Source organism: Emys orbicularis, chromosome 24, assembly GCF_028017835.1.
Source record: "Emys orbicularis isolate rEmyOrb1 chromosome 24, rEmyOrb1.hap1, whole genome shotgun sequence".
Classification (NCBI taxonomy): Eukaryota; Metazoa; Chordata; order Testudines; family Emydidae; genus Emys; species Emys orbicularis.
The window spans coordinates 8035589-8106669 of NC_088706.1; the positions used below are offsets into that span (position 1 = coordinate 8035589).

At 49.3% G+C, this 71081-nt stretch overlaps 2 protein-coding genes across 2 annotated transcripts; both read left to right on the plus strand.

Annotated features, from left to right (window-relative positions):
- Positions 1-17513: 17513 nt before the first annotated feature.
- Positions 17514-41491, plus strand: ATCAY (ATCAY kinesin light chain interacting caytaxin). Its single transcript, XM_065422188.1, has 13 exons — positions 17514-17590; positions 24515-24576; positions 26406-26627; positions 27585-27770; positions 28786-28888; positions 29593-29724; positions 31315-31401; positions 32255-32353; positions 32711-32746; positions 36710-36745; positions 37492-37567; positions 38845-38877; positions 41462-41491. The coding sequence occupies exons 1-13, from the start codon at positions 17514-17516 to the stop codon at positions 41489-41491; spliced, it is 1179 nt and encodes a 392-aa protein (XP_065278260.1).
- A 12521-nt stretch (positions 41492-54012) lies between these two features.
- NMRK2 (nicotinamide riboside kinase 2) lies at positions 54013-62555 on the plus strand. The gene is made up of 7 exons (XM_065422198.1): positions 54013-54038; positions 55680-55770; positions 57720-57768; positions 57953-58124; positions 60788-60859; positions 61925-62031; positions 62470-62555. Exons 1-7 carry the CDS (start codon positions 54013-54015, stop codon positions 62553-62555), a joined length of 603 nt encoding a protein of 200 aa, XP_065278270.1.
- The last annotated feature ends 8526 nt before the right edge of the window (positions 62556-71081 follow it).

Consider the following 71081-nt stretch of genomic DNA (forward strand, 5'->3'; position numbering starts at 1 on the left):
ACAGAATGGTCAGGGAGGATCTCACAGAAAGTCTACAGTGGAGCATCGAACTGAACCGAGGTCTCCTCACTCTGAAGCTAACGCCCTAACCATGGGATCCTCTTTTCCCCTCAGATCACTCCTCTTCCCTCTTTTCCTCCCCCAGGGCTACGCCTGCTACATGCACAGTAATACCTGGGCCAGGGACTGGAGACCAAGGCAGGAGAACGGGTAGAAGGCAGCATATGGAGAAAGGAAGGGAAGAGAGTAGAGGAAGTGGAAAGGGATGGAGAACTGGAAGGGGCCTAGGTGAAGGGCCGGGGTGACATGCGCTGTTTGGGGTCTGATCTCCTGTACCTCTTTGTTGTTACTGCCCGTCCCGGAGGTGGTGGCAGGCTGCTATGGAGACCTCTGCTCTCTGTCACCTTTCTCCCAGGGTCCGGCATGGTCACACCTACCTTCCCCCTCAGCTAGGGAGACCTGCCAGGGGCTGTCCTGCTAACTAAACCTCTGGGTCTCTCCCTCCAGCTCCACTCCTCAGCCGGATGCAGGGAGACTAAGCCAAAGGCAAAGACAGAGGAAACCCCACTAGATCTGGGGAGGGTAAAATCCTAGGAATCTTCCATTACTGCAACAAGAACCAGTGGCCAGCCAGCCGGGTACAGACCAGGCCAGATCCCATGATGCTTTGCAGCACTCGGCCACTTCTGCCCAAAACCTACGATCCCCACTCAGCCAAGGCCAGGGGAGAAATCCACAACGTCTGTGCTTTGGAAAGAAATGGCCAATGCAGCCCCATCCCTCTTGCTGCATATTTTCTTACTCAGGGAAAAACAAACAGGCAGCAATCAGGGGATGGACAGGGGCTGCTGCTAATCACCCGACCGGAGGGAGCGGCTGGGGCTAGCCCGGTTGTTTATGAGAAATAACCAGCCATGTGACACAGGTTGGGCCATGCAGGGTCATGAGCGATTTAGCTTGGTATAAACAACAGAGCCCAGGCCAGGGCTGTAATCTCTCCCAGATGCCTTTGCTCCTTTGCCATGTGCCGATCGGGAGGATCCGAAGCTTATCAGGGGAAAATCCGTCTCCGCCCAACCTCCTCCCCTGGAATTTCTAAACCCACCAGGGCTTACTCACATAACGGCTCAGATGGGGAGGGACACAGCGCCCCTTGGACGGGGGCACCTGGCTCCCTAGTGCCCTGTGTCATCATTTATACCAGTGCCCAGAAAGTGAAAAACAGGCATAAATCATGGCCATTGGGCTCTGGTTCCACTTTAACACCTGTTTGCACTGGTGCAATTGACAACACAAAGTGCAGGGCAACAGGGAACTGGGACTCAGAGGGCAGGACAGTGGGTAAGTAGAGGACCGTAGGTAAGTAGGGCCCGGGGGTTTCATCCTGTTGCCTGTTTACCCCACCCTGTCAGGCAGGTTCCTCCCCCCAGCTCTGGGCATTCTAGACTGACACACTCTGGTCTGTGGAAGGCAGATGCTGCGCGGGGAGTGTTTACACTGGATTCATCAGCATCTCGGTCCTGGAGACGGGGGGGCTCCCTCAGGATGCTGCGTATGAGTCAGAGCAGGGAGCGGGATTAGATCTAAAGCCGGACACAGCCTCCTGGATTCTGCTGAGCTAGTCTTGGCATAGCCTGATCCTGCACGCGGTGTGGGAGCTATGCCATGGGCATCCGTGGGGGCAGGATTGGGCCACGAACCACTTGGAACCAGTTTCCTTTAGCGATCAACCCAGCCTGGCCCACCCGCTGCATGCAGAGCTCCAGCTTCCCTGCTTTTTCCGGTCTAAATGGTTTCCCTGGGCCAGACCCTCCCCCCCAGATGCACTCACCCAGCTCCAGTAGGTTGGGGGGGTCTCTCACTGAGATTTCGCCACCTGCAGCGATTGTTAAGACAAAACTCTTGGCCCATCACCTGGGCATCAAATTGGAGCGATGCCTCCATCAAAAATCCTCAGCCTCCTGCTTTAAAATGGTCCATGTGGCAACAGACACAGATACAGTGCAAGGTCTTCGGGGAATTGTTTGGGTGGCCCAGCTGCACCCCGGCACCAGGAGGAATTCAGGATCAGCACATTTTGGGTGCATCTACACTAGAGATTCACCTCAGGTGCCAAGGCCCGAAGGGACCTAGTGGGACCTGCTGCATAGCACAGGGCAAAGAACTGCTCCACAATAATTCTCTCTCGCCTCAGCCTAGGACAAGACTGCCATTGCGTGCCATGGACTGCCTTCCTCCAGCACACACACACACACCCCATGGGGAAGCCCATTCAAATCCCCCTGGGGAGGCGCATGACTGAGATCCCTTGGGATGGTCCCTGCACATCAATCCCCCAGGGCTGTCTCGAGTCAGAGCATTGAGCAAGCTGTGGGATTCGTTTCCAGTTTGAACCTCAATTTTACAATGGAAGGGAGCCCCCGCACTGGGCAAAGGCCCCGTTTGCTAGGTTTGTCGGCCTTTAAAAGAATCATCAGGATTTCAGGAGAAAAACACCGGCTTCTCCCTCGGGCCTCTGTTTACGCTACAGTATAAATATCTCGTGCGACTGTCTCCAACTTTCCACTTCTCGGCCTTCCCAAGAAGCTGTTGAGTGGGAGGCTTCTGAGAATGGCCTGGGATCACGAGGGCCGTGTTGTGGGGGGGCACACTGCGGGTGTTGAGCAATCATCCGCTTTTTATGACACACACACACACACACACACACACGGCTGTGGTGTCCCCTGGCCTCACAGCTCACTTCCTCATCCCACACGCATTTCGCGTGGTTCCGCTGCATTTATCTCCCTAAGCCTCTGTGGAGAGGTTTTTAATATCCATGAGAGGTGAGGGGGCCCATCAGAAAGCTACTGGGTCTAGGCCACGCATTCCTCCGAAGAAGCTCCTGCCTACCCGACAACTCCCTCCAGCTCTTTCCCTACAGTGTGCCATTGATTAGACTCGGAGCTGCTTCGGCCCAGCCGGATTGCTTGTTGTTTCTAATCAGGGAACCTGAGGCTACAGGAAATGCTCTGGAAAGAGTCCCTCACACATGCACACAACACCCCTTCTTTGTTCTCAGCTCCCCACCCAGCTGGCTGATGTGGGTATTGGTGTAACCGAGGCGTTGCAGCTCCCGCTCTGTGCCGATGCACGGAGGGGAAGATTTGTACAGTCCCCAGCCAGGGAGCCTTTGCTCATTTGCGCATGTATTTAGCACTGGAGTTCCCCAGCTCAGTCCCTGGGAGGGCGGCCGTCCCGGGGGGGTGTAAGGAGGATAGGGGTGAAGGGGAAACGGCAGAGATAGGGAGGGGAAGAAAGAGGATGGGGCTCACAGACGCCTACTCCTGGGCCGGCTGAGGGTGAGTGGAAGGATGTCTAGTGGAACCAGTGCTACAGAACAAAGGATCAGAGTATAAAGACAGTGACTGGCTCCATTCCCACACCCACAGCCCGCACCCAGCCCATGCTGACTTGGGTGCCTTTGGAGAGCCCAGGCTCTATTACCAAACAATCACCCCTGTGCCATGGCAACTGTGAGAGCCCGAGGCTCCCAGAAATAGGGAACCAGGCCACTTTCTAGGATAAAGACCCCCGAGACCCCACCACCGCCTTTCACACCGGTGCCCAAGCAGGCTGCAGCTGGTAACGGCTTTCAGTTCCCACCCTCCCCGGGCTGGAAACAGCAGCGCTATCCACTTAAAAACCTCACCCAACCCCTCAGGAAAGAAACCTCCCAAGATGAAGGGGAAAAGGCTGCCTCGAGAAGGGTACAGGGCTTCCCACATGTTTATTCTGTGGTTTCAAGGGCAAACGGGGAGGTGTGGAGGGAGGCATATGTTAATTACACGCCCAGCAGCACCACCCCTGTTTGTTTATTGGCATCTATCATCATAACACATCCCAGACGTTATTTTGCCAGCATCGATCTCCTACCAGCCCCTTATTAGTCAGCGCCAACAACTGTTTGTGTCTAGGTACATTGCGTTACTAACACTGAGCCACACTGTTTGTCCCTCTCGAGTTTGTCTGGCCATGGCTGCACATTGCTGGGGATCTGTGAACAAACTCACATTCCCCAGCCACGCACGCTCTTGGGTAAAACATGCTCCACTCGCTCTTTTACTAGGGTATTTCACCCTGCTCCTTATTATCATAGAATCATAGACAATTAGGGTTGGAAGAGACCTCAGGAGGTCATCTAGTCCAATCCCCTGCTCAAAGCAGGACCAATCCCAACTAAATCATCCCAGCCAGGGCTTTGTCAAGCCTGACCTTAAAAACCTCCAAGGATGGAGATTCCACCACCTCCCTAGGGAACCCATTCCAGTGCTTCACCCCCCTCCTAGGGAAATAGTGTTTCCGAATATCCAACCTAAACCTCCCCCACTGCAACTTGAGACCATTGCTCTTTGTTCTGTCATCTGCATCATACGCAATCTCGGTACGGAAAACAATATCCCCAAGCCAGCTTCCTAAACAAGGGTGTGTTGGAAGAGGAGGGGGAGGGAAATAAAAAAAATTGCTAAACATGGGCCAAATCTTCCCAGATTCAACACCACACAACAGTCACAATTTACATACAAGTAGCTTCATGACGGGAATTCAGAGCCACGACAAATCCATCTTCTACCAGCAGCATTCGGTTTGGGCCCGTCCCTTCCGAAAAGGCTGCTGGGTTCGAGAGCTCCGCTCCAGCCCCTGGTGTGAGAACAAGGAGGGAAGTGGTTTTCCCAGCCCACGAAAATTTGAGATCGAGATTTGTCTTCGTCCAAAAATCAAGCCCCAAAAATGAAATCTTGAAAATGTTCATGAAGGGGGACGGGGGTGGGGCAGGGGAAATCGAGAAGAGAGATTTCAGTTGAGGTCAATTGAAACATTTCGTTTGGATAATTCCGAAGTGTTTCATTTTGATCTTGATCTTTTTTTAAAAAACTCTCCATTGCTTTTTATGCCCTTTTTTTTATTTTAAACTATAATTATCTTCAAAAAGAACAGGAGTACTTGTGGCACCTTAGAGACTAACAAATTTATTAGAGCATAAGCTTTCGTGGGCTACAACCCACTTCGTTCTTTTTGCGGATACAGACTAACACGGCTGCTACTCTGAAACCTATAATTATCTTAAATTACAAGGCAAAAAAAAAAAAAAAAAAAAAGCCATTGCAAACCAGAAAACTGGAATTTTGTGTTTTAAAAATGTCAAAAGATGGGCTATTTCGAACATTTGTTTTCATATCAAATAACTTGTCAAAACCAGCTCTCCTCCTCCAGCCCCCACGCAGTTTTGGTTTCAATACGTCTGCAGTTTCCGACAAAGAAAAAAAAAAAAAAAAAAACTCGTATTGAAAAGTTCCCAGCTTGTTCTACTCAGGGTAATTCTCCCATCTCCCCTTTTCTAGCAGCTGCCACACTCAGTGCAGCAATGCAGGGACAGACATCGGGGGAGCGGTTTCTTCTGCAGCCGTTTTCATCAAGCCATCCGTCAGATGACAGGGGGTAATTGCAGGGTTGCTAACTCATAAGACTTGTGATAATATCCCAAGGGGGCAGGGGGATCTATTAGGTTCCTGTTATGTTTTTTGCCTACCAGGTTAAAAACATAACATCTCCTATTTTGGAATGCATGGAGCCGGTAGAGTTCGCAGTGTTGCCAATCGCTGTGATGTTTACCACAAGTCTCATGATAGCTGGTGTTTTTAACGCCCCAGCTCCTGGAGTCACATGAATATGCAAGAATCTCAGCTTGCATTTTGAAAGAAGTTTCTATCCCTCGTCGTCACAGAGAAGGGCTTGAAAACATGACCAGAGTGCACCTTCCAGGCTCAGACACCAGAATCGAGCCTGGCTCGTGATTTTTTGGCACGCTTGTCTTCCTCTCCTCGTTGCTTACTCTGGGCTAATCAGACCAAAGGCCCCTGTTGAGCTGGTTGAAAAAAAATGCCCTTTTTTTGGGGGGGGGGGGGGGGAGGGAATTTTGAAAAATGTTTGAGGCTTTTTGGGGAGGGTGAGAGGGAGGTTCCCCAAATTTTCCTGTGAACATTTGATTTGGAGGATGTCCAGTTGTTGGGCCACCTTCCCCACAAAGGCCACTAAGAAGAGGAGCTGCTTGGGCACGGAGGATAGACATGCACCCCTTACATTCAGAACTAACCCCCTCCTCAAACTTCAGGATGCTGTTCCAAGCCCCATTTGTTTGGGCCCCCCCAGTTGTTAGAAGAGCCATTTAAAATAACCTGAAAATCACCAGGACTCACCACCCAATGGGCCAGGCCATAAAGGGTATGTCTACACTACAGCCAAACACCTGCGGCTGGCCCATGTCAGCTGAATGAGGTTCATGTGTAGAACCTCATTCAGGCTGGAGCCCAGGCTCTGGGATCCTCCCCCATTGCCGGGACTCAGAGCCTAGGCTCCAGACATCTACACTGCAATAGTATAGCCCTGCAACTCAAGCCTGAATCAGCTGACGGGTGTTTTATTGCAGTGTAGACATATCCCTCAGCTGATTCTCTAAGGGTGAGTCAGATTAATAGATTCTAGGACTGCAAGGGACCTCGTGAGGTCATTGAGTCCAGTCCCCTGCCCTCATGGCAGGACCAAATACTATCTAGACCATCCTGGATAGACATTTATCTAACCTACTCTTAAATATTTCCAGAGATGGAGATTCCACAACCTCCCTAGGCAGTTTATTCCAGTGTTTAACCACCCTGACAGTTAGGAACTTTTTCTAATGATGTTTGCAACGTTGGCAGCTGTGATCTCCTGGTGCAGAGTGACCCCTTCAGGCAGATTCACGGATAAGCAATTTTGGCAGAGAGGAGATTTAAAAATAAAAAAAAAAATAAAAAGGGTCCTTTTCCAAAATGGTTTTGAATTAGGGCACACTGACCTCTGTTGGCTCAGTGCAAAACCTTGCGAGACTCTGTGGATTCGTCAGCATTTCAGAATCATATTGTGAGTCCGCCACTGACAAATGGAATTGCTTTAGAACATGCAAAAATTCAATAAAAGCTATGAGTTATATCTCCACCATAAGGACTAAATGTGGCATCTCTGTCCAGGACAGAACAGAGGCAACATCTCTAAAAGAGTCATTGAGAATACTGAGTATTCAATATTGCTCCTCTGAATATCCAACCGCTCATACAGAACAGAAATTCTGACCTCTCTCAAAAGCAATTGAAGGAGACTAAATAAACTAGCCCTTAATCGGACATGGAGAGAACTCGTTAGAGAGATCAGTTTTAGTTGTCTGTGGCCAAAAAAAAAAAAAAAAAAAAAAAAAAATCTATATACTCCATTACCAGCGTATCTGAGCACCTCACAATCTTTAAGGCCCTTACCTTCACAAACTCTGTGAGATGGGCAGTGCCACAGAGGGGAAACTGAGGCACGGAGACTAGGGACCAGATTTAAAAAAAAAAAAAAAAAAAAAGGTTTTGCTTCTTCCAGTAACAAGTCCAATGCAGAGGTTGCTGGTCACCATCTTCCACGGCCATGACAGAGTAGTAAAACTTCCATGCTCCTTTAGAGACCAGTCCATCTGACCATATTTCCGATATAACTGGCTCTCTCTCTTCCTCTGCCTGCTTCACCTGCGATCTTGCCTGATAATAGGAGCACTGGGAGTTGCTCTGCGATCAGTGAGCTGTGTGTCCCCAGAAAGATGCTATTTAGGCTCCTAAATAATAATAATTCCTATAAGTAGTGTTATCCTATATAGTGTTTTTTACCAGCATTTTGCAACATGCTCCACAACATCCCTTGGAAGTAGGGAAGCACTTGGAAGCTCCATTTTACTAAGGCACAAGTAGGCTAAGTGACTTGCCCAGGATCATACAGGAAGTGTGTGGCAGAGCAGGGGATGGTACCTAGCGAATGGTCTTCCAAGTCCCAGACTAGCACCTGAACCAGGCTTTTTGCTTGGTGACCAAAATGGGGTGTGCGCAGAGCTCTGAAATGCAGGATTTCCTCTCTCTGTGTGTGTGTGTTTTGTGGGAAATTTTGCTCTTTCAAAGTTTCCTGCAAAGCGGAAAATCCCCCCCAAAATTTGCTTCAGAACCGGCGATGTGTCCAAAACAAGCAAGGCTGAGTGTTCTGCCGGCTCTGTTCAAGATCTTCATCAACGACTTAGATATTGGCATAGAAAGTACGCTTATTAAGTTTGCGGATACCACCAAACTGGGAGGGATTGCAACTGCTTTGGAGGATAGGGTCATAATTCAAAATGATCTGGACAAATTGGAGAAATGGTCTGAGGTAAACAGGATGAAGTTTAACAAAGACAAATGCAAAGTGCTCCACTTAGGAAGGAACAATCAGTTTCACACATACAGAATGGGAAGAGACTGTCTAGGAAGGAGTACGGCAGAAAGGGATCTAGGGGTTATAGTGGACCACAAGCTAAATATGAGTCAACAGTGTGATGCTGTTGCAAAAAAAGCAAACATGATTCTGAGATGCATTAACAGGTGTGTTGTGAGCAAGACACAAGAAGTCATTCTTCTGCTCTACTCTGCGCTGGTTAGGCCTCAACTGGAGTATTGTGTCCAGTTCTGGGCACCGCATTTCAAGAAAGATGTGGAGAAATTGAAGAGGGTCCAGAGAAGAGCAACAAGAATGATTAAAGGTCTTGAGAACATGACCTATGAAGGAAGGCTGAAAGAATTGGGTTTGTTTAGTTTGGAAAAGAGAAGACTGAGAGGGGACATGATAGCAGTTTTCAGGTATCTAAAAGGGTGTCATAAGGAGGAGGGAGAAAACTTGTTCACCTTAGCCTCCAAGGAGAGAACAAGAAGCAATGGGCTTAAACTGCAGCAAGGGAGGTCTAGGTTGGACATTAGGAAAAAGTTCCTAACTGTCAGGGTGGTTAAACACTGGAATAAATTGCCTAGGGAGGTTGTGGAATCTCCATCTCTGGAGATATTTAAGAATAGGTTAGATAAATGTCTATCCGGGATGGTCTAGACAGTATTTGGTCCTGCCATGAGGGCAGGGGACTGGACTCGATGACCTCTCGAGGTCCCTTCCAGTCCTAGAATCTATGAATGGCGGGGGGCTTGGAAGCCAGGAAAGCACCACTTTGAGCCAGCATTCAAGGCTTCGAGGCTCCCTTCTGCAGGGCCAGGAGTGGAGCCCCAGTTAATAGCCAGCACCACCAGGTTTTTCAGGCTCAGTGCCGGGGAGCCTGGAAGCCCTGGCATAACTGTGAGACCTTGGGCACGTCATGTAGGCCTGTCTACACACAAGAGTTATACTGCTTTAACTCTACTAGTACAGCTAAAGCAGTACAATCCTCCAGTCTGGACACCGTTATACTGGTATAAAAGTGCTTATGCCGTTGTGAACTGGCGGATTCTCACCAGCCCCAGGGAGTTCGGCAGATGATCGCTAATTAGGTATCTTGGCCCTGTGGCTAAGCCCTAGATCCCACCACAGCGAGTGCCACCACGCTGAGCTGACCACCTCAGAAGAAATACGGAAGCCGGTGAGAATGTGGGAGCACTTACAAAAGGGACGTATCAGTGTCACAGGGTGAGACTGGCCCTTTTAAAGGGGCGAGGGCAGAGTGCCTGGGACTCACAGCTGGGCTTAAAAGCGGGCACCTGGGCTGTAGAGGGGAGACAGTCCTAGAGAGGGAGAATTCAGATGGGGAGACAGTTCAGAGTCCCAAGAGCAGAGAGCGCTCAGAAGAGCTGGGCTGAGAGCGTCAGGGAGGGGACGCCCTCAGAGGAGGACGCGGTCAGAGTAGTGGAGCCACATCAGGCTGGTGAAAGCAGCAGGCAGTCGGGGACAGGGTCACCTACAGACTGCCCCAGGCCAGAGAGGGCTGAAGGCTGGCAGCTGCCTGCTTGCTCTCTGGGCCAGATAGCTGATGCCAGAGAGGGCTGAAGTCTGGGGAATGATGGAGGGGTGAGTGCTAGAGCCACACCTGGGAAGGAAAGAGGGTAGAGAAGTACCCCAGCTGGAAGAGCAGGAGGAAGGCACCAGAGCCATACGTGAGAGCCAGAGGCGTAGGGAGAGATGCTGGAGCCTTCCTTGGGGTTAGGCCTTGAAAGAGTGACTGTACTGGTTGGACTGCGCTGGGGAAAGCTGGACTACAGTTGGGGGGGATTTATATGATAATCCCACAAAGAGCTAGTTATGCTTGGAAACTTGCTGGAGGTACTGGGGACTCCAGAACAAGAGGGGAAACTGAGGTAGGCACATGGTAGAGAAGGCATGCAGGTGATCAGCCCTGGCAAGTGAGGCCCGAAATTGGACCAGCTAGTAAGCTTAGGGAGGACTAATGACCCACCAGAGTTTGGCAGAAAGCAGCACATTTACTATACTGAGAGCTAAGCTCAAAAGAAGTGGGGAGGGGAGTGTCACACTCACATTCGCATACTCACACTCCCAGGACAGGCACAGCACTGGAGATGTCAGGATCATTCAAGGTAAGTGTCCCACAGCACAGCGATGGACGGTGTGATGAAGGTATGTCTTCCCAAGGCATGATGGAATGCAACGCAGTGAACCACTGGCCAGGCGGTCCAGGCGAAGGGCCTTCACCGGAGGTACAAGGTTGTGAGTGCACGCCTGAGCACATGGCCCCTTCCCCTTTTAAAGACCTGCTCCTCATGGCCTGCGACTAGCGATGACTTGGCTGCGTCTGGTTGGTCACACTCCACCTCAGCCAGTGTCCATGCAGTGGGTGTGTGAGTGCTGCCTAATTAGTGTCCCAGACATCTTGTCTACCTGGGAGCTCTTCTGATCTTCCAGCTGTTCAACCAGCCCATTCATCCCACAAGCATTCCAGGAGGGACGGGGAGGGGGAAAGCCACTTCACAGGTATTCAAAGAGGGAGAGGAGACAAAGGGGGGAGGGGAGTATAACAGACCTTTTGAGCATACAGGTTATACATAGCATAGTTATACAGAGCATACAGATCACTGCTGCTCCTACAACAGCAAGTGCCCCGGAGAGGGAAATCAAAGCAGGAGGCCATTTGCAGGGCCACAATCAATCAGCATCTACACCCAAAGCCTTTAGTCCAGGGGTAGGCAACCTATGGCACACGTGCCGAAGGCAGCACACGAGCTGATTTTCAGTGGCACTCACACTTCCCGGGTCCTGGCCACCGGTCCGGGGGGTTCTGCATTTTAATTTAATTTTAAATGAAGCTTCTTAAACATTTTAAAAACCTTATTTACTTTACATACAACAATAGTTTAGTTATATATTATAGACTTATAGAAAGAGACCTTCTAAAAATGTTAAAATGTATGACTGGCACGCAAAACCTTACATTAGAGTGAATAAATGAAGACTCGGCACACCACTTCTGAAAGGTTGCAGACCCCTGCTTTAGTCCCATTTCCACATAAGTTTTCTTACTTCTCAGGCAAGTCCAAAACTTCCCGGAGAGCCTGTGCCCAACTTTTCCCAGGCCCAGTACCTTTCCCCCTGGGTGATCACCTGGCCTCCTGCCCCTCTCTGGAGCGGTTGTCCTCCAGCCTTCTTGGTTATTAATATCACTATCTCCTCCCTAGCTGGAATGATCAGGGTCTGGCTTATATAGACCCCAGACTCCTCCCACTCCCAGCAGCCTCTGAGAAGATTGGTTAATGGGAGTCAGCTGCTTGGGGTGTTTTTTTTTCTCTCCCATGTGACAGTTCACGTTGTCATACCAGTATAACTTATTCTTCTAAAGAAAGCGGAACAAGCTATACCTGTATAAGGCACTTTTATACCAGTATAACTGCATCCACATTAGTGGTTGTAGTGGTATATCAGGAAAAAAATCACAGCCTTAATCGACATAATTGGATCACTATAAAATCAGTGCTTCTGTACAATGAGAAGAACAGCGCTGCCCTACCTCCTGGGGTGTTGTGAGACTAAAGATTGTGAGATGCTCGGGTACTATGGTGATGGAGGCCAGATAAGTACCTGAGACAGAGAGACAAAAATTAACAAAACCTGGGTCACCAATTTTCAGCTACACTAAAGCCCTGATCCTGCAAACACAGGTGCATGTATGGAACATTACTCACAGGAGTATCTCATCAAGGTCAATGGGGCTAGTCATGTGAGTAAAAGTAAACACTTGCATAAGTATTTGCAGAATCAGGGCCTGAAATAACGACCAGGTGAAATGAAAATGCTTAAAAGAAAATTGCTCAATTTTTTTTCCACACACAACAACATGAAAAGAGAATGAATCCATCGTCTCACCAAAGAAGGGATTTAAAATATTTTGGCACAGCAAACAAGGTGGGAGTGATTAAATCCAGGATCACATATATTCAGGGAGGAGGGATAGCTCTGTGGTTTGAGCATTGGCCTGTTAAACTCAGGGTTGTGAGTTCAATCCTTGATGGGGCCACTTAGGGATCTGGGGCAAAAATCAGTATTTGGTCCTGCTAGTGAAGGCAGGGGGCTGGACTCAGTGACCTTTTCCTTCCAGCTCTATGAGATAGGTATATCTCCATATATATTATTTTTAGCAAATGACCGGACTGATAAGAAGCCTGAGCAAGAAGCACACGGAGACAATAGTTAAAGGAGCAAGAGCCAGTAGGTGGCATTCATAAGCTTTGCATGAGGCTTCGATTGCCACAAAACTGCAAAAGAGGGAAATGTTTCTTGTGCAAAAACAAAACAGAAGAAACCACCAAAATGTTCCTCTCCGCTGGATATTCCCACACCCACTTTGATCCGCAATATCTGAGCTGTCACGTTCTAAAGTGACCCTTCGCTCATTGTCCCAGTTTAGTCTTGGGAAAGTGTAGTGCCTAGGAACTGGGTAGGATGCCTTTAAATAGTGTGTGAGCTTCCTTGTCTTCTCCTGCAGAAGCCACCAAAACCTAACAGGGCAAGGGCGCGTAGGTGTAACTGGGGCTTGTATGTTTGTATATACTGCAGTTAGTGTTTGTAGTTGGAACCCAGCTCGGCCGTAGTTAAGGTTTATGCTTAATGTTCTGTAAAGAGCATCAGATGGACTCCTGCTTCTCAAATGACCAACCACTCCCTCCTGCTCCTCCCTCACTTCGCTCTTCAAGACCCGCTCCTCCTGCAAAGCCTTTCAATCGTGATCGCTGGCAAGATTCCTGCCCCAAAGCCTCCGACTCATCCTGGCAACTCTCCATCAGCAGAAGGGCAGCTGGAAGCCCTCAATTCAGCAGAACCAACGTGGATTCCGGGGCTGTGCATGATGGGATTGGCACCAAACCAGTGCAAAGAAAAGGAGGGGAATGGGTGTGGCTAAAAAATGGGGAGCCCTGCCCAACCCGTCTTTGGCATGTCACCCCAACAACCCCTCCTAATGTGCAAGGAGGGGGCTGGGGAACCGGATTTGCTTAGTTGTTCCATCAGAGTATTATATCATCTAGCTAGAGCAGAGGTGGGCCCGCAGGCCACATCCGGCCTGCAGGACCATCCTGCCCAGCCCTTGAGCTCCTGGCCAGGGAGGCTAGCCCCCAGCCCCTCCCCCGCTGTCCCCCTGTCCCCCTCCTCCCCCCGCAGCCACGCCGCTGCGCGGGCAGCGCTCTGGGCGGCGGGGTTGCGTGCTCCTGCCGAGCAGAGCAGCAGCGTGTCTGGCTCCGGTCTGGCGGCGCGGCTGCCGGACATGCTGTTCTGAGCGGCATGGTAAAGGGGCCGGGGCTGGAGGGGTGGATAAGGGGCAGGGGGGTCCTGGGGGGCAGTCAGGAGACAGGGAGCAGAGGCGGTTGGATGAGGCGGAGGTTCTGGGCGATGGTCAGGGGACGCTGGGCGGGGTGTTGGATAAGTGTGGGAGTCCTGTGGGGCCTGTCAGGGGGCAGGGGTGTGGATAGGGGGCAGGGGATGGGGAACGGGGGGGTTGGATAGGCATGGGGTCCCGGGGAGCCTGTCAAGGGGCAGGAGTGTGGATAGGGGTCGGGGCAGTCAGGGGACAGGGAGCAGGGGGGTTGGATAGGGGGTGGGATCCCAGGGGCAGTTAGGGGCAGGGGTTCCAGGAGGGGCGGTTAGGGGACAAGGGGCGGGGGGGTTGGATGGGTCAGGGGTTCTGAGAGGGGCAGTCAGGAGGCGGGAAGTGGGAGGGGGCGGATAGGGGGCAGGGGCCAGGCTGTTTGGGGAGGCACAGCCTTCCTTACCCGGCCCTCCATACAGTTTTGCAACCCCAATGTGGCCCTCGGGCCAAAAAGTTTGCCCAGCCCTGAGCTACACAACATTAAGCATTTCAGTAAGGAAAGAGGGGCAGAATGGATGATCTCAAAGACTATAAAGCTTTACTTGATGCGCTGGATGCCAGTAGCTGGGAGCCAGTCCGTTAGCTGTGGGGCAGGGACCATCTTCTTGTCCTGTGCCTTTGCAGCCCCTCGCGCAAGGGGCCCTGGTCCGTGACCGGGGCTCCTAGGCCCTCCAGTGATACAAATCATCAATAATAATAATAATTCATCAGCGGACGCCTGCATCTCAGCAGTAACACCTGGCATTCAAAACAGCATTTTCCTGGAAGCCCGAGGAAAGTTTCCAAAAACCTGGCTGAAACAGAAGCAGGGATTTTCATAGGTGCCTAAGGGAATCGGGCACCTGCTTCCCATTGACAGTGGGGTTTGGACACCCTAGATCCACCCCTTTGTAAACTCCCCCCCAGCCTAAATCTTTAGCTGGTGCCATTTCCACTTGCCATCTGCTCTGGGCTGCATCTGCACAGACCTGCCTTCCATCCTCTCCCTTCCGCAGAGCCGATTCTTTTCAGCTCCCCCCAAACCCTCTGGGGGGCTGCACTTCCCCAGTGGCCCTCCTAGCCACCCCCACTCCAGCTCCCAGCAGCAGGGAGAGCCCCTCTGTTCCAGGTGCAGAGAGATGCTGGGGGGGAAGAGGGACTGGAGACAGAGAACCTGCCTTGGACCACTCCGCCTTTGCCTTTCCTTAGCCAATGATGCTCTATATTAAACAGCTCTTCCCCCGCCCCTCTCTTCCTGGGCCGGATCCTGCCAGGGGCTGAGGATGCTCAAGATGCCAAGGGAGAGGCTGTGGAGACATTTGCTCTCCCCTATCCAATCAGAGGCGACGCGGCACTGAAAAGGGGGTGCTTTATGCTGCTAGCTCTCCACCCACCCACACCCCTCCCTCCCTTCGTTCCCCGCACACAAAAGCACTGCAATTAGCAGTCTTAAGGGAGCTGGGGCTTAGCCAGCTGTGAGCTGCAAATAATCAAATACCTCTGAGGCAGAGCAAGCAGCGGTGGGCCCAGCCCGTGTTAAGAGAATACAAATAACTGCCATCCATTTCCAAAGCAAAAGGCCAGCTCCTGCACTGAAGGCCAGCACTGATGCAGCTCCTTGTTCCGCACCCTGGCCCAGCGGTATTTTTGTTCCAATCCTGGACGTCCTAAGGAGCCCCCTGCTACAGAAGGAGGAATGCCCAGCTGGAATACAGGAGAGAGCTTCTTTGTTCCTCAGTAGCAAGAAGAGACCCTCAGAGGGTAAGTACAAGAGGCCGTCCGTGCTTCCGTTCTGCTGGGGAAAGGGTTGATGATGGAGACACTGGGTCCGGCTCTTGGGGTGTTTTTTCCTCCGTCGTGCTTTGAAGGGATTGTGGAAGGGGGATTAGAGCTCTCGGATCTGCATCGGCACTGGGGCATGGCTGGTTCCTACATGCTAGGAAATCATCCCTCAGCACCAATACGCTCCTTTCCCGGGCAGCGCAGCCGGCAATGCACCAGGATAAAGACAAATATGTAATGCAGGAAGCGCCGCACAGACAGAGGGAGGGTGGGGAGAACGCAGTAACCCTTCGCCACACAGCTCTCTGCCAGCCTCCTCCGGGGCTGGCTCCTACCTCTGAGAATGTCCACAGTAAATCCGAACACCGGATTTCCTTGGTGATCCATAGAGTTTTACCACCTTAAAGCAGCATGCAGACAGAACTGCGTCTCCTGCTTATCCATCATCATGGAGGCCCTCTTTAGAAAGGGCCTCAGAACCGCATTGGCTCTCACAAACAGCATCGAGTGGGCCGGAGGAGCAACATTGGCTTTAGTGGCTTGACGCTGATGTAACTGAGACTGGGATCTGGCCCGTTGTATTAAGAATATGTTACTATTTGGCCGACCCCTAAATACACAGACAGCTCACGCACATTGGATTCAGCCTGAACATTCATGTGCCTTTCATGCTGGCCGCGCTTATGTGCAGGTGTGTCATGTCGGTTATTCAGCTCTGACAGTGGGCCTGATCCTGCTCCCTTTAAATTCAGCTGCTATTGAGATCAATGGGAAGGGAATCCGGTCAACAGAGGAGTATATGGGGCCTTGCTAAAGGATCTGACAACATGCAGTCCTGATCCTGAATCCTTGCACGCTCTAAATTCCTACTGACTTCATTTCGAGCTTTAGGTGTGCAAGGAATATAGGGGCAGGCCCTAGATATGATGAGCATGATTCTCCTTGACCGGCAGCGTAAAGAGGTCACAAAGCGAGAGTCAGCTACAGTCACAGTCACTCTGAGACACCTTAGCACTGCCAGAGGCTGGAATGTAAATGAGAACTAGGCCCTGTTGGTCCTGATTCTGCCTTCCCTTGCACTAGCGTGGATCAGGAGTGACTGCCCTGACGTGAATGGAGTTACGTCAGTATAAACCACATGGAAGCGGGCGCAGAGCCAAGGCCCATACGCAGACATGTCCCTATATGGTTTGACATATGTTTTTATAAAAATGGGACCCCGGACAAGTGATGAATGTCACAAGGCTAACACGTGTATCTCCTGAGTGAAGGAGAGCCAGTGCCTTCCTCACAGAAGGCCTTCCTCATAGACCCCTCTCTTCCTCTCTCAGTGCGGGGGGGCTTAGCAATACAGCACATCGCCCCGAAATTTCTCTGTGCGACAGACGAGATTCACATCCACAGGAGACAGCAAAATAGAAACAGGTGTCAGTGCCACAGAACCTGAAAGTGATCTTGTATTGTTATCCTTGAAACCTGTATTGAATTTCCATTGGCGAGCGTGTTGGTTAACGTTAATATTAGTCGTACGGCAGAATAAAATCCGAAAGGTGAGCCTGCGCTCCACAGAACGGAGCGTGCTGGGTCCCTGCGGATCACTGCGATGGTTCTGCTCAGAACTAGCCTCTCAAAGGGTGAGCGATAAGCCGTTTGCTGCGGTCGCATTTTAGACAGAGCCTGTGTTGCAGGACCAGCTGACTTGTTTTTATCCAGGGGGGTTGATAGCCCCAAACCACCACGCCACGGAGCTCAGTGGCTCATGCTGTTATAAAGCCACTGTGGTTTATGTAGAAAGTCTAGAGAGTCACGTCAGATCTGAAGACTCCCCCCACCCCTGACCCACATCTGGAGCTAAATTTTCCAAATGGCTTCTGATGTTGGAACAGGCCAGAATCAAAAATCCCACGCTCCTGAGTTTCCAGGGGGCTGCAGATCCCGAAGGCTGTACCTTTCCGTTCAGCATTCAGCTTGTTGCCCATGCCGCTGTGTCTCCTGTTCCAGACCGAGCCCCTCGGCAGGTGAAACCCAGTGCGGCCGGAATCTCCCCCCGAGCGCGATGGGCACCACCGAAGCCACGCTGCGGATGGAGAATGTGGAGGTGAAGGAGGAGTGGCAAGACGAGGACTTCCCCAGGTCTGTTCTGGTAACGCTGCAGCTAAAGGCCAGGGGAAATGGTACTAGAGAGCAATAGGACACCTGGGTCTGACAAGCAGGTGCTCAGGCAAGCGGTCACTGAGAGCAGGGAATTTGCAAGGATGGCTCACAGCCCTTTTTTAAATGTTTGCGTGGCAATAATCTTGCATCACACTCACACCTCCTTGGGCACTCAGGTACCAGGGTGAGGGGCCTGGTGGTCAGGTGATAGTTAGCAAACTGGACATGCCTCCTTCTCTCATCTAAGATGCAGGGAGTAGCAATTCTGCAAGTACTTACTCAAGCGAGCAGCCCCGGTGAGGCGATTGAAGTCAATGGGACTACTTGGGTGAATAACTGCTACACGACGCCCATTCTGAGTTGCAGAATCAGGTCCTGACTGCTCCCCCACCGGGCTGTCAGCCAGCCATGTAGAGAAAGACGGAGTTGCACCCGCTCGCACCCGATCTGAATTTTTGCCCCTAGCACAGAACCCATCTCTCCCAGCTCCAGTCTTCAGCCTGTCCCCAGCACCTGGCTACACCCATGCGTATCCCTCGGGACACAGCGTGCAGCTGGCACCTATGAATGGGGTGGAGCGGTGCTGCCTGAATGCTGTGAGGACGCCTTCCAAGTAGCGATCCTCTCTTCCCAGCTGCAGCGGAATTGCTACCGCCGGGGCTACAGCCACCCTGTGTTCATAGGACAGTGGGCCCGCTGTGTAATTCGGCCTGTTAAGTGCGGTACCCTGGCAAGGCCAACCACTGTAGTCAGAGGTCTCCTGTTCGCCTTGTTGTTGGATGATTCGCTTGGCTCTGTTCATGCAAGTCCCAGCTGCAGGGCTCATCCAAGCACCTCTGTCTGCAGCCCACGGTACCCCGCTCGGTTTTGTTCACTCGGCGGCCTCCCCACGCACAAGAATGAGACTCAGCCAGGCTTTTGTGTTGCTAGAAGATGGGAACAGCCCTTGCTTATTTCAGGGAGGGACAGGGGCCCCAAAATGGCAAAGAGCTCATGAGAAAGCAAGCCAGCCCTGAGCCGGAGATCTGCCGCAAGACTGGACAGCAGTCGCGACTCTCCCAAACGTTCTTGTTATTTCTATGACAGAAGCATCTAGAGGAACTAGGATCCCAACTGAGCTCAGACACCCCCCCCATTGTGCTTGGTGCTGTACAAACACAGTGGCCAACAGGCCCACGTCTCCTGAGTCCCGGTCCAGTGCACTAGCCACTAGGTCACACTGCTATGTCTATGCAGGAGCCGCAAAGCCCCATTTTCTTCAGTTGCAGCAAATTCGCGATCTTATCATAATAACGTAGCACTTCTCGTGGGTTTCCCCCTCGATCTCAAGGAGGGTCGATAACCTTTATTCCCATTTTGCAGACTAGGACACAGAAGCACAAAGAGCTGAGGTGACGTACCCAAGGCCACGCAGCAAATCAGTGGCGGCATTGTGAACCTAGCCCAGGTGTCTTGAATACCAGGCCCCCTGGCCTAGCCGCTAGACCACACTCCCGCCTACTGCATAGGGATTAAACAGGGAAAGAGGTTAACCTTTAATGTAAATAAAACCTAACCAAGCCTGTCACATGACACATGAGCCCCTGCAGAATTTAGCTGGCGTTGGAGAATTTATTTAAAGGTATTTTCACACTCAAATCACAAAGACTGTCCCTTCCGGCTTGCCTTTGAGCCCGTATCTCTCGGCTGGATGATGTGCTGAGCAACTGTATTTGCTTAGCTGCCATCAGCCCCTCTGGCTCCGAAGATGCAGGCTGCCCCTACAAAGATCCCCGCTGGGTGACCTGGCAAAGGGCAGAATGTGAACGTTCCCCATAGCCAGCCGGTTCTTGGGGTGAATTTCCTGTTCCCTGGTAGCAAAGGGGTGTCACCCAGGCTGAGAATGAGCTAAGTGGCACCAGCAAGAAGAGACTCCTCCCCCTCTTCCCTAGAGCTCCCTGGAGGTTTAATCTCCTGGCTCCAGTATGTCTCAGCTGTTTGTGTGACTCCGGTCCTGCAGTGATGCTGTAGCGATGCGAGAGGGTGGATGCAGGAGCATGCTCACTGGGTTTCTAGCATCCATCTAATCACAGCAGAGGCGCAGGCTGTTCGCCGCCTGAGAGCAGGTGCCTTATAGGGTGAAACTGGCCATCAGATGATCAGTACGGAGCAAAATGGTGGCCCATGACCCTTAGAAAAGCTGCTTTGTTCAGGAAACTCTGGAAAAGGGAAAGATTCTTAAGCTAGCTGTGTGGGAAGGAAAAGCCAAGGGCAGACTTATCCTAGGAAGTGGGAGACAGCAGTCTAAGCGTCCTTTGGAAAGGTAAGGAAGACCCCGTCCCTCTGACTTTTAGACGGATTCTATTGCTAAATGAAAAGGATCTGAAATCCCGCGTCAGCGTCATAAACCCCCGAGCCGCACGGCAGCGAGTATTTTGTTACACCCAAGCCAGATGGCTTGTTTTTTTGACAGTGCATCACCCGACTGTGTCAGGCATCAGAGGGTCAGACCACAGTCACAGAACCAACCAGGGAAAGAGAGACAGACAGTGTGTGTGTGTGTGAGACAGACAGACAGACAGTGTGTGTGTGTGTGTGTGTGTGTGTGTGTGTGTGTGTGTGTGTGAGACAGACAGTGTGTGTGTGTGTGTGTGTGTGTGTCCATCCACGCACATGTCTGTGTGTGTCCGTCCGTACGGTGGATCTTTTGCACTGATCTAGGAATATTCTTATTTCTTACCGGTTTAGGGTACTGCTGTCTGCCGGGCACTGGGCTGGATCTTAGAGGCAGGGCCAATGTGCCTTTAATCAGAACTCTTGCACTCATTAATATACAACAACCTGGCTCCAAGGGGATCATCCCTTCAGCTGAATAGTTATACAGTTTAATTTGATGGTTGTGGCGACGGGTCAGTGCAAAGGGCAGTCTCTCTAGCTTTGTAGGGCATGTGAAGTCTATCCCCTTTGCTTGAATGTACCAGGTAAAACAAGCACGGGGTTGCTCTGAGACTGGCCTGTTCTGTGGGGCTCCGTCCCTGAACTCGCAAATCTTCACACCGCAGCCCCTAGCAAGCCCTGGATAGTGGAACGCAAGTTCTAGTTCGGGCTATTAGGCACCAGGAACGCAGCCTGGCGTTTTGCACAGCGTGCGGAACGTCAGTATAACATACCTCATTCACGCGCCGACGAGAGCCTACGTAGCTCAGCTGGGCAGACTACAAGTGGACTTGGCGAGACGTGTTGCTTAACATATGCAAAGTGTGGGCCCGATTCTGATCTCATTGACACCCGGGTAGATCCACGGGCTTCCTTGAAACGACGCAGGACTTGCACCCGTGTGACTGAGTGCAGAATCTGGCCCTGGCCCTTGCATCTGAAAGCAAAGCTTTCTGTTACATTGGCGTGGCTGAACCTCCTGCTAGCAACGACCATCCTGCAGAAAAGGGAGGTTTACGGCCTGGCCGAAAGTCGGAAGCTGCCTCTGGAGCTGTGACCCAGGGCTGCAGTATTGCTCAGTGAGTGAGCGCCCTGGCCTTTTGCTCCCCGAGACATGGCTGGAAATTCTTGTGTAGGGAAATGATACAGTGTGCCTGGGTCCTGGTTGTGTGTATTACAAAACCACGGCAGCTTTTTTTGTGGGGAATCGTCAGTTTCTGCACAAGGGAGGGCCAGGATAGAAATGGGAAAGGCTTGAGCCAGAGCCTAGCATGGAGGTACCGAGTTCTCCTGAGTTTTAAGGCCACGGACTCCCTTTGCCCCAATCACCTCACCTCTTGGCATCGGTTTCCCCACCCATATAAAAGCCACAATAATACTGGAAGGGTTCGTTAGTTAATATCTGCAAGGTGCCTTGACAAGGGCGGCGGGTAGAATAGGCCAGGGGAGGCTGTGCCCCCCCTGGTGCTGCCACCAGACCCCCGGTTGTGGGGTTTTGGGGAGAAGTTTTTGATTTATTATGCCCCAGGCAGGTTCCAGGGCGGCTGAGGAGGTGATATGTGCTATTCAGCTTCCTGGGTTCCTCAGTAATCTCTCTGGATTGTGTAGCAAATCCCGCCTCCTCAGCTGCCCCGGAACCTGCCTGGGGCCTAGCCAAAGCTTCTTCCAGACCCTTTTCCCCGGGCGGCTTGGGGTCTGGGGAGGGGCGACACGGCGCGGCTGCAGCTGGCCCAGGATTCTTCTGGGCAGGTGGGGTGGGGCTCAGGGCTCCTGCAGCCGAGAGGTTGGAACTCAGGGCTCCTCCGGGCATGGGGGGCGTACGGGGCATGGGGCTCTGGCTGTGGGGGGGGGCAGGCAGAAGGGGCGGAGCCAGGGCTAGCCTCCCCGAAGGTGGCTCCACCCACCACCCATGTGCCTTGAAGAGAACGAGTAAAAGGCAGTCGCTGGGGTATGTTACAGATTAGGGCTGGAGTGCAGCTCGCAGAGTTGTGGGTAGAAAAATTGCAAAGTGCTGCCTATGCCACGGGCCAAATTTCCCCCCCACCTTCCTTGGGCAGAAGTATGAAGTCAGGCCCCAGCTAACCAGCCCAGGGTGGGTGCTGACGTGCCCAGAGTCTGTTCACTTTACCCTCCAAGGCTCCCTTCTCGGCAGGACACAGGAAGGTTGTGGGCTCCTCCAGGGAAGGCCAGGGTGGGTGAATGCAGCAGCCAAATCCACCTGCTCTGAGCGGCGAGTGCAGCCCGTCGAGTGGCTGAGCTCCAAGGCTTCTGCGTGGCGTTGTCTTTAGTCGGTTTCCCCTTCCGTCTGTCAAGGGACCCACACAAGGCCGTGCTGTCTGGGCTGCAGACACAGCCGGGGAAGGGTTAAATCCAAACCAGAATCTTGAAATGAAAACCCAGGAGAACGTTTCAATGCACATTGCAATGCGTAAAACTTGACAACAGCCCGGCTGCTGCTGTGCTAAGACCACAACCTATCACGCTGGTCTCACTGTTTCCTTGTGCTTCTCCACTGGACTGTCTCCATCTGCTGTGTCTTGTCTTATACTTCGATTGGAAACTCCTTGGGGCATGGAACATCTTTTTGTTCTGTGTTTGCCGAGCACAATGGGGCCCTGGCCCATGACTGGGTCTCCTGTGTGAATACTTTATTATTATTATTCGATTCAGGGAGGAGCCTCATCTTGGTGGGCAAGGAAACAAGGGTGTAAGGCACCTTGCCATAGTGAGAATGGCTAAACAATACCTCCCTACCAGAATCCACCAAGCAGGGGAGTGAACAGGTTGTCCAGGTTCAGCAGCTCTGCTAGACTCACCTGTCCATCAACATCCCATCTTTAAGGTTGGCAAAGGGGAGCTTTAGGCGGAGGGTTAACACAGCAGCCATCAAATAGGTCAGAGTCTCCTTCTGCAGAAGCTAAGCGTTCCTCAGACCTTAGTTCCTGAAGGTGCCTCCTCCATTAATAGATGTGACACGGACGGACACTGGAGATGATGGATGAGGGTTTCCTACTAGGTATGTTCCTCGTGTGCATCTCAGGGTTAATTCACACACTGCTGGGGACAGTAATTTAGTAGCTGAAACATCAAACTTCAAAGGTTTTTTTTCTCCTGCTGCTGATAGCTCATCTCAATTGATTGGCCTCTTACAGTTGGTATGGGTACTTCCACCTTTTCATGTTCTCTGTATGTATAAATATCTTCTGTCTGTGTGTTCCATTCTATGCATCCGAAGAAGTGAGCTGTAGCCCACGAAAGCTTATGCTGAAATAAATTTGTTAGTCTCTAAGGTGCCACAAGTCCTCCTGTTCTTTTTGCGGATACAGACTAACACGGCTGCTACTCTGAAACTTGGAATCTATAGATTCCCTAGTGCCACAAACTCAAATCCCTGTAGGTTTGACACAAGCCTCCATCCTTCACAGGACACGAACGTGGATTTCATGCAGTTTAATAAGGGAGAGTGAAGACATCTTTTGGCACTTTTTGGGGTAAAAGAGAGTTTGCTCTGTTGCCCTTGGCTAAAATGTCCACTCTCCTTGCTGAGTGGCGGCAGTGTGTCTGGCTGCTGCCTCGCACCCCAGAAGTGGCTGCATTTCAGTGGGGATGTGATGCGTGTGTGTGAGTGTGTAAGTATGTGTGTTCATATAGATAGTTCCACCTTGGGATGCAAAATGCTATAAAAATAAATGGCAGTTGATTAGGTTGTGCCCAGTCTATTCCAGATGGGATGGACCCAACTCAACTATTGCGTCTGGTTGAAATGCTCTCCAGTGCATCAACAATGCTATCGATCTCTCACTCCATTGTGGGTGGCACCGTCTGCCCATGCGTATAAGGTCAGGGATGCAAAGCCAACTGATCAGTAGCTTTCTAGCTCAGTATCAAGTATTAGCTTCTAAAGCTCCTCATACTCCGAGCTGAAGGCCTCTTCTGACCCTACACCCCTGCCCAGCAGTTAGAGTTGGCCAAGGTAGATCTATTGTCCTCCATCCCTAGATTCACATTGAACCAGTCTCGGACTAGGTCTATCTCAATCCAGAGCTCTTCGCATTGAGAGACTCTCTTCCCTGGGGTTCTTCACTGCCTACTTATTCTGGATACATGGCAGATCCTATCTTCTTTGGCTGGTCTCTTCTTGTCCATTTTGTGGCTCGCTCCAGAGCTTTTTGCACCTCTGACCCGTTTTCCCCTCTACTCCTTTGCATCCATTGGGCATTGATCTCTTTTGCTAGGGAGTTGGGTGGGAGGAGGCATTGACTTGAGGATAACTGGTCCTGTCCTATTTGGTATTAGGGTGGGGGACTTCTTCCTGATGGATTTTTAAATGATGTTGTACCTTGAATTTGATAAATACGATGGGCCTAATATACTTAAAGATAGTCGTGATGAAGCCCAGGGAGCTGGGATGAACGGACTTTAATAGTGGCGTCTCCTGCTAATGGTGCTCTCTTTGCCTCCTGGACCTCTGCTCTTGGTGGTTTACAGACCCCTCCCAGAAGAGACGGGAATGGACTCCCTGGGCAGCCCCGCAGATGAGAACACATCCTGTAAGTATCAGCCTTGCCTCATTGGGCTTTGACAAGGGTATTTGGCTGAGCCCAGTGGGCAGCAGGCCGTGGTTAGAGAAGAGAGAGAACAAATTCCCGGCAAAAAATCTTGCCTGGGGGACAAAACCAAGAACCATTTGAGTGTGTTGCAGAGTCACAAGGGGGGGAAACAGGCATTTTCACAGTGCTGAGCACTCCCATGGACTCCTATTGGAATTGTGCGGGGTTCAGCCCCTCCAAATTATGTCCCATCCCTCTCAGCTTCCTCGAGTGGGATGCCCCATGGCCTCCATCCAGCGGGCACCTGCAGCCTCAGTGAGTTGCTGCAAAGCAGCCGGAAGAGTTTGAAAAGCCAGATGCTCATTGAGAAGCTGAGCAATTACCGCTGTAATTCACTTGGCTCAGACCAGAGTTCAGCCCGGAACGCTCATTGCAATTATTTAATCGAGCTTTGCCGTGCGCCTGGACTCCGGCAGAACAGAGCAGATACAACGGCTCCGCACGCTGCACGAACGGAGCCAGAATATTATTTAGCCCTTGTTTATTAGGGAGAGAATAAGAACCCTAAGGATCAATCATTATTAATAGCTTAGTGGTTTAGCATTGGCCTGCTAAACCTAGGGTTATGAGTTCAATCCTTGAGGGGGCCATTTAGGGATCTAGGGCAAAAATCTGTCTGGGGATTGGTCCTGCTTTAAGCAGCAGGTTGGACTAGATGACCTCCTGAGGTCCCTCCCAACCCTGATTTCTGTGATTCTATCTATTCTTTGCATTGCTGTGGCAGTTAGGAGCGCCAGGACTGGGTGCTATACATTGTGCTAGGCGCTGCACAAACACGGCACAAAAAGATGGTTGCATTAGTGGCCCCAACCATCTTTGTTCCCTCGCTTCATTTTATCTGGTTAGTTTATCCTTTAAGGAAAAGTTTTTCTGTTCACCCCCATGCTTTGAGCTCTGCAGCGTTCGTTGAGGTTGGCTATTGAGAGTAGACTTCCCCTAAGATAAGAGCGTGTTTAGCATCATAGACAGGACTTGAGAGAACAAGTGACTGGGCTAAGGCCCTACCTGGAAGTCAGTGGCAGAGCCAGAATGAGCACTCAGGAATTTCTTCCTCACAGCCATATATTTAATTCACTGTCCCATGCTGCCTCCTCCGTGATGTCAGCAAACCACCATCACCAATCAGTCATAGCAAGGGTTCCAGAGACCAAACAATTATCAGGCTATTAACTAGGCTCAAATACGGGTGCTAGCATCATTGGGCCCCAAATTGGTCTATTCTTATGGTTATTTATATTTTAAACGAGTTTTCAGCCACAGTTTCCTGCTTGGTATAGGTAGGGCCTCTGTGCCTCGGTTTCCCCATCTGTAAAATGGCATTAATGATTCTGACCTGTCCCGTGGGGGCTCGTGAAGATCAATTAGTTAGCACTATGTTAATGCTAAGTGTTATTAACTGAACAGAGACTCTGGACCCAGAGAAAGTTCAGTCTCAGTAACCTGCCCAGCTCGGCGAGGAATGACTTTGTGAGCACTTCAAAAGTAGGGCTGTATTTTGTAGTGTGCCGGGACCTCATTAGAACAGAGAGCTGTGAGTCAGGACAGCTGCCTTCTACTCCTGACTCTTGCCACTGACTCACTCTCTTGGCTTGGACACGTGCTTAACATTTCTGTGCCTCAGTTTAACCCCCCTTTAAAATGGGGATAAAATGACTCACTGCACAGGCGTGTAAGGCTGCTGCGCAGATGCAAGGATCTGGCAAAGCAAAGTCTTGCTGCAAGGTGGATGATCAGGACAAGCTGACGCTTACTTTCCTCTTTCCTTGCAGCTCCCCCTAACACTTTGAACTTTAACGGGGCTCATCGGAAGCGCAAGACGCTCATAGCCCCTGAAATCAACATTTCCCTGGACCAAAGTGAGGGTTCCATCCTGTCCGATGACTTCCTGGACACGCCCGACGACCTGGACATCAACGTGGATGACATCGAAACCCCGGATGAGACGGACTCCCTGGAGTTCCTGGGCAATGGGAATGAACTGGAATGGGAAGGTAAAAGGCCAACGTGGGGTGGATTTCGCTAGGACTTGGGGCTTGTCTTGGATTAACTTCAACCCTCTTTCTTTTGTCTCTGCTGTTCTCCAGCTGAGACCAGGGCCGATGAGGGTGGGGGGAAGCCGGTACAAATTACCGGGGCCCGGCTTCCCCCCCGTCTCGTCGGCCCTGTTCAGCCGGTCCGCCCTTGCTGGGGGGCCCGAAAAAATTCCGGAAGGGGGCCCGGCTTGCCCGGCTTCCCCGGCTTCCCCCCCCCCCCCCCCACCGTCTCGTCGGCCCTGTTTAGCCTGTCCACCCTTGCTGGGGGGCCCGAAAAAAATTTTCACCGGGGCCCGAACCCGCTCTCGGTGGCCCTGGCTGTGACATGTAGCTCCATTGTATACCGTTTGCCCTCAGTACATTCAGGGCTGACGGTTTGGCACCGCCTCAGCTGTAGTCAATTGTCAGCGCTCTGGTGAAGTCAATGGAGCTACCAGGATGTTAAATTTAATTACATCATCGTCGCTATTACTGAGCGGTTCAGCTATGGTCACCTCTTGGAGCAAATCCTGTGCATCACTTAGGACTAAAGCAAGAATTGCCTCTCCCGTTGTGGGTTCCAGGCTTAGCTGCTTCAGTTGGCCGTCATTAATGGTGTCTAGAAATTTTTATCTCTGCATCCCATCCTGAGGTGACAGGCTCTCCGTTTGTGGTTGTCACAGTCTCTCATTGTCCTGCAGGACTCCAGCTTGTATTCTTAATGCATGCATTCTGAATCTGGATGTCGTCTGAACTGTCTGAACTGTGTTGCTATGGGGAGGGGGGGATTTTTCACACCCGGAGAGACATAGCTATGCCGATGTAAGTTTTCAGTGTAGACCAGCCCTTCGTTACAGCGCTGCCTAGATAAGCACCTTAGACCTCTGTCCAGTCTCCAGGAGAAGCTCACCAGCGTTTTCACTTTCCCTCTTCCAGATGATACACCTGTGGCCACAGCCAAGAACATGCCCGGGAACAGCGCAGACCTCTTTGGGGATGGGGTGGTGGAAGACGGCAGCGCTACCAATGGGAGACTGTGGAGGACGGTTATCATTGGGGAGCAGGAACACCGCATTGATCTGCAGATGATCAAACCCTACATGAAAGTGGTGACACATGGAGGTGAGGTTTAGGAAGACCATGGTGCCTCAGAAATGCACTGGCCTGTTGGCCTTTCTTATAAAATGTTGCTTCTTGGGATGGTAGGGCTGGAAGAGATGTAGCAACTGCATGGGCGGTGGGTGAACCACAGGCTCAGGGAGGCTAGCTCCGGCCTGCCCCTTGTGGCCGAGGCCCCATCCCTCCTCTCCCCCTTCCCAAAAAAACCTAGTTACATAATAGAAAGCATACAGGAACTGACGGCAGCAATAGATCTAGGGTCTGGTCCTTCTCAGAGGGGCAGGACACCTTCAACTTATACTGAAGTCAACTGCAGCTGCGGGATCTAAGCAGCTCTGAAAACCAGACCCTGGTGTCTCAGGTTGGATACCCAAATACTAAGGCACCAGATGTCATGGCCACTTTTGAAAATTCGTGGCTAACAATGAGTCAATGGTACAGCCAGGAATAGCACTCCTTGTCCTGTGCTTTGACATAGACCATATATCCCCCTTATACAAAGACTGGTCTATAGCCAAAGACTGACCATTCTGAATATGGGGCCTGACGGAGCAAGTTAAGATCAACTGGGGGGCCGTTGTTGTTCATCCCCTGGGTAAAATTTTCCTGGACTGGCTCATAAATTGGGCGCTCTCAGTCGATGGCCTCTACCTCTGGAACCCAATTTCCTTGGGGATTTGCCAAAATCCTCATCCGCACAGCTTTGTGGCACTCGGCACGCCATAGTTATTTACAAATAAGCCCTGAGCTGCTACAGCAACAGGAGCTTTATAAACTAATACAACAAAGCAAACGTTTCGTTGCATCTCTCCCAGGCCATGATCCTCCATAGTTCCTCCTGCATGGAGGTCAATGGGAATTCAGCGCAGGGTCAGGACACTTCTCTGTGGATGGGGTGGTGTCCCACAACACAGCATAAGCACAGGGCTGGCTGCAGAAGCACTTTGTTGTTTTCCGTTTTGACCTCCTGCCTCTTTCTCACTCAAGTGGCCATGCTGTCCATCTCTTTCTCTATTAGGGTACTACGGAGAAGGTCTCAATGCTATCATTGTCTTTGCTGCCTGCTATCTCCCAGACAGCAATCTAGCTGATTACCATTACATCATGGAGAACCTCTTCTTGTAAGTGACTACGCCAAGTTGCATGATGGAGGGGAGGCAAGAAGTGTCCCAGGTCCCCGGGTAACCTCAGTATCTGTGCCACTCACTGGGACTTTACATGGAGCACCTCAACTGGGAAACTAGGCAAGGTGGAATCCATGCCAGTTGTACAGGGTGCTGCTGTGTATCTGGCTGAATACTGCAGGATAACCTGATGTCCACAGTGTCCTCCTACATGCCCAATGGTCCAAATTCTGACCCAACACAGATACCTCACAGCAGCTTCACATATAGCATTAAGGTGCGGCCGTATGCTGGCCAGCAATAAATGCATGCCCAGAGTAGAAATTATCCATCTGAGGCTACTGCTGTGCAAAGGAATTTATGGACATAAACGTATGGACCACCGTTCCTGATCTCTAGGCCCCACCTAAACACACCCCTCCATGGCTCCTGCAAAGGTGCCTCACGGTGGATTTGAAACATCTTCTCCAAGTCTCAAAACCCACAAAGACAGATGGGTCAGTTTTTCAGTTACAATGTTCCTTTGAACCTTCTTGTGGCCAAAGACAGCGACCTGGGTCACAATACAGAGTCAGAATAGATTGGAAAAGGATCAGCCTGGTGGGGCTGGGAGAGAGGGTATATACAAATAAACACAGAAACCCCGCTGTATGTATTGAAGCAATCCCACTCCATGGCTGCTTTGGATTTCCACCCGATAGGTACGTGATCAGTAGCTTGGAGCTGCTGGTGGCCGAGGACTACATGATTGTGTACCTGAATGGAGCCACACCACGTCGGAGGATGCCGGGCCTGGGCTGGCTGAAGAAATGCTACCAGATGATAGACAGAAGGTGAGGAACGCCCTCTGTGGGCAGGTTATTTCCATGATTGTCCACTGCACTATACACCCAGCTTAAGGCACCACCAAAACAATGCAAAGGAGCCTTCGTGGAAATGAGACTCAGCCCCAAAGCTGTAAAGCTGATTTTGGCTCTTATGCACCCACGTAAGGTATGTTAGGACTGGATGCATACAGAGGACTGGGACCCCACCTCTAGGGGGTGGGATTTAAAGTGCAGATAAAGCAGCAGCAGATGAACTGCTGAGCACGGCAAGTCCCGTGGGCACGGATCCATCCCTCCGAGCAAAAAGGGGACAGTCGGCAGAATTGTTTCTCACCTGGTATCATTCCACATCTCCCAGGAGGCACCGGGACTCTTTCAAAGTGATGCACTGGGAAAGCCAGCCTGCAACGCTGAATGGGCCCCAGCAGGAGGAACTGTTGGGCCAGCTTCCTCCTTCCACTCACTGGTCATTCATTCCTGATTACCGTGTTCACACTTCGCAACCTGCCCCACGTTGTTATATACCTCTACCCCCATATAACGCGACCCGATATAACATGAATTCGGATATAACTCGGTAAAGCAGTGCTCCAGGGGGGCGGGGCTGCGCACTCCGGCGGATCAAAGCAAGTTCAATATAACGTGGTTTCACCTATAACGTGGTAAGATTTTTTTGGCTCCCGAGGACAGCGTTATATCGAGGTAGAGGTGTATATGAAGACAAAGATGCAGCATATACAGACCAGGGGGTCCATAAACAAGAAAACACAGGGTCATTTTCACATTAGACTTTGATGCTGTGTCGTCTCTTCTATTGGTTATATTTCACAGGAGTATTAAATACAAGCATGTATTTGGGATTGGGATTGGGATTATTTAGTCTGCAGAAGAGAAGAATGAGGCGGGATTTGATAGCTGCTTTCAACTACCTGAAAGGGGGTTCCAGAGAGGATGGATCTAGACTGTTCTCAGTGGTACCAGATGACAGAACAAGGAGCAATGGTCTCAAGTTGCAGTGGGGGAGGTTTAGGTTGGATATTAGGAAAAACTTTTTCACTAGAAGGTTGGTAAATCCCAGGCAGAAGGAGGAACCTATCTCCATGAGAGGGGCGGGGCAGGACACTCCCTCTAGCTAGCTTGGGCAAGGAGCCTCCTAGAGCACTGGCTTTTGTGATTCCCGTTCTGAGGCGCCTGTCTCGCCCCATTCATTGTATAGCGAGCCCAGGCCCCGAACTCAGGCCCTGTGAATCCCAGCGATTTTCTAGGCACCTAAATGTTAGAGGACCAACCTAAGACCCTTTGTGTGACTAGCCTGTTGCTGCTTTAGGACTGGAACAGATTTTCTCTTTCCTCTTCCAATGGACGTGGTGGAGGCCTTATTATCATCAGAGTGGCCTGGGTGAGGTGTAGGAACATTCCTACAACAGCTAAAGGCGGCAGGACTCTGCCCTAGCAGGTCTTCTCCTTCTCTAACGTATGTGATCCTGTGGGCCCAATTCTGCCCCGACACCAGAGTAAATCCGCGAAATCCACGGAGTCCCACGGGAGGCCTCCAGGAGTTCTGCGTCTAACCTCTCGCCTCTGGCCTTTCCGCAGGCTACGGAAAAACCTGAAAGCTTTGATCATCGTGCATCCTTCGTGGTTCATCCGGACAGTGCTGGCGATATCCAGGCCCTTCATCAGGTGAACAAAGAACTCTCCCACATCCCAGTGGGTTTTGGAAAGGCAATTAAACCTTGTGCCAATCTCTACAAGTTAGAGAGCAGGGTGAGGGCTATACAAAGGGGCAGATTATCCCACCTGGGTCTAGTGCAGGGTTCTCCCCCCTTCCTCTGAAGCATCTGGCACTGGCCACAGTCAGAGAGAGGATACTGAGCTTGATGGACCTTCGCTCTGTGTTCCTGTTACCCTACTGAGGCAGCCAGAAAGGGAGGCTGGATTTTTGTGGCAGGAAATTTGCTCACTGGGAGAGGGGAAAGGTGTCCAGATGCTGCTGGAGGGGTTTTTTTGTTTTTGTTTTTATTTTTATTTTTTCAAAGAACCAGAACTCTTGCACTGGGTCTTACACTAACTCCTGGGGGGAGAGAATTTGGCCTAGAGTCCTCCATGCTAGAGCACCCACCCAGCCCACGTCAGGAGCTGGCCAGCCGTTCCTTTAGTTGTTATAAAATAAGTCCCAGATGCCTTAGCTCTAGCCTCTCCCAGCAGGGGTCACTATAGAGACTGCTGTAAAAACTCCTAGGAGAGGCACTCACAGCTCACCCCCCCAACCATCCTCTCCCAGCAAAAGTTACCATCAAAAGGGTGGAATAAAGTTGGGAGCAGGAGAACCCCGCTCTAGCTGTCTGAACTGTTCGCAGCCTCTGGCTAAAGAGAAGCCTTCGTTTTGGGTCATATCCCAGTTGCATTGAAATCAACAGCAAAACGCCCATAGACTTCAATCGGATCTGGATGTATGTCCCACCTAGCCACCGTTCTATGAAGGGGGAAAGTCAGAATAAGCTCTTAAAGGGTGCATGTTCTCTTCCTCGGTCAGTGTGAAGTTTATCAATAAGATCCAGTACGTTCACAGTCTGGAAGAACTGGAGCAGACTATCCCCATGGAGCACGTCCAGATTCCTGACTGCCTCCTACAGTAAGTATCACAGGGACCTCTTACTTGAAAACTTGGCAACTCTGGGGGCCACCGTCCATTAGCTCCTCACCATGTGCACCGGCTTTTCCCCGTGCTTCAGAGAGGAAGGATGGACCTGTGATCAAGGCTTGGCATTCAGGAGGCCTGGCTGTCGTCTGGGATTAGACGACATTGCTTGGCCTTGGGCAAGTCCTACCCTCTCTGTGCCTCAAGCTTCCCCATTCCTACGGGCAGGAAATGCAAGAGAGAGAAGACATTAACCCTTTGTATTCTGGAGCCATTGCTTGCCCCAGGCTCTTCCGCCTTTAGAGTGAATGCTGCGGGGACATTTAAGGAAATCTCTCTTGTTCGTTGCAGGTACGAAGAAGAGAGAACCAAAGCCAGGAAAGAAAGGTAAAAATCAGCTTTTTGGGGGAATGGAGCTCCTATTGTCCTAAAGATTTCTCCTATGGGAGTTACAGCCAGTAAATTCTGTGTTCCTCATAACCCAGGCAACCCGTTTGGTCTGTATTTGACTTTTCCTGATATTCATTCAGAACAGACCCACGATGCAAACCCCAGGCTTCCCCATAGGTTTGAACTCAACCTGCTAACTTGGGTGAAACCTGCCAACTGCCTTGTCCCCACTAGGACTTTAGCTCTGGTTGGTTAGGGAGGGGGGGATAGCTCAGTGGTTTGAGCGTTGGCTTGCTAAACCCAGAGTTGTGAGTTCAATCCTTGAGGGGGCCATTTGGGGATTTAGTTGGGGATTGATCCTGCTTTGAGCAGGGGGTTGGACTAGATGATCTCCTGAGGTCCCTTCCAACCCTAGTAATCTATGATTCTAGCTAACTTGAGTTAACAATGTACCGTTTTCCCTAGTGAAGATGCCCCCTGTGGTAATTTCAACCCTCACCTTCCATTCCTAGGAAGAACCTGTCCCCCAACTAATACTTCAACAGTGCACAAAAACAGGCCCCCAGAATAAACCTGCAGTGGAACTACGGAGCCCAGTTCTCAGTTAGACAAAGGGCTGGTCTACACAAGGAGTTGTTCCTGCTTAACTGTCCCTGACTAATTCTGTGTGTGGACGCTCTTATTCTGGAATACCACACGTGGAGTTAATCAGGAACCACTTCCTGTCCACACAAGCCCTAAAGCCTCTTTAAGGCTGTTTTACCTCACCACGGTGGTGTAACGTGGCAGGAAATGTAATTTACGCTCTCATTAAGGCCAGAGAGGTGTAAAGGGGCCTTACTATAAATGAGAATTGGGCCCATTGTATCCTAGTTTGTTTTATTTCCATGTTTTAAGCCATCCCAGCCAATAAAAACAATCATACGGAATTAGGATATATTGCCACAACTAGTGACAATAGCATCCATTATCATGACAGTCCCTATACTAAAAGCAGAGGGGGATAAGGGAAGGAAGCAAAGCTAGCCAAGTTAGCATGCGTCCAGTGAGGTTTATTACAACAAAATGCCTCATCATGCCTGGGACTCCCTACCATAGACAGAACCAATCAAATGTTAACAACCTGGGAGGAGGAACGCTTGTCATGGTGACCATTCCGGATCAAAAGCACAATAACCCAAGTCAGAATTATGCCCCGGACTTGCAAACGCTTACATACGAGAAAACTTTGGCAGGCAAATACGCCCATTTGGTGCGCACAAGTAACTTTATCCACGTGAGCAGAGCCGTCCTTTATCCATACGCAAAGTACGCAGCTGCATAGGGCACTAGGAAATTTGGGGCACCACGTTTCCTGGTGCGCTGCACAGCTGTGTGCTGCTCCAGCCCCTGCTCCGCCTCTTCCCCAGGGCCCCCGCCCCTGCTCCGCCCCAGCCCCGCCCCCACTCCACCCCTTCCCCTAAGCCCCTGCCCAGTTCCACCCCTGCCCCTGCCCCTTCCCCACTCCCCTGAGCTCTGCAGCATGGACGGGCCTGCACTCAGCGGCGGCGGGAAGTGCACACCCGGCCCCAGCTGCGCCACCGGTGAGTGCTGGGGGATGGTTCCCCCCTGCCCCCCAAGCCAGCCCCCTCCCCGTGGAGGCCTGGGGCCCGCCCCCCCCGCTCCTCCCCCGCGGAGGCCTGGGGCCCGTCCCTCCCCCTGCGGAGGCCTGGGGCCCCACACACACCCCGCGGGGGGGCTGCGTAGGGCCCCAGAATAGCTAGGGACGGCCCTGCGACATGACCCTCTCATAAACAAACGAGAGAAATATAACCTAGACAAACCTACTATAGGGTTGATGCACAACTGATTGGAAACCTGTACTCAGAGAGAAGTTATCAATGGTTCACAGTCTAGCTGGAAGGGCATATTGAGTGGGGTCCCACATGGATCTGTACTGGGTCCAGTTCTATTCAATGTCTTCACAAATGATCTGGATTATCGCACAGAGAGGACACATAAACTTTGGGATGATACCAAACAGGGAGGGGTTGCAAGCACTTTGGAGGACAGGATTAGAATTCAAAATGATCTTGATACATTGGCTGGCGCTCGAACCCTGGCTTCCTCTCCCTGTTGGCCACACCCTGCTGCTCGGGGAGAAGGGATGGCCCAAGGGGCAGGACCATGGTTCAGGCGCCGGGGGCCCCTCCCACACTTTTAAGAGGGGCCACTCACAGTCCTCCAACCCGTTAAAGCCACCCAGTTCCATGGACCCTTCACAGTTAAGGAGCTATTGAAAAACTGACCAATATTTGAAAATGCATGTGACTACATCAGTGGTCCCCAATGCGGTGCCCGTGGGCGCCATGGCGCCCGCCGGGGCATCTATGTGCGCCCGCGTACTGGCCGGCGGACAAGCATCCGCCAAAATGCTGCCGACAAGCAGCGTCATCCAGAGGCGTTGCCGCCGAAATGTTGCCGATTTTCGGCGGCAACGCCTCTCGATGACGCTGCTTGTCGGCGGCATTTCGGCGGCGACGCCTATTGACGTTGCCGCTTCTCGGTGGCATTTTGGCGGATGCTCATCCGCCGGCCATGGTCCTCGGTGGCTCGTCGTCTGGCACCCGCCATACGAAAAAGGTTGGGGACCACTGGACTACATGCTTAAATAAAAGCCTATTACCTCTCTCAGGACGTGCCTCTCCCCCCCAAAATCGTATCACTTTCCCTGTATTGCTAGACTTCAAATCAGTACAACCCCCCTCTAGTGTGGATACAGTTAGACAGGTATGCAAGGTGCTTATACCAGTCTAGCTTCTACAGGAAGGTACAGGGCACCTTTATAACCAGTATAACTGCGTCCACACTACAAATGTAACTATTTTGATTAAAAAATAATGTGTAACCCAAGCCTAAAGGTCAGATTCTGCCAGGCCTGCATTTCTCTGCATTGATTCCTGGGGTGAAGTCCTGGCTCCACTGAAGTCAATGGCAAAACTCCCATTGGGGTCACAGTTTCACCCATGGGTAAGAGGCTACTCCACAGAAATAAGGTTGCCAGACTCTAGCCCCAAGTTATTAGAAGTACCTACTGGGGTCCGGGAAGCTTCCGCCCGCCCACTGCTAAAGGATCCCCCCCCCCAGCCTAAGGGGAGGATCAACAGGACCTGAAACCCAACTGATTTCGGGGGACAACTAAAGAAATAACAGGGACAGGAGTGCGGTCAGAGGGTCAAAAGAAGAAGTAATCAGTTACTTTAAAATGCTTGAGCTGATCAAACAAAAAAACTGCAAGATTCTCTAAAGCTCAAAAACCGCCACGAACGTAAAATTAGAGCAGCCAGCAGTCTCAAAGGGCTAGTCCTGGGAGACAAGGTGACTCACTCGAGTAATGGCTGCAACATCAGGACTGTAATGAGCAATATAGGTACATAGCGCTTTACATCTTCAGAACACTATACCCTACCATAAAGGCGAAATTGATCTGTAATAAGCGAGAGAAAATGGAAAGGTCTGGATCTCGGTATTTTAATAGAATCATAGATTTAAGGCCAGAAGGAACCATTATGATCATCTAGCTTGACCTCCTGCATAACACTGGTTGAAGAGCCTCTCCTATTGAGGGATAGCTTAGTGGTTGGAGCATTGGCCTGCTAAACCCAGGGTTGTGAGCTCAATCCTTGAGGGGGGCCATTTAGGGAACTGGGGTAAAAATCTGTCTGGGGATTGGTCCTGCTTTGAGCAGGGGGTTGGACTAGATGACCTCCTGAGGTCCCTTCCAACCCTGATATTCTGTGATTCATTTACTCTAGGAAAACTTCTGCATCAGGCCAAATCACGTTAGGTGGAGACACAGCCTCTCGTTCAGAAAGATGTCCAGTCTTGATTTAGAAGCTGCATGTGCTGGAGAATCCAGTGCGTCCCTTTCACGTTGGCTGCTCCCACTCGGTAGATTTCAAATATGTTTTATCGTTACAGGGCAGAGGAGAAACAAGACATGGCAGAGAAAGAAAGGTAAATACCCTGCACTTGTTGGCAAGCCGAATGCAATGACTCTGCACCTCAGCTCCTGCCTTGTTCATGGTTATCAGTTCTGTTCCATGGTGTAATGGTGCTAATAGTGGTTGAAAATATTGTGATAAAAGCTACCGGGGAAAATCTAGCTAGCAAATCAGCAAGCTCTCCAGAAAGAAAAGGAAGGGAACACCCTTGGCCATGGAACTTAGTTGGTGCATGCTTCGAGAAGATTCTAACCCTACTAAAGACCAGTCTGCTCTTAGGATAACCAACAATCCTATTGTGTAGCAGCTCACAAAGTCAATTGCTGCCATCAAACCCCACACCCCAATGCATGTGATTGCTTAACTGGGTGTTCATGGATCACAGTGAAAAGACAGCATGTTACAATGCAAATCCCTCCTGAGTCACTGAAGCCAGGGAGCTCTGGCCTAGATAATCCGGGGACTCGCGTATCAAAAGATGTGAAACCAGGGGCAGAGAGAGTTGTTCTCGGGAACCAAGAGAAGATTTAGGGTTGCCAACTTTCTAATTTCTGAAAACCGGACCCTAAAGCAGGAGCCCGGAACCTCTCCCCTCCCTCACCACCCTCTGCCTCGCGTATCCCCCTGAGGCCCCACCCCCTGCTCCGCCTCTTCCCATGAGGCCCCGCCCCTGCTCGCTCCTCTCCACCCCTCCCCTGTCACTCACTGCTCTCCCCCTTCCTCATCACTCGATCCTCTCCACCTCTCTCCCCCCACCAGCTGGCCTCCCTCTGCTCTGGGGCTGGGTCAGGAGCTGCAGCCCCTGACACAGATCCTGCCTGCCCACGAGATACAGGTAGGAGGCGGTCCTGGCTGAGCAGGGACTAGCATGGGTTAATGACCTGGTGCCTCCCCCCTCCCCAAGCGGTAACCAGACTTTTGGTGTCTGGGCAGTACATCTGACCGGATACTGCAATTGGACCGTCCGGTTGAAACCCGGACACCTGGCAATCCTAAGAAGATTTAGTGAGAAAGGAAATGAGAGACTTTTGGAATCCATGCTGTCCCTGCAGGGAAATTGATTCTACCTTGCTCTTAGCCCAAAGGCAATGAATAAAGGGAGGACTTTACAAACCTTTATTGCATCACAGCCGTTCAGCCCCCGTTTGGGGTAAGATTTAATTCCTTACGTCAGCCTGGGACTTTGCCTTTGCCAGTTTCTCCCTCCCATTTACACCAGGAAAAACCCCACCCACATGTGTTTGTCAACATCTTTATAGACATAAACGTGGCAACAATCTTCTGGAAACAGAAATTTGCAGAGGGATGCACCTGACGGGTAGCTCTCTGAAGCGCCACCCCCTGAAACTATCAGACAGCCCTTTGGGGAATGACCTTAAAACACAGCTGTGTGATTCCCAGGCATTTGGGAATTGTCCAAGTTAGCGAATTCTCTAAGCCTAGCACCAGGCCTCGCTGTATCACCTCCCCCGGGTCCCACCTCTGATGAGCCCACCTCCTGTTCTAGAGATTGAAATATTTTCTGTACTGTGACTGTATAAAGAATACATGGATCAGCTTGATCTTGCTCCGTTATTGGTTTTCCTCTGTCTGAATGGACTCCTGGCAGTGCTCTTCAACTTCATAGAGCTGGAAACACGCTGTGGTCAGGGAATGGAGCCAGAGACCCACAATGTCACACAGAGTGGTCTCCTGACACTGTGTAGCAATGTTTGTCTCTGATGTTGCATCACTGCAAAGGAAAGGGCCAAATTCTGCTGCCAGGTAAAGCTGGGCAACTCCTGGGTGCAGCTAGAAGCAGAATATGACCCTCCCGCATCTTCACAAAGCAATGACAAATGTCAGACTGCAGTGTCAAGACCTCACGCCATGATTATTTGACGGCTTTGGCTCCGACTCTATTTAACACAGAGTCTTTCCTTTCTACTCCTGAAGGGGAAGGTGGGTCTTCCTGCTATTCCCTCCCCAGGGTAAGATCAAACCTGGGAGACTCCACTGGAGCTGCCCGTGTCAACTCCAAAGAACCACATGAGACTCTAGGACTGTTAGTTGAGGATGACCGGTGTGTAGTGCAGATTTGCGTATTCACTACAGTGTTTGTCTCCCAAGCAGGCCTGTGCTGCCGAGGGAGGATCAGGAAACCAGGTTGGAATGAAACCTATTTCTAATTCAGAATTTAACATTTGTTTTCGTTCTTTCTGCCATGCAATGACACGTCTTTACATGCCTACCAGCAAATGCTGCAACGATATTACTTATAGGCAGGGCCGGCTCTAGGCACCAGCAAAACAAGCTGGTGCTTGGGGCCGCACATTTTTAGGGGCGGCATGGCCGGCGCCAGAATGCCGCCCCTAAAAATGTGCCCCGGCCGCCCTAGCTCACCTCCGCTGCTGCCGCTCACGCGCCATGGCGCGCAAAACAGCTGATTCGCGCGCCGCTGCTCCCCCTCCCTCCCAGGCTTGAGAGCCTGGGAGGGAGGGGGAGACTCCGAGTGGCCGCGACACGCGCGACACTTCTCCCCCTCCCTCCTAGGCTTGAGAGCCTGGGGGGAGGAGGCAGGGCTGGGGATTTGGGGAAGGGGCGGAGCTGAGGCGGGGCCAGGGGTGGGGTAAGAAAAAAACGGGGGGGGGGGGGGCGGCCAAAATTGTTTCTGCTTGGGGCGGCAAAAATCCTAGAGCCGGCCCTGCTTATAGGGACATAGGAATTGCCAGATTGGATCTAATCCAAGGTCCATCTAGCCCAGTGGCCGGTCTCTGACCGTGGCCGGTGCCAAATGCTTTCCAGGAAGGTGCAAGGACCCTGCTGTAGACACTGTGGGCGAATCACCCGGAGCTGTAATGGTTAGAGATTGGCTTAATCCCTGAAGGACAAGGTTTAAAATCCCTTCCAACATTTTTGTTGCCCTTAATTATGCCATTAGTTGGAATACAAAGATCTTGGCTGTGGTCTGGGTCTAGCGGAATTAGCAGAGTTGTCCTCTTGGGATTAAGCTGAGGTTCATCAAGCATTACTAGGGCCAGGTCTACTCTCAAAAGTAGACCCAGCTATTTCGCCCAGGGATGTGAGAAGTCCACGCCCCTGAGCGATGTAGTTAAGCTGACCTAACCCCCAGTGTAGACACCATTAGGTCACCGGGAGAGTTCTTCTGGCAGCCTAGCAACGCCCTCGGGGGCAGGTGGATTCACGATGGCGGTCAGAGAACCCCTCCCATCCCTGGAACAAGTGTTTACATGGAAGTGCTACAGTGTAGATGCGCCCTGACTGGCATTCCTTAATGCTCCCACTATCCTCAAGCACACAAACACCTGCTGGAGACACAAGCATCCTGCTGATGGAGTTTAGTAGCAGAGAAACGTGTGGCCCATTAGGAAGGGTTGGGCTGGGTTTAGCGTTAGCGAGTCCTTGAGCTGCTGGATGGAGACATTGGGCTTCGAATGATCTCTTGCTGCAGGAAAGTATGTATTATGAGATGCAAAAAGTGATGAGCCAGGGAACTTTTTATCGTCTCCTGCCCTGCTACCAGAGAGCGAGGCTGGGCCAGTCAGCGGGCCCCAAGTAGTGGCCTGCATTGATTATGTTTAAGTCCTGGCCATCAGAAGTTACTGTCACCAGTTAGAAATGCTCATTAACATCAAGGATCATACAACTGGTGGAAGGAAACAAACATCAACCCCTAAAAGTCTACTGGACAACATGCATAATGTTTAAAAAGTGGAACAGCTGTAATTTACAGCACATAAGGGAACGTATAGATCACAGCGTAGGAAATACCTAGCGTTCTTAAGGGCCACATTAAACGTGACCCTGCCACTCTTACTCAATGAGTAGACCATAGATATCAATGGGCTACATACAGGAATAAGCACTACTTCGGGCAAATAAAACTGCAGTTTTGGACCCCGCAAAATGCCCATATAAGTGAATAGGAGTCAGGGCCGGCTCTAACTTTTTTGCCGCCCCAAGCAGCAAAAAAAAGCGCCGCCCCGCCATAACACCCCCCCCAGCCCCGCCCCACCGAAACACCCCCCCACCGATTGCCGCGCCGCCGAAACCCCCCCGCCGAGCGCCGCGCCGCCGAAACCCCCCCGCCGAGCACCGCGCCACCGAACAGCCCCCACCGAGCGCCGTGCTGCTGAACCCCCCTGCGCGGAGCGCCGCCGAACACCCCCCGCTGAGCGCCGCGCTGCTGAACACCCCCGCGAAGCGCCGCACTGCTGAAGCCCCCCCCCGTGCAGAGCGCCACCGAAACCCCCGCGAAGCGCCGCGCTGCCGAAATCCCCGCCCCCCGTGGAGCGCCACCAAACACCCCCCGCCGAGTGCCGCACTGTCAAACACCCCCCGCGGAGCGCCGCACTGCCGAACCCCTCCCCGTGGAGCGCTGTGCCGCTGAACACCCCCCGCCAAGCGCTGCGCTGCCGGAACCCCCCCCCCCCCGCCGAGCGCCACGCCGCGCTGCCCCCCGCCACCCCAAGATTGGCCGCCCCTTACCAGGTGCCGCCCCAAGCACGTGCTTGGTTGGCTGGTGCCTGGAGCCAGCCCTGATAGAACTTTTGGAAAAGGAATGCCTTCATGAGGTGGCCTGACATGTATTTGGCTTGCAGAATTTTATGGAGGATTAAACTCCCACGTATCCATATTCTTTGGGATGCTTAGCTATTTGGCTTTCAAGACATAAGATTTCTTACAATTTGCCCTCTAAAAATGTCCCTGTCTTTCTCTCCCCTCCTAGCATGTCATGAATAGAAATAACGAGGAATGAACGGAACCGGAGAATGATGCAGCCCGGCAGCCACCCACTGTAAATGCCCTTCCTGGTACAAGATCTAGTCATCTTCTCATTCCAACTCCTGTAAGATCAAGGAACCTGCCTCCCCCGTCTCAGAGATGCAAAGTCCTTTAAAGCTTCTGGAAACATTTTATTTAAGGAAAGAATAATCCAATAATAGCACTTTCTAGGACAGGCTCCTGTTTCTACGATGGCTTGTGGCAAGAGATAAATAGTGCAAACGTATACGATATTTCCTCTTAGCACGTAAACATCACCCCATAGTCCATCACAGCCACCAGCCCAGAAGAAGAGGTCTATTTTTTTTAATGTATAAACCCCTTCCCCAACTTGCTGCTGGCCAGCACTGTGCGACTTTGCTTTCAATTGCACATCAGTTTCCTCCACATAGCGATTCCGATGGCCCTACGTTAACTAACGCAGGAACTGGGAAGAGCGAGTTTTCCTCCCTTACAGAGACGGTGTATGTTTCTTCCAGTAGATGTTGAGTGTCCACCAAGCCTTTGGCCAACACATTTCCCCCATCCCTGGCTCCCGCACCTCCTACATCCTTGCTGGTTCAGCTTGCTAGCTAGCTCATGGTGAAACTTATCTATGAGTGAGTGCGATGATGTTTAATTTGTTCTGTCCCTCTTCATAAGGCTCTCACAGATAAAAGACTATACTCTGAAAGAAGGATCCTCTATCTCGGATGCCACCTTAGCCAGAATCCTTCTATAAGCATTTTCTCACAGCATGGCACAAAGGAAGACCTATGCTTATGAAGGAACCTTATGGACTGGGAAGTTTTTCACACCTCTTCTTTATATAGATGATGACACTGGACAATCATCCACTCTTTATACCTCCTATTGCAAAAACAAGCTGCTAAATGTTCCTACATTCTCTTCCTGGGTGGTGAGAGTCTTGTCTGAGCGAAGGGCGGATTGCAGCGTGACCAGCACAAACCCAGGTTGGGAATCTTGCAAATATAAAGACGGGGAATTGTATGGACATGCAGGTGCTCAGCTCTGAAGCGATGCAGACATGGTATCGGGACTTTAACACGTGGCTTGGGGGCTCATGAGGATTTTTCAGCAGAGGAGAGAAGAATTTGAACAAGCAGAAATCGGGCAACGTGATTTGTAAACCCCTGTCTTAGCCCAGGGTCAGCCTATGCAAACAATCTTACACATGCACAAGGGAAAACCCCTTATGGATGAGTTCTGCAGCTGAAGAATTATCTGAGAATCTCAGTGGTCAAGAGACATTTTATAACTGGTGTCCCCGGTGGATCTTGTGTACAGAGCCCCAACAGTCCAGCTATTCATTACCATTTGAAATTAATACCACTTCACTCTGCTGTAAAACCCCACAGGAGGGCAATACTGACAAAGCAAGATTTTCTGAACAGAGGAATCAGCTTTCTGTAAAATGCAGAGCGTTGCTTTTTATTCTTTCCGATCATTAACAATGGCAGAGGAGCAGAGAGTATGCTAGCTAACCATATACTTGCCAATGTTCTTATCTTCTCATGTTCTGCATGTTTCTCCTATATTGTGGGCAGAAGGTTTTCAGTGGGATGCATGACTCTTCAATCATGGATTTATTTACTGAGCAGACATATGCGTGGAAGGAGAGGAGAACTGCAGTGATATCATGAACCACAGAAGCAGAAGAACTTGATGCTTTCTCTTGCAGGCATGTTAAAAAGAAGTAACAGTTCATTTGCCAAGCATTCATGAAGCCACCTGGCTTCCTGGAAATTTCACTCTTAGCCAATTGCTGGCTGTAGAGGTAGGATTTCTGTGCTACAAGCAAAAGAAAGCAGCACTTCAATTTTTTTGGAGTTTGAGTTTTACACTAAATAAGACAAAAAAAGAACATTTTGCACTAAACATTCCAAAAACTCGGCAGTCACTTAGTTTCAAGGCAAGAAGCAGTAGTCAGAATATGTGAGGGTTAATCTGGTCCACAAACAGACTGATCCAAAACCCATTGGAGTGCATAGAAAAACTCCCCCTGACATCAAAGAACTTTGGAACACACTCAGAATAAATCGTTACAGCTCTTACTGTAGCACAGAACATGTGAATTCCCCATTGCCATCAGAAATTCACGGGCCTAGACTTTCGCTTTCATTCTGAGAACACTTTCCTGCATTTCAATGGAAGTCAAGAATGCAATAAACTGTATGATATTGAAAGGTGGAAGGGAGTTGTAAAGTCATATCATGGGCAGTTTGGTAGAACATTAAAGAGATGTTTGAAATCCAACCCCAGAAACCTCTACCACGGCTACCCCTGATACTTGATACCACATCTGTAGTAACTCAACACTTCAGCAAAAATGTTCACAACATCCCAGTCAGTGGACTAACACTGTTCTGGCACACATGCTGCTGGGGTAAAAAAAACAAAAAAACTTGGGACCTTGAGAACTAAAACGTTGATTGTGAATAGTAACCACAATAGGTGAACTTTTTTAAACACCATCATTTGCAGCGTTAGCAGAGAAACCACAGAAAGGATGGACCTGGAGATTGAAGTATTAGTAGGTAGGTCCTTCACAATTGGGGTTGAGGTTTCAGGATATTAAAATGTACATCATCTATTTCATTTGCACATACAGGGAAGGTAATTCATTGAAATGGAGAATGTCAACTTGAATTTCGTAAAATGAGCTAATTTTTTTAAAAATACACTTTCTGGTAGAGCACTCTTTAAACAGGATATCCTAGATTTTTTTTTAAAATGTGTTGAGAGATTTTCTGCTTCCCAGCTGATGTCTTTATAAGGATCTTTTCAATATGAAAGAAACTGACTATACAGGAGAAAAAGTGAAACAGATGATACACACAGTGCTGTCAAATGCACAAAGTACATTTTAAAAAGAGACAAAAAAGTATCAATCACTTCTTTCAGTTGTGGTGATTTTAGGTATTACTTGTAACCATAGTAGCTACAAAAGTTTGAGATGGAAATGTGCCATTCAAGTTGGCAGTATCCCTTTAACAAGATATGCAGCCACATATCTAAGACTGGTATTGACTGCCTTGTGCGATTTTAAAATGTTTTTATACATGAATATAATATAAGATCCATACACTGTAAAAATACTCAACACAAAATGGCTACATTCATTTTAAAAAGAGCATTATGAGCTGGATTCTCTCAATGAAGACAATAGAAAGGCTCAGTGAATTTCAAAGAGGGTTGAATTTGGCCTGCCAAAAGAGAGAATCAGAATGGCGGACAAAGTTTCAGAGAGCACAGGGATCTGGTATAACCGCATAGGCCTGGAGTCCTCAACCAGTTGTTTAAAAACTACAACAAAATACGCTTTATGACAGTAATAACACTTCATGAAGTGCCGTCATACTGGACAGCTGTACTTGTTAGGTAGTTGAAGGCATTTAACATACCTGAGCCTCACAGCAGAACTAAGATGTGCAGGGATCTGCTAGAAATGCACAAATTGTCACATGGTACCACATAATGCCATGTCAGAAATCTGGTGACATCACTCAAGCTCCACTGTTGATGTTAATGATGTCATTAGAAGCCTTTGGTGGGTTTATTTCCACGCATCTCACTGAAGCTCCACTATTACTCTATGCTGGAGAAATACATCGATGTTAATAACAATATTACTTTCCAAAGCAAAATGGATCTGCCGTTCAAAAAGGTTACGCCTGGATGTGATGCTGCTATACAGAATACCAACTGGAAAGAGTATTGGAGGTAGGCACGAGATTTCCTTGCCATTGACTTAAAGAGGTCTGACAGTGATGACTTTAATGCCTTGTCTATACTAGAAAGAGTTTAATGGGATAGCTAAGTTGATATCGTTTTACTAGCAAAAAACTCTAGTGTTGCTGCAGGTTTTAATCAGTTCCCCAAACAAAAATCAGCTAGACCAGCAGAAGCAGCAATTGGCGGTATAACTGGATCTTCTTTAGGGCTTTTGCTCGTATAAAAATGTAAAAATATCACAATGACTATAACAGAAAAGTTTCTAGTGTAGACCTGGTCTAATGTAGACCTGGTCTTATTCCTGCCTTATTCCTCTGAAGAGTAGTTATTTTGACTTATGAATGCTCTGTATGATATCAAATAACAGGTGTTATCAAACATTTTCCTGGGTGAGGCAACTCCTGGACTCCACCACTTATGTGATTTAGTTCAAATATTGAGTCCATCCAGAGCAACATTTTTGACAGAGGGAAAGTTTATCTTACATCTGTGACACCAGCTCCAAGAATAACAACAAGGTATTCCACTCACAGCTACTAGTGGTTGAATTCTACCATCCAGGTCATAGAAAACCAGAAACTAAAAAAAAATCAGATTATGGTCTTTATATCGAGATAGTTAAAGGGCAGAGTTTAAAGCATCCTAATTCAATTTTGAATGTATTCATGCATACTCCCTAAAGGCCTGCTCCAAATTCCATTAAAGTCAATGGGAATGTTCCCTTTGACTTCAGTAAACTTTGGATATGGGCCATAGTGAAGGAAACTTTTTTGTATGTTCGTTTAAGAGCTTCAGTGATTTCTCTCCAATCTACTTGTTGTTCCGCTGTATTTTACTGACAACCCAACGAAATCAGTAGACTGAGCTAGACAGGATCAATCCTTCTGAACTGCAGATATTTTTTCCAGGGTTAAGCAGCAGTCAACAGGGTTATGCCATCAAACTACTGTGTGCTGGCATTGTTAGAATGTGTCCAAATTCAGGACTGTCCAATAGTTTTTGTTTTGGTCCCACAAGACACAGGAAACGAAATGGACAGAGTCTGTGATCTAATCAAGTTAGAAAATGAATTCAATTTCTTCTCTACAGTCCTGTGTAAATCTGAGTGTCCGTTTAGAGCATACCTCATGGCAATTTTTTCCATCTACTTTTTCCAAAGACTCTTTGCTTACAGATGTGTCTACATGTTGGTAGAGAAAAACAATATTCCTAAGTGTTAAACGTTCTTAAAAGCAACACTCCTCTATTTCACCTTCCTGGCTAGGAAAAAAAGAAGAGTTAATCCAAGAATGGTTGCTTTAAGCTGATATTGGCTTGATAGCGGGAGAAATATACAGGCAAGATTGCTTTAAAAATGCAGACACTTTTTCTTTTGTATTTCCATACTTACTGGCAATCAAAAATAGAGCATGCTACTGTTAAAGTGAATTTTGAAGCCACCATATGAGGGGGATTATAATCAATCTCAGTTTTCTTCTTTTGCAGTGGGCCCTCCAAAACATACCTACATGTAAAAATGTGTGAACTGTCATTTTTCTAAAGTGTTTGTATTTAGGTGGTTTATGCTAGAAGACCTAGATGATTGTTAACTATGTATTATTATTATTTTTTGCTTTGTATTATGCCATACAAATCTGTGGATATTTAATTAAAATCAGAATGACCCTTAAAGGAAAATGCCTCTCCTACAGTTTGTGTGCATCTAATTTCACTGTTACATATTTTGTTTACAAAGTGGCCTTAAATGTAAAAACCAGGAGGAAAATCTCAGTTTCTTTGGATTAAGGACCATTTCCTCCTAGAAAACAAGTCACAAAGTGCCAGATTTCTAATGCTGAGGTTGCAAGGTGAATATCTCAAAATGCTCTTACTAAAAATGCTCTTACATGCGTAAGGTGCCACATGACTCTTTGTCGGTTTTTACAGATCCAGACTAACACGGCTACCCCTCTGATACTTACTAAAAATATAGCAACTTTCCTTTACTATATCAATATGATTTTTACAAGTGTCTCTCTACATTTTGCTTCAGAAGAGACTCATGGAAAAACTGTCCTATTAGCTTTGTGTCTCCCACTCCGTGCAGAACCGTACTCTGCCACGAAAACTGAAATTTGAGAAGACCTGTTCTTTGTATATTCATTTGCAGTCTAATTGACATACGTGCTTCACCATTCAATCACAAGAGATTCTGTTATAAACCAACATATAGCTAAGATGTCAGGATCCTAACTTGAATGCTAAAAACATTTTTAAATTAGATATTTGCGTGAACATAAAATATAAATTAATATCCTCGTAAACCAAACATTGTTGGATGTATGTTGTGAAAAATTTACCATGAAATCCATAAAATTTAATATGCGTATAAACTATTAGGGCTACATTTGGGTTACACGAGAGCAGAAATTGAGAGCAGAATTTGAGCAGAATTGGATCCATTATTTTTTTAATATTGATTTACAGAGCATCTATCACTATAACCGCTATATACAACAACTAACGTTCTTCTGATAATTTGTCTGATCCCATCTCTGATTTTAAATTATATTTCTCTCAAAAGAACTGGTATGAGCAGATGAAATACTGTGCTTAGAGAGTGGTATTTTAAAGCTTAAGGCAAGATGGAGATGGAAGTAATAGTGTATGAACTTCTCGTTTGGTCTATTTCCAGAGACTTACCAACAGTATGCTGACTGAAGTAATGCTGTGTAACATGCTGTCTGAGATAAAAACACTGCCTCAGTGGCAGGGGCACATATTACTAGGATCTGAATTACTTCTAAAATATTTCAAGTGGCCCTTCACCAGATTGTTATTAACCTCACTGCTTTGCCATCAGAAGAATTTGAGTCAGTGGTGACAAAAAAGGAGGCCGGGAATCCTGGCTAAGGTATGCTAATCACACATCCTGACAGCTAGGAATGTGACCAGCGCAACAGATAAAGTTTGAAAGCTCCCCACATTATGACTACGCCGTGCAACTGAAATAGGATTGACTGCTACTCTACTGAAGAAACAAAGTGTTGTAATCAGAAGGCAAAATGTCCTTTCTCGGAAAAACACACACTGTTTGCGCAGTCTTTGCTGTATTTTTCCATAAATGACACTGATTTCTTCTATGCAGCAGACTGCTTTATCAAGTTTATATTCTTATTTAGTATTTATTAAGCACTGACTTAATGCTTAGTTCTGCACCAGAACTAAAAAGACAACCATCTCTGGGACAAAAAGCGTAGTCTGAAAACTGGCACACAGAAGAGGAGATTCACTGGAAAGCTTAGAAACCCTGGGGAGATATTGAATTGTACTGGGGTTTAGGGGGGAATTAGGTTGCTCATTTCACTTAACCTGGGAAATCCTCCATGTGTATTCTGTAGATAAAAGGATTGTGAAACAGATGACTTTGCTAATATTTTCCTTAGGTGCACAGCACTCCCTTCCTACATGAAAAGATAACACACACCGGCTGGGTCTACACATAGGTCGACATAGCTATGGCACTCCGGGGTGTGAAAAATTCATACCCTTGAGTGCCGTAGTTAGTCTGACCTAACCCACGGTATAGACATGGCTAGGCCATCAACCTAGCTACCATCATTTGGGAAGATGGATGACCTGCATCAACAGAAAAACCCGGTCCATTGCTGTATGAAGCATCTATGCTATGGCACTACAGCAGCATAACTTCAGCGCTGTCATTGTAGTGCCCGTAACATAGACGTGGCCTCAGTTACAGTAAAAGACCAAATCTTAATGAGAAGGCCACTAATGGAAATTAAGTCCAAGTCATTAAGCTCCTTCCGGTCATGTGTCCATCTTGACCGTGGAAGTAATATCCCACCCGGGGGGGGGGGGGGGGGGTGTCTTAGGGTGACAGGTGGGTGGGACCTGACAGGGCCAACATTTGATTGATGGTAAGCCCCTTATACTACTAAGCTCTGCCATAATCAGCACTTGGCAAAGCACTGTAGGAAACAATCCTGCCAGGCTCTGGGATAGACTAAATGATTTAAAAGTAATCTTAGACGGATTAGATTTTTATGGGTAAATGTCGGAAAACGTCCATTTCACTATATACACACAAACCAATGAAAAATATTTCCATTGATGATGACTGAAATGTAGAGACAGGCAAGATAAGAAAAATGCTAAGGATATTTACTTAGTATATTTTGACATGTGATGTTGACTCCCCCATACCCCCAATTTCATGCAACCATGAAAATTTAAATTGATAAAAATTGAAAAAAATGCTTAAAAATAAACATATTATCCATCAAAATTACAACAAAATAAAAATCAAATTCTGCCAATCTTACCTAAAAGATTGTGTCTATCGCTAAGGTCTATGAACCGGGCCACATGGGGTAGATGAAAGGTTTGAGTCCCTCCTCTCCTTCTCAATCAAAAGTCACTTATTGTGGTTTTGCTTTCTGCCTGTTTAGAGAGCATCTAGTTGGACATATAAAGCGGGCTTCTCTGGTGGAGGCATTAATGAGACATGTACAAGAATGGCACATCCTGTTATAGCTCAAATCCAAATCTGCCACTTTAACCCAAAATTACTCTGTGTGGCAAATCTTGCTCAGTTTAGTTTCATTAAAAGGCAAGCAAGTCCACAGACTTTAAGCAAGAAAAATACCCCACCAGACCATCCGAAAATTCATAAAGTATGATAAAAACAAAGCTTTGCCCCCCAAAACTTATAATCAACTACTATAGAAATCATTTCAATTCTCAAGCCTTAAAGTGACACTTCAGCATTTCCCATAATCGTCCAGGAGTTTTGAAACCCTTTCTACCCAAATTCCCACAACAAAAGAGCAAAGTTCCACCCCAACCACCACCACTGAAAATTCACCTTCCCCACACCCCTGTTTTATGCCAATATTGTTATTTTTAAAATAAGGTAGCCTATGAATGAAGCAACATGTTTGATGATGTACATCAGGGGTCAGCAACCTTTCAGAAGTGGTGTGCCGGGTCTTCATTTATTCACTCTAATTTAAGGTTTCGCGTGCCAGGAATACATTTTAACATTTTTAGAAGGTCTCTTTCTATAAGTCTATAATATATAACGAAACTATTGTTGTATGTAAAGTAAATAAGGTTTTTTAAATGTTTAAGAAGCTTCGTTTAAAATTAAATTAAAATGCAGAGCTCCCCGGACCGGTGGCCAGGACCGGCCAGTGAGAGTGCCACTGAAAATCAGCTCGTGTGCCGCCTTCGGCACACGTGCCATAGGTTGCCTACCCCGATGTACATTATTATCAGATATATGTCACGATAGATGTGCATGGGGCGTTAGGCTGAAAACAAGGCAAGATCCCTGCCCCAGAAATCTTACAATTATGCATCGTTAATACCATGAGTAAAGAAAATTTCAACACTAGGGGAGATTAATGAAGTGACAAAGCAAATGGAGAGAGGGAAAGTCTTCAACAGAACATTTTATGTTTATTTTTGGTGCTTCACATACAGGAACTTTGGGCTGCGATCGTTAGCTTCTTGGGGTATTTGAGACATTTTGTTCATTTGACTTTTAGTCCTACTTTAGTCCTTGGAAAAAGCATCAAGTGCTATGTAAAATTATCTGCTTTCACATACAATTCAAACCGGCTCCAAAATTTTAACTATCAAAATTTTAACCCTCTTAACTATTTGTAAACATTCTTAATACGCAAGAAATATAAAGAGAGGTAACATATTCCTTATCTGTTTGAGGAGGGTTGGTGGGAGGTATTTGTACGAATAAAGTGTCAGTAAAGACACTATTTACACACAGGGAAGAAAAAGGAAGTTTCAGTTGATCCAACAATAATGATACATTGAGAAATGTTGTTAGTGATGTTTTCATTAAAATTGTATGTGCTATGTTTGAAATACGACTATGCAAACACCAGATTACACCTGGCCAAACTAATGCAATACATTGGTATTTTTATCTCTGGCAGAGCTTCCCAGCCCGGGCGTGCAGGGCAGAGGACAGGTGCAGTGAGAGTAGGAAAAGCTAAATGACCCTAGATCCAATCTTGGGCCAGATCCTCAGCGGGTCATCGCTCCGACTCCACTGAAATGGAGCTATGAAGATTCAATTGAGCTGAGGATCTGCCCCCTTGACTCCCCACTGCAAATATTGTGCTGTGCTTAAACTGATGGGAATATGTTGGGAAACACCGATCTAGGCCTATGGGTGACATGTGCAAACCACTCAAACCATGCTTTTTTTTTTGCGACCGTCCATAGACGTTTATCATTGGGATGGGCAGACTTCCTATTCTTAATGGGTCAAATTCTGAGTGTGTTTGTATTGCCCGGTGATTCTCTGGAAGATGCAGTACAGAAAATACTACACAATCAGATGCTACAATGATTAGTGCCGTGTAAAAGCTCAGCAAGAATCCTTCTCTTCCCTCTTCTCCAAGATGCAGTGTTAATTACAACCCTGCCAAATTCTTGGGGAAGGCACGCACCCAGTTGGATTTTAGGGCACTGTTTATTAGGTGGCCATCTTGGTCTGGATAAGAACAAGGTGACCTCCATGCAAAAGGCAGGAAAGTGAAAAGAGCGGGAATCAGTTGTTGCTAAGTAACCGGTTTCTATATAAACAAACGAAGGGAGGGGCCAGGGGCTCTTGTCTAATCTTTGGGGCTCGGGTGTCTAAAAGCTCACTCTCTCTGTGGGGTGGTACAGCTCCCACATGGATTACTGGCCTGCAGTAGCCACTCTCTGAACGAAGTTGTCATCTTGGGGTTTATTAGTTATTTGCTTTTGGGAAGCAGACGTGCGCTCTCGGACTAGATCCGGTTAGTTAGATCTGACACTCACCCACAGACGACGCAAAGAGGGACAGGGTGGATCTGAGATAGGGTTACTTACCTATCTTGGCCCCCTGTGATCCACCGTTGGTGTCCATCACTGATCTCACCAGTCCGGATTCTGCAACCTCGCCATCGGCAGTAACTGAAGGGGGTAGAAAAACATCTTCGCTTTATCGAGTGCGTGTGTTTGCTTATATTCCAAATCTCCAGTGTCCTTAATCCATGCCCCTCCCCTTCCTTCCTTCTCCTTTAGTAAATAGAGTGTTGTGAGTTCATCTCCATGTGGTGGTTTCTTTTATTCCAGCTCGGATAGAGGGGCTTAAGTGGGGACCCAGCGGGAGGTATACTGTAAGGCTCCCCGAAGTCTTCTGGTCAGATAGGGTCCCTAAAAATCCTTACAGCAGGGCACCTGGGAACCCTTTCCATGACCATTAATGCAACCTCAGTGCTGTAGGAGTGTCTGAACCCCCTGCATTCTCCTTCAGCTTGGCTTTCAGCCCGACAATCCACTGGCTAAGCCCCCACCTCAGCACTACCCACATGTACAGTAACCCCAAGAGCACAGTGCAAAATTTGGCTCTCTGGGACTGCAAAAGAGTGAAGAAGAAAGGGACAGGACTTGTCCACAGTGTCGTTTAAATAAAAATCAACAGCACAAAGGTTTACAATGGTGCATACAAAGCCTTGCAAAGTAAGGAATCTTCCAGTAAGCTTTTGTCTATCCACTGATTCTATCAAACGCACAACAGAAAAGATACACTCTGGTTGGGGAATTCAAACCCAGAAGCTCCATCTCTGTTCAAAACAGAGGAGGTTTAAGTGTATTTTATGCACTGTTAGCATCATATTGATCTGGAAAAAAAAGATCATTAAAAATTATCTCCAGGTTAACACCAGCTTTTTTTAGCCTTCACTTCAAAAGGTGCCCAGTTCCTTATACCTGCAAAAGCATTTGAGTAGGACAAAAAGCAGGGCCTTGGGAAAGAATAAAGGTTTGGGGGCAGGTTCTCCAATCTCTGCTCACACTGAGTAGTACGTATTCAAGTGTGTAGTCCAACTCAAGTCAACTCCCATGAGTCAGTGCTACTCCATAGGAGTCAATTTTGCAGAAGCAGACGCTTAGGAAGGCAGCCCATGTAATTTTTCATGCGTTTGTGTCTACGTGGAAGAAATAAGCCCAAATAGTGGGCGGTTAAGCCAACGTGCCCGTCCCCAAAAAGCCTCAAGGGGTGGTAGCCCAGCATAATTTCACCGCCTCCCCCTGCATTCTTCTTTGAAATGTTCCTCTAAAAATCATAGGCGGAATCCTGAGTTCTCATGCTTTCTCTGTGAGGCACTTAGAAACACAGGAGAAAGGGAAGGGAAGGCAAAGAAGTTATGTGTGTCACTTCAAGGAAAAGGCAACGCTTTTCATTGTGCCATTACCAACCTCCCTCCCCTACCCCAGAAGTCCCCGTAGAAATGTAAAAAGGGGTGACAGTCTCAGCTTGCCCATTACTAATTTAGGCAAAGGAAAGGTTTGCCAAGAAGGTATTTATAACCCAGCTAGCAAGGGGTAGTAAGGGGTCTGGGAGGAGTGGAAAACATGTGCCGCTGCTGTGCGCATGACCCAGCTACTGAGATCAGGACTGGCTAAGACCAGCTTCTAAAGTATTGCATCTCATGATAGTCATAGTGCTTTTCCATCACCCCGTGGGGCACGGAAAGGCTGAGGGAGGGGGGAGGTCATTGCAGAAGCAGGGTATAAATTAAAGGCGCCCACGTCTTTTTTCCTCAATGAAGTAGTCCAGCAGCTTGCAAGCAGAGCTGAGAGCGAGAGGCTGGAGACAGGCACTCGTTTAGAGAGAAAGGATCAGGCATTAGCTCTGCATCCTTTCTGCTCGTGAATCCAAGTTTCTTCCCTCCCCATTGCTGCTGAGGACGCAACTCCCGGAAGATGAAATACATCATAGGTATAGGGGGGTACGTCACTGCATTTATTTCCTGCTTTTTATTGTTGTTGCGCGCGGCACGCCCTGGGGCGTGAAGATGATATGTACTTTTATGTGGTAATAAGGCGGGGATTTAAATAAGGCAAAAATCTAGCACTAATGTCTCCTAACACTAGATCATGCTTGTTCTATTGCCTGCAGAGAGTTCCGCAGGTTGGGATTTATATAGTAATAAAGGGAGGGAGCTGAAGCCAGAAAAGCTTTATCTTTATCCGTGATTTCTAAGTCGGTTTAAACAGCTAAGAAAACGAAAGAGCCTTTCAAGGCAGAGTGAGGTTTTAAGTGTTCCATTGCACAACCGGGGAAGTTGATGGAAAAGCTTCCTAAAATGGATCCAAAAAGAAGGGTCTTTTTTTCCTTCCCCTCCAAATGCATGAGACTGGGAAGTAGATCTGCATGAACCTCCAGAATTGGGTGACTGCAGGGGACAGATCCTCTGCGGGTGCCGGTTGTCACGGGCCATTCAACGGACACCCGCGGAGGATCTGATGTATAGGGTATGAAAAAGCATGCGAGGGTGAAAGCTTTGGAATGAAATGTTCGAAGTCGGCACATTCAGCCCTGATGGCTCCCGCCCTCCTCTGGGGAGGAAAATCCCGCCGCTTGGGGATGCAGTTGTGGGGGGAACGTGGGAGTTTGAATCCAGATCTGCCCCAAGACTCATTCACAGGACAGCAAAGGTAGACTCCCTGCGTTGGGGTTATTTTTAAGGCAGCTGTTTAAAGCGTTTCCCTCTCGTGGCAGATTTTTTTTAAAGTCTCAAGGATCTTGGCTGTATCAACTGATGTATCCTAAGTCCCACAGATAGCAGAGTAACGGGGCTAAAGCAATGCCAAGAAGAAGACATTTGGAATCTATTTTTAAAATGGCTTGTTCATCAAAAGGGTGCCTGCCTGGGCCAGTCCCCATCGAGTGAATCCCTGGGAGACGTCTGCTCATGTTCGTTGTTCATAGTCCCAGGATTTAAAGACGGGGCAATATTTTAAGTGAGCAACTTTGCCCCTTCAGGGCTGAAGCCACATGGGTCTCAGAGAGATGTCAGGGCTCTCATTGAAACACACATGGCAGAGATCCTGGGCCCCCAAAAGGGGAGCAATTTAACTAGAGGTTTCATAGAACACCCCCCATTTGAGACTGAGGGGAACAATCTGAAGGACAGGGGGACTTTCCCTCTGACTGGAGGGGTCCTCCCCTTTGGCTCTGGTTCTTGAGAGGAGGACCCTGGAGATGTTGTGAAGGCCAAGTCTATAACAGAACTAGATAAATTCATGGAGGACAGGTCCATCAATGGCTATTAGGACGGGCAGGGATGCTGTCCCTAGCCTCTTTTGCCAGATCCTGCGGGGGCAAGAAATATTGAAGCGAAAGTGATGGAATTAATGTAAGAAATATCCCTTCCTTCCATCAGGGCAAACAGTGTGGAGCCTGCTGGCCTTCAACACGTGCCACAAATCAGAATTCTTGATTAAAGATTCTTTTTAATTCATATAATGCAGAAGCAAATAGACATGGTTGTAATGGAAATACCCTCTGAAGAAGTGCTGTTAGTCGGCAGTCATTGCCCATTGAACTAATGCATCTTCCCCAATGCTGCTTCAAATTTTCTATTTAGCGTGACCAACGGTGGCAAAACCACTTTGACCAACCGGCTTATCAAAGCACTTCCAAACTGTTGTGTTGTCCATCAAGATGATTTTTACAAGGTAAGTATAACTACTCTGCCTATTTAATGGATTTAGAAATAGTTATATATTTAATGTATTTCTCTATTTAGTACAATGTCAAGTATGTACCATAGGGACGTTCGGTGTGCGTTTGTGAGGTTAAGTTGTTTAGGAAGAACATATTTCACTTTTGAATTGTTTTGGACAGACTGAAATACAATTGCCTTTTACTAAATGCTAGTGTGTTAGTTTCAACACAGTATGTGGAACCCAGCGTGTTAGGCCAACAAGCTTGGAACATAGGCTGTGGAAATGATCATTTCCACAGCCGATCTCCTTGAGTTTTAATTTCAAAGCAAGCGCATCTAACCTTAGATCAGCCCACGGTTTTAAAGGAACTTTTTTTTTTTTGCTTTTATTTCAAATTATTTTCCTAGTTTGTCCCTACCTTGACCCTTTCTTGCTATCATTCTCTTTCTGGTGCTTTCAAATGATCTTTTATGACAAAGCTGCAAGCAGGTCGGCATTTATAATTTAAAACAAAGCCAAACCAATCTATCGTCCTTTAGGCACATCCTCAAAAGTATTCAGGCTCCTAACTGTCACTGATTTCAATGGAAGTTAGGAGTCAAAATACCTTTCAGGAGCTGGGCCAGGAAGAGTATTATGTCAGGGGACTGTCTAACACCATTAGCTCTGTTTTACCTCTGAAGGACCCTGAGCCAAAGCCAATGGAAGTCAGTGGAAAAAGATCCCATTGGAGGTAGTGGGTGTGTTGGATCAAGCCCAGATGATGTCAAAGACCAAGCCACGTTAGAACATGTTCCTGAATTGTGTTTCACACTAACAATTTTCACAATGGTTATACCAGGGGTCAGCAGCCTTTCAGAAGCGGTGTGCCGAGTCTTCATTTATTCACTCTAATTTAAGGTTTTGCATGCCAATCATACATTTTAACATTTTTAGAAGGTCTCTTTCTATAAGTCTATAATATATAACTAAACTATTGTTGTATGTAAAGTAAATAAGGTTTTTAAAATGTTTAAGAAGGTTTATTTAAAATTAGATTAAAATGCAGAGCCCCCCGGACCGGTGGCCAGGACCCGGGCAGTGGGAGTGCCACTGAAAATCAGCTCGCATGCCGCCTTTGGCACCCGTGCCATAGGTTGCCTACCCCTGGGTTATACCATAGTTTGATCCCACTGATCTAGGCAAGACCAAGCCATGTTATGATGATACGGTTGGAGCAATCCTATTTTAATAACACGATACCCCCAGCCTCGTAGATTTTCCTGTGCTGACAAACCTATAAGCTGTTTGTCCGACCTTCATAAGCATACACACCCTACTGAATAGAACTAAATAGATTGTATATATTGCTAAATTGGGAGCATTTCTTCACCCTAACCCACAAAATGCAGCTAGATGAATGCTAATAGGAGTTTAGGGTAAAGGGGGTGGAGTTCTCGCTAATTTTTTCTGTAAAATATATAATTTCACTCTGACATGTTTAATTTATAAATGGTTCTTGAAAGCACAGCTAAGATGAAGCAAGATTTACTATGCTGACGTACAGCTTTTATTGGACGTGTTCGTTACACTAATTCCTACTATGCTGAACATGTGATCTAGCAATTGTCACTTAATACTACCTGTGTTTTTTATATCCGAAGATTCTATTTCTTTGTGTAAAAACCATGGTCCTATATCTAATCAGATCTGGCATTATTAGACTATGTTAAACTTAGAATCCTTTGTCAGAAGCAGCCCCCGGGGACAAGAGAGCAAACGAACTTTCTGAAGCTCTCAGGCTGCGGGACCTGTCAAAAGGCCCCGTCAGATTTCCCCCCCAGAAGGAGGCGGCAGCCGGTTTGTTAAATGAACACTTGCTCCGTTGTGTAGTGCAGCAGTGCCCAGGTTGTGATCTTGTCTTAGCTAACTGATCACCCTGCCTTTGCAGCCCTGTTTTATTGCTCACTATATTTCAGCCACAAGATCAGATAGAAGTCGGGGAAGACGGCTTTAAACAATGGGATGGTAAGAGCGGTGATCGCTGTAGGAAGCAGTAATGTATATTTTTCCTAAGTATTTCTTTTTCACTCTAATATTAAGATTTAATGGTAAATTTCCATAATTCTATATGACAAGTTTATATTTACACACTTTCATGCCTCTGTGGTTTGTGGCTTTTGACTTCCCCGCCTTACTTTCTTCTAACTAGCGCTGGAATCGTTGGATATGGATGCAATGGTGAGCACGGTGCAGGCGTGGATTGAGGAGCCAAGGAAGTTTGCCCGTTCCCATGGGGTGAACGTTAGGCCTAACTCTAAAGAACCCGTCCCAGAGGAGATCCACATCCTGGTCATTGAAGGCTTCCTGCTTTACAATTACAAGTAAAATGTCTTTTTATTTACAGACAAATGTGTGGCAATGAAAAGGCTAGATTTAGAGCTCTGGGCACCGAAGCCTCCTTGCAATTAGTTAACTGATCCTTGCAGTGCTGCTGTGAGGTGCCGTAGGGAAGAATTTCCCCCACGTTACTGATGGGGAAACAGACACATAGGGCACGTCTTCACTACCCACCCGGATTGGTGGGTAGAAATCGATCTCTCGGGGATCGATTTATCGCGTCTCATCTAGACGCGATAAATCGATCCCCGAATCGACGCGCGTACTCCACCTCGTCAGGAGGAGTAAGCAGTGTCGATGGGGGAGCCGCGGCGGTTGATTTGCCACCGTCCTCACAGCGGGGTAAGTCGAATAGGATACTTCGACTTCAGTAGCTGAAGTTTGCGTATCTTACATCGACACCCCCCCCCCCCCCAGTGTAGACCAGCCCATAGAGATTGACTTGTTCAAGGCAAGTTTTTAATCAAGAGCCAGAATTTGAATTTGGGAGTGACAGGCACCCAGACTTCTGCTTAGACCAGAGCTCCTTACCCACTGATCCTGCAGTGGTCATTAAAACTTCCCTCCTATGTTCTCCTGCCAGCATGTCTCAGCCTAGACTGGCAATGATCACTGATGGGATCAAGAAGATACTTTATTCTCCAAGCCCATTCAGTCCTTGGCCTCTGTTAGTACATAGGTTTGTTTGTTAGCCTGGGATAGAATTTTGGGTTTGACTTTTTGATCCTCTTATATCTTCTACTAATATGTCCTAACAAAGGACAAAAGACACTGTGTATGGTGCTTCCAGATGGGTTTGTAAGTACAATGGGAACAGCTAAGAGCAGTTAACGTGTTACTGGGGAGCACACTTTAAGATTGCCTCAACCCCTATCTCAAGGCAAGGTCAAGCAACCAGTCGGGCGGGGCAAAGAGGGATGGGGGGGAGGTATAAAAGACCAAAGAAATGCCTGTCCCTGACTGTAGTACAACCTCACTCCTTACCCCTCCCAAGGGGTACAAGAGGTGGGATGAAGACCCCAGGCCCAAAACAGAACATGACCCTAAGTTGTAAGGGGTGGGACTGTGGGCGTGCATTACCTGCTGAGGAGGGGGAGAGGGGACACTAGGAAACAAGGCTCAGCAGCGTCACATGCTGGCTGGAAACTAACCCCAATAAACATGGCATTGCCTGCACTTTGGACTTCTGGTCTTCTGCTTTCTGTCTGCGTGACAAGAACCCAGGGACAGGGTGAAGGGAAAGCCGTCTAATAGCCTCCTGTGAGGTAAATCTCAATTAGGAACTGGACTGAGCTCAGCAATTAATTTCACATTTGAGAAAAACATTTTTCTGCACTCTTCTTGCAGTGAAAAATTAGTTTTGGAGGTGGGGAGTAGTGTACTAGGCTGGAGAAGGAGGGACATGGAAGTCTCCATGACTTATGTGTCCACACATATAACCTTAATGTAACTTTAGTGAAATACAGTCGACAACTATGAGACTTCCAAGAAGCGTTACAGTTGCCTTGCATCAGAATCTTAGCTCTCAACTGGATAAGAGGCGACTTGATTTCCATCTAACAGTACCCTCATGGGGAACAAATATTGAATAATGGGCTCTTCAGTCTAGCAGAGAAGGCATAACACGGTCCAATGGCTGGAAGTTAGACAAATTCAGACTGGAAATAAGGCATAAATGTTTAACAGTGAGAGTAATTAACTGAAGGTTATCGTGGGTTCTCCCTCACTGGCAATTTTTAAATCAAGTTTGGAAGTCCTTCTAAAAGATCTACGCAAGGAATTATTTCGGGGAAGTTCTCTGGCCTGTGTTAGACAAGAAATCAGACGAGATGATCACAACGGTCCCTTCTGGCCTTACCCTCGGTGGCTGGTTTTGCGGGGACAGCATGTACGATGACACCTGCTCGATGTTTAAACGCTGAGTCTATCAAGCTTCACAGGTACAGGCAATCTGCTTTCTGAAGCTGAACGTCAAATGTAAAAGGGTTGTCTCCACAGACTACATATTAGGAGAGCCCCTTTGAAGACTACATCGGTAACTTGCCTAGGGTCCCCAAGGCCTGTACAGTGCCTGAATGAAGTGGAGCAGTGTTGCCCAAATGAGACTTTGGGTCCCATTATGAAAGGCTCCATCTTGAAGTGAACAGCCTATCTGTAGGCCAAGATGGAATGCTGCATTCTGGGAGCCTTCATGGGAGGTATCAGAATTCTGTCAGTCAAACTTTGCTCAACCCTGCTGTACAAATCTGATTGGTCTTGCAGTGATCCTCTGGTCTGATCTGACCTCTCCAGTGAGTGTTTTTTCAACCTAGTAGGAACATAATTCAAGTCAAATGTGAAAGAATTAACAGCCTGCATAGTTTTTCCCCCTAGGATCACAGGCTGACTAGCTTTCTTGTGCCAAATCTGGCTGTTCGAGCCCCTTTAGACACCTTACTTCTGTGTAGTACGCACGAGTATTTGGAAATTTCAGGCTGACTGAAACATTGTCTGCTGCAGAATTTGAAGCAATGGCACGCCAAGCCATAGAGGAAATGTAGAAAGCTTCTATTTGTCGCAGCGTGGCCACTAGCATTTGTCTCTCCGTCTGAGGAGATAAGTGATCTAGTAGTGATCTAGTGTTGCCTTTTTTCCCCTGCTTCCCCAGACCACTGACCGACTTGTTCAACAAACGCTACTATCTGACAGTTCCCTATGACGAATGCAAGAGGAGGAGGAGGTAAGCTAGTCGCTTGAGCTACGTTTAATAATATTTGGCTTTGCTATAGGTTCTGCGCACGTAGGCAAGACCGCGTATTAGTCACGTGACTGTTGTGATTCAATACTATATGTATTGACATCACTTTCCAACTGAAGTTCCAATTCCAAACTTTCAAGCCAGTCAGAGGACGAGGCCAGCTAATGGGGCATTTCCAAAGACAGCTTTACTTCCTGAAATGTCCAACTCTTATTGTCTCTGGGCACTTAACTCGCTTAGGAAACCTCAGACTTCACCATTTTTGCAAAGCGGGGTGGAAGGCGAAGGAGAAGGCCTGGGATTGAATTGGTTATGATGTGAGGGCTTCTATTTTTAAGGGCAGAGTTGAAGTGTTGTGTCTTTGATGGCTCTGTAAACCTGAAAGCAACCAACAAAATTTCAACGGGCAACACGCGGCCCCGTCACCAAATAGTCTTGGCATCAGCCTGAAGAATCGCCATTAAAAAAATAAAACCGGCTCCAGTGCTAACCCACTCCCCAGCACACCACCTAGGAAGGAATCTCATTACACATATACTATTGAAGGACCATTAGATACCTGCCTTTGGTCTTTAGCATTGTGCCAGACATAGGCGCCGACTTCCCCTCTGCCCCATGGGTGCTCGAGCCCCCGTTCCACAGCCCCATCCCTGGACCACCCTTGCTCCACTCCAATTCCACCCCCTTCCCCAAAGTCCCCGCCCCCTCTATGTCCCCATTCTGCCCCCTTCCCCCAAGTCCCCACCCCACCTCTTCTCCACTCCTCCCCCGAGTGCACCGCGTCCCCGCTCCTCCCCCTCCCTCCCATAAAGTCTTAAGTGCTGCCAAACAGCTGTTAGGCGGCGGACAGGGGAAGCGCTGGGAGGGAGGGGGGTAGGAGGCAAGGCGGGGGTGGGGGGAGCTTGGCTTCCGGTGGGTGCAGAGCACCCGGTAATTTTTCCCCATGGGTGCTCCAGCCCCGCTGCACCCACGGAGTCGGCGCCTATGGTGCCAGACACAATGAAACATAGTAATCTAACAGATTCCTTTCCCTTTTAACACCCACAGTACACGCCATTATCCTATACCTGACCCACCTGGTCTTTTCGATGGACACGTGTGGCCCATGTATTTAAAATACAGGAAGGAAATGGAGACCCATGAGGTTGATGCTGGTAAGTTACTCTCACTGCAAACGGTGCTGCTGATTTAAGGCAGGCAAGACGTCATTCCAGGAGGTTATTCCCTGTCATTCTACTGCCTGCTATTTTGCTTGTGATGAAGCCAAGAACACTGGCCTGGTTGCAGCCTCATTAACGTCAATGAAATTGCTCAGGGGTAGCTAACAGCTTTGATTAGAAAACACCATTCAAAGGCAAAGTGTTATTTATAACCATGCAGCCCTAGGAACAGGTTATTCCCGGAAGTCTAAACCAACCTGAGAGACTCCGTGGAATGAGATTTATTTTGGTTGAAAATGTAGGTGTTTTGGGGCCGGGGATTATTTTGTGCTGGCCACCTGCATGACATGGTTCAAGTGCCTTTTGAAATTTGACCTTCACAAATGCCATTCTGACTGCAACTGATCAGTGATTGTTTTTCCCCCTTTTCAGTTTATCTGGATGGCTTGAAGTCCAGAGATGACCTGTGCCATCAGGTCTTCGAAGAGATTCAGAACATGCTTTTCAATTGTTCATAGGGAAATATACATCTGCTTCTCTGTGTATTGGTTGCCCCCACTGAAACAGCACACTCCTTCCATACTCGGGTATTATTTTCTTCTTGCGTTTCAGGGTCTGAGGAGAGCTAAAGATCCAGATTTGATGTAAATAGTACTTTAGACATTAGAAGATAGATAAACCCTACAGAATTCTGTGTAAACCAGTCACATACTGTCCTTTGGAAACACTCTTATGTATATAATTGAAAAAAAAAATGGAGAAGTTATTTACAACTCAGCCACAGGCAGTTTTTTATATTCCACTGGTTTAAATATGTAATGGTTTAAGATGCATTTTTATAACGAAACACGAAACAGTCAGAAAACCACCATCTGGTCTGCCTGTATTTTTGAGCCGATGTTAAACCTTTGTTTTATTGCTTGTGATACCACTTTTAAGGTCACGTTTTTTAAAACATGCTGATCGGAAGGAAATTAGCTGTGTGTCAGCCAAACCTCGACATATTATTTTATGCTTGAACCAAATTTGCACTTACCCTAAAATATTGTGGCTTTCACAAAGCTAGTTTCTCTCCCACCCTGGAGTTCTCCACAGTCAGATGCCTCTTAATTATCAACACCTCTGTGAGATTATTGATGTTACCACCACAATCCCCATGCAGTAGATCTACCTATAGCGTCCTTCAATCCTCAGCCCTGTCTCCAAGAAGCAGCAGCAGCAAAGAGCCTCTCACCAGCCAGAAACCTATCTTCCCCTGGGCTCTGCTAGCCTCCCCTTTGTACCTAGGGCCTGTGCTTTTGAACTACCGTCTCAGCTGATGGGATAATTAACCCCTTAGCTCATCAGCCCCCAGTCTGAGTAGATAATTAAGTCTTCCTCCCCTCAATCAGGGTTTCTCTGGGGGAACTAGTAAGTGAGGGGAACGCTGGGTCAGCTGCTGGCTCTCAGCACACGGGCACAATGGTCTGTTTCACACTCTATAGTCAACTGCCTTTTGTAAGATAAAGAATTTTAAGTGGCAGCTCATGTCTCCTCTTCATCTTGTAATCTGAGCATGAAAGTGATTCAGTCTTGAATTCCCCAGTTACTAGGACTGGGTCAACAGCAGAAATGGCCATGCTATGGAGTGTAAAAGTCAGTGGGCAGAATCGGGACCACCGTTGCACTTTGGCACTGCCCGTGACTTCGCTGAGATTGCACAGATGTGAGTGAGGGTAGAATCGGCCCAGACTTTAATATTAAACTAAGACTGATCTGAACTGGGAAATTGAACCACTCCTGAAAAGGTTTTTCAGGTATTTGTCCTGAAACATCTTCAAGTTCTAATATAGATCCTGATCCTGCAAATGTTTAAACATCTACTTCAAGCACGTGAGCAGTTTGATTGAATTCAGCAGGCCTATCCTCATGCTCAAAGTTAAGGACATGCTCAAGTGCTGTGCTAATCAGTCATACACTGGACAAAACCCTCGTCAATACCATTTCAGAATCAAGCAGCTGGAAGTGTGATCAAAATAACGTGTCCTGGAGGGGCTCTTTTACCCACATCATAAATTGTGCACTTGGCAAAAGCTTCCTAGCAAATGGAGTAGAATACCCCAGTCGCAATTTCACGAGCTGTAAATGTCACGAGGAGTTTTGCTTTTTTCCAGTTATTCATCTGGCAAGACTGACGCAAATGCAAAATTTACTGTAAGAACACGGCAAGTAACCTGTGGCTTTTTTTTTTTAAGCCAAGCCATAAATAGCAGCAAAACTGGAGTCAACCTGTGGAACTCCTTGCCTGAGGAGGTTGTGAAGGCTAGGACTATAACAGGGTTTAAAAGAGAACTGGATAAATTCATGGAGGTTAAGTCCATTAATGGCTATTAGCCAGGATGGGTAAGGAATGGTGTCCCTAGCCTCTGTTTGTCAGAAGGTGGGGATGGATGGCAGGAGAGAGATCACTTGATCATTACCTGTTAGGTTCACTCCCTCTGGGGCACCTGGCATTGGCCACTGTTGGCAGACAGGATACTGGGCTAGATGGACCTTTGGTCTGACCCAGTGTGGCCATTCTTATGTTCTTATATCTTGTTTCCTTTTATTCTATTTGCCTTTTTGAGGAAAATCAAAGATGAAACAGGATTTTTTTCACAATCAGCTTGAAGTCATGGCGAGGCAGTAGAAAGGTACAATAGTTGTGCAAACCCTAAGCCTGGAGGCTGAAATGTAGAAATAGAGCTTGACATGGAGAATAACTCCAACTGGCATAGCCTGGGCCTTTAGAGAGGCATAGGAGGAATTATGCTTCTGTGGCCACGTTTGTGGCACTTGCAGCGGGCATTGGGAGTGGTGCATTATGGGCAGCTATCCCAGCGTTCAAGTGACTGCAACGTGCTTTTCAAATGGGGGGGTGGGGGTGGAGTGTGACAGGGAGTGTGTTGTGTGTATGTGGGGGGAGAGAGAGTGGGTTTGGGGGGGGGGCTGAGAGCATGTCAGCATGCTGTCTTGTAAGTTCAGACAGCAGCAGATCTCCCCCTCCCCCCCCCCCCCAGCATTCCACAGTAATGGTTGCTTTGTCTCGGAGCAGATAAGCATGCCGGCTGTCAGAAACAGAGCTTTGAAAGGGCATATCCGCATTCCTGCGGTGATTCAAAAGCAATGACAAGAGTGGCCACTTGACTTAAGGGGATTATGGGACATTTCCGGAGGCCGATCAGAGCACAGTAACGCAACACCTCATTCACACTGACACCCGTGCGTTGTAGCCAAGGGGCAGCAAATGTTATTCCACTCGCCGAGGTGGGGTACCAGGAGCGCTCTAGTTGCGGAGTCAAAGCGCTCTACGTGCCTTGCCAGTGTGGACGGGGAGTGAGCTAGGGCGCCCGGGGCTGCTTTACTGTGGAGGCAAAAGTTAATAAACCAAACTTGATGGGTTGGATATTAGGCCTAACTGGTGGGCAAAACAATGAGGGGATGGGCTATTCCACCCATCCCTCCCTTTCTGGGTCCTTAAAAGAAAGATTTGGGGGCGGGGGGACAAAAAGGAAGAACCCTCAGGGACAACAAACGGAGGCTACTGGAGGAGCTTCACCAGCATGGCTACCACCCCCACTGTCTCCTGGGACCGTCTTCGTTCTAATGCTGAGGGATGTCCTGACCCGAGTGGGCCAGAGGGGTGACAACATCATCTGGATCCTGCTCTATCAGCTCCAGCTGAATCCCAGCTACCATCTGGGGTGAAAGGACTTTAACAGTAGCAGCTCCAGCTCATCTCAACTGACTTCTTTTCCCCCAATAGGACAATTACTGTCTCTGATTCCATGGAAGAGACTGTCACACAAGGAGGGTTTTTCCTTCTAAAACTCTCGCCGGCTAATGGGACAAAGAACAAGGAATGTTATAATGACAGCCTGACTTAACACTTTACATTTCAAAGGCTTTCCCTGTTTTGTCTTCTTTTCTGTATGGTTAATAAAAGGTTTAAAGGATTTTTAATGGGGTGTTTGCCATGGTACTAAGCAGGCTGGGGTCTCTGCAGAGCAGTGGTCCCCAAACTTTTGAGGGTTGCACCCCCCCTTACGCCTGTCCGTGGCCCCTGCCTCTCCCTGGACCTGGGTCTGGGAACAGGGCCACGGCTTTGGAGGGGGATGTGGACAGGACTAAGGAGGCTGAGGCTGGGACCACAGCTGGGGGTGGGTCTGGGTCTGGGAGCAGGGCCACAGCCCGGGGCCAAGGCTGGGGGCAGGGGCGGAGCCAGAGCTGCAGCCGAGCTGCGGTGGGGGCCAGAAGCCGGGCCCGCAGCCCGGATGAGGCTCCACTCCCAGCCTTGCCCCCAGCCTCGACTCCGGGCCAGGAATGGAGCTGCGGCCAGCGGCCAAGGCTGGGGGCTGGCGGAGGACCAGGAGCAGAGCCACACCGAGGCTGGGGCTGGGGCAAGGTGGGGGCCGGGGACATGTCTGTGGGCTGGACCAGAGCAGAGCTGGGGGCGGGGACGAGCTGGGTGGCCCCTTTCCCACCCCTCCCTAGGGGGCTGGCCACCACGCCCCCTGGACATTCCTCCACATGCACCCCACAGTTTAGGGACCTCTGCTGTAGACCAATCCTGGACCTTGTCCAACACTGTCTAATGTTGGATGTTATGTTAACACCGTTAGCCCATATACTCCATCCAAATTAATACAACAGGTCACCCCCTGAAAGAACTACTCCGGAGACACAGTAAATCAACGGGTAACTTCCAAGAACCTGTTTCCCTCAAGGGCCCAGAATAAGAACCGTGGGCAAGAGAAACATTCCGCCAGCTTTAGCACCATGTGAGTCTTGCAGAGCCCGAGACAACCGTTGCGGGAGGATTTCCAGGCATCCACTCCTGTGCTGGCTGTGGTGACAAATAGCCATGCAGACGCGATGGCTCTACAGCCCGAGGGAATGAGACAAATTCAGCCCTGGTGCAACGGCGGGGAAGTCGACCGATCTGCCCCTGTTGACACCGTCTCTGCATTCGGTGTTTTGTTAAATGCCGTGCTCCTCGAAGGGGGAAAAACAGCCTCAGCAGGCGCTCCTGGGCGTTAACAGAAGGCCGTCTTAAAAGACGCCATCTGCAATTAAACTGGACGAAGCCCGTGAGAATACGCTGCAGGGCTCTGTATTGTGTCAGCTCTGAGGTGTGACCAAGCGATCCCATTTCCAGCCCTTGGGAGAATGAGGCCAGTTGCGTCACCTAGCCACTAGCCCACTGCTGCCACCATCTGGAAGTTAACCCAGGTTAGCCACCCGAGGCCTTCAAAGAAATACGTAGTGAGCTGAGAGGGAATAAGCCAGATTCCACCCAAGTGTCAAAGCGCTGGACAGGGCTGTGGGTGACCTAGCGTCAATTTCTGCCTCTGCCACAGTCTCCCTGCGAGACCTTGGGCAAGTCACGTGACTTCTCTCACCCTCTTTTACCGATGGGGGGCTGAGGCGAAGAACCCTTCCTTGTCTAGTTACATTGTCAGTTCTGTGGAGCAGGGACTGCCTCCCACCTGGGTTTGTGCAGCGCCCGGCCCAGCGGGGCCCTGATCTGGGCTGGGGCCTTGTGACAGAGCGGGAACAGTCAGTGTCCCCACATGTGCTAAATTGACAAGACAATTGATGAAGCACCAGGCGATTAACCCATTAACAAGGTGATTCCGCTCGTCAGCTGAGGACGGTCAGGCTACGTCAACACTAGCACTTTTGTCGGTCAAATGTATGTCGCTCGGGAGTGTGAAAAAAACACCCCCCTGACCCACGTGAGTTACACCGACAGACGCGCTGGTGTGGACAGCGCTACGTCAGCGGGCGACGCTCTCCCACCCGTGGGGAACAAGCACGTGTGTGGCGTGCTGTAAATCCCGCACCGGGTGTTGAACGTGCTGCAGCCGGGCGTGCGGGCTGTTTGCAACACGAGGCGCAGGCTGAGGGAACCCTGTGACAGGCCTCCAGCTGCTGCTGTCATACAAAGAACTACCAACAATTAAGATGCGGCCCTAGAGCCAGGGCTTTTAAATCTCACGCTTCAGGACAGAGGGGTCACCCCTGGGTGCTCCTGGCAGCCCAGCTATGCACAAGGCTGCAGTAGTTGCCACAGCACTGGGGGCGGGCTGGTTCTCAGAGACGCAGCTGGAGCTGGGCGGGGCTGGCCTGGGAGGCTATAATTATCCCCAGGCCTGCGTGCTCCATGTGTCAGGATGAAAGCGACACCCCCTGTTCGCGTAAGCAAGAGATCCGGTGTCTGGCAGTCAAGCTGGGACTGTCTGGCTGCCTTGGGAGGGGGATTGGCAGCCGGCCTTCCCCTCCATCAGCACACTCAGCTGGGAACGGGGCCTGACTCACCTGGGCTCAGCGCGACCCACTCACGGGGGTTCTTTCCACCAGCCCCGATCACCGACGCCACCGGCTGAGAGCCAAGCACGGGGTGACAAGGCCGCCAGAACTGCCGCCTCCCCTCCCCAGCAAGGAGCAGGGTCCATCAAATCCAGCCCTTCCCCTGCCAGAGTCTGCTTTGCAAGGGCACCGAAAGTTTGGCTTCTTCTGGGGTTCAAGGAGGCAGGGTGGCCTAGTGGGTAATGCACCAGACTGGAATTTAGGAGACCAGGGCTCTAATCCAAGCCCTGCTATTTGCCTGTTGGGTGACCTGGGAGAAGTCACTTTCCCTGCTCTGTGCCTCAGTTTCCCCTCCTGCAAAAAATGATACTGGCCTCCTTTGAAAAGCACTGAGAGATTTAGGGGTGAAAAGTGCTATATCAGAGCTAGGCGTTATTAGTAGGTGGCTGCGCCCACCGTCTATTCGAAGGGGGCTCAGAATTTCAGCCCAGGTGCTGCTGCCCGTGAATTGATCTGCTAGGGTGTCCTCTCCCCCATTGGTGGTGCAGCATGGGGCAGTGGTTCGTGAATGGCAGACTGACCTGAGCTTCCCATCTAGAATGGGTTATGGGGGAGTAACCGCCCTCCTGCGCCCCACTCAGGAACATCCAGCAGGTTGCAGGTTTCTTAAGCTTCCCGGACCCCGCCATGGGGGACAGCCAGAACCACAGACCCTGCCGTGGGGGGCCGAGGGGCAGCCAGGACCCCAACCCCAGACCCCGCTGGGCCCCCAGACCCCACTACATGAGGCTTTGGGGCAGCCAGGACCCCAACCCCACCGGGACCCCACCGTGTGGGGCTGGGCAGCGGCTGGCTGCCCGGACCCTGAGACCCACCGGGTGGCAGCCAACTGCCCCACTGGGTGGGGTCAGGCGGCAGCCGGTTGCCCAGAGCCCACAAGCCGCTGCGTGGCAGGGAGCCGGGAGCCCGCAGCCTTCAGCACACAGCTGAGCTGGGCCACCCCAGCTGTGTGCTAATTGGGCTGCAGGTGGCGTGCCGGCCGCGGGCTGAGAACTGCTGATTCCTAGTTGCAATGATTGCTGTTACCGCCGGGAGGAAGTGTCTTCCTGACCTGCAGCCCCTGACAACTCCATGCCCTGAAGCATGGCAATATTGGTAATTTGATCCCAGCTAGTGAAACGGCCGATGGGATTCTGCCTCCCACAAGGGCAATGGGGTTACCAAGAGGGGGGCCAGGTTTGTATATTTGAACTAGCTACGGGCCCGAACAAGAATGCGGGTTCAGGACCCCACCACGCGACTTTGGATCCTGCTCTGAACTGCACCGCTCCGGCCCAGCCCGGGCAGTAAGTCATGCCCTCGTCCTGGCCAGCATTCAGGAGAATCTCTGCTATACAACCCCTCGCCGGGTGAGTTATTTGGGGCATGTCGCCTTTTATCACCCCAGTCATGCTCACATCAGACGCCAGCCCTGTCTAGTGAAGGAACAAAGTAGCAGGAGGAGAGAAAGAAACGGAGGCAGGGCAGCTGCCCGCGTGCTGACAGACACAAGTGACTGGGGATCCAGGCACCGTCAGGGCTTATTGTTCTGACCCTACCAGCTCCTGGACCAGTATCGAATCACTGGCTCGTTGCCCTCCTGTCACGCTGAGCCACGTGGCTGACAGGGACAAACAGCACCGACTCCCAGTGTTCCCACCTGCGTGCCGAGAGCACATCGGCTCCAGGCCCGTCCTTTTGTTGGGGGCCCGGCGTTCTGGGGATTGAACCTAGGGTTACTGCCCGGCCGGTTTTTACCCGGACAGTCCGGGTTTTGGCTTCTGTGTTCGGGTGCCATTTAGGGTTGCCGAGTGCCTGGTTGTCAGGGACCTGGCAACCCTAAATGGCAACCGAACCAAAAGTCCAGTTACCGCAGGGCGGGGGGAGGCGTCGGGTCATTAACCCATGCCAGCCCCAGCTCAGCCGGGGCTGCCTCCTATCTGCAGGCAGGCTCCTTGAGATGACCCAGCGAGTGACGGAGGGAGGGGCGGAGAGGAGCAAGCGATGGGGGTGGGGCCTCAAGGGAAGAGGCAGAGCAGAGGTGGGGCCTCAGGGGTACAGGTGGAGCAGGGGCGGGGCCTCAGGGGAAGAGATGGAGCAGGGGCGGGGCTTCAGGGCTCCAGTTACCAGCAAATAGAAAGGTGGCAACCCAAACTGAACCAGAATGGGAAACGCCAGCATGGTATAACCCATGTTAAACGGGACTCTGCCCATTGCTGTGTTACTAAATAGGATCAACTAGCCCAGGGGTGGCCAACCTGGGCCAGAATTCACTCGGGAGATCTAAGCCGGGCACTCTCTGCCTGCTGGTTGATGATCAGGTTGAGCCTCTGAGCCCTACCCCAGCTATCGAGCGGAGCAGCGTGTGGCGTGAAAGCGAAGGCAGGCTCCAGGGGCAGTCAGGGGGAGCAGATAGACAAGGCAGCCAAAGGGGCAGGATTTGATTTGTTCAGCTGCTGGGTGAGTGGGTTTCTTGCATGTGCTGGGCCTGGCTTGAGGGAAGGGCAACGTCCTTTGAGGTTTCCAGGCAAGGCAAAGACAGGGAATGGCTCAGTCTGCCTGGCCTGGACAAAGAGCTGATTTATGCAGATGGAGAGGAGTCAGACGCTCCTCCCCCCCCCGCAGAAGGGACAGCTTCCCCAGCTGGGATTATCAGGACCTGGGTGACGTCGCAC

Excerpts from the sequence above, each read along its gene's own strand:
- ATCAY (XM_065422188.1), top strand. The coding sequence starts at position 17,514 with ATGGGCACCACCGAAGCCACGCTGCGGATGGAGAATGTGGAGGTGAAG. Across the intron at positions 24,577-26,405 it reads CGCAGATGAGAACACATCCT|CTCCCCCTAACACTTTGAAC; the intron begins GTAAGTATCAGC and ends CTTTCCTTGCAG. Across the intron at positions 29,725-31,314 it reads TACCAGATGATAGACAGAAG|GCTACGGAAAAACCTGAAAG; the intron begins GTGAGGAACGCC and ends GCCTTTCCGCAG.
- NMRK2 (XM_065422198.1), top strand. The coding sequence starts at position 54,013 with ATGAAATACATCATAGGTATAGGGGG. Across the intron at positions 55,771-57,719 it reads ATCAAGATGATTTTTACAAG|CCACAAGATCAGATAGAAGT; the intron begins GTAAGTATAACT and ends ACTATATTTCAG. Across the intron at positions 58,125-60,787 it reads TTCCTGCTTTACAATTACAA|ACCACTGACCGACTTGTTCA; the intron begins GTAAAATGTCTT and ends CTGCTTCCCCAG.